Source organism: Rosa chinensis, chromosome 7 (genome assembly GCF_002994745.2).
Source record: "Rosa chinensis cultivar Old Blush chromosome 7, RchiOBHm-V2, whole genome shotgun sequence".
NCBI lineage: Eukaryota > Viridiplantae > Streptophyta > Magnoliopsida > Rosales > Rosaceae > Rosa > Rosa chinensis.
In genome coordinates, this window is record NC_037094.1 from 21,667,272 (window position 1) to 21,737,525 (window position 70,254).

At 40.2% G+C, this 70,254-nt stretch overlaps 5 protein-coding genes and 2 long non-coding RNA genes across 11 annotated transcripts in view; 3 read left to right on the top strand and 4 right to left on the bottom strand.

Annotated features, from left to right (window-relative positions):
* The first annotated feature begins 319 nt into the window (after nucleotides 1-319).
* Nucleotides 320-1,173, top strand: LOC112177588. The gene is made up of 3 exons (XR_005804149.1): nucleotides 320-428; nucleotides 714-801; nucleotides 1,067-1,173. It is a non-coding gene; the product is annotated as an uncharacterized LOC112177588 (long non-coding RNA).
* Nucleotides 1,174-3,753: 2,580 nt separating this feature from the next.
* LOC121050857 lies at nucleotides 3,754-5,097 on the bottom strand. The gene is made up of 3 exons (XR_005804228.1): nucleotides 4,769-5,097; nucleotides 4,610-4,690; nucleotides 3,754-3,772 (listed from the first exon to the last, which is right to left on the bottom strand). It is a non-coding gene; the product is annotated as an uncharacterized LOC121050857 (long non-coding RNA).
* Nucleotides 5,098-32,967: 27,870 nt separating this feature from the next.
* LOC112179928 (2-oxoglutarate-Fe(II) type oxidoreductase hxnY) lies at nucleotides 32,968-37,162 on the bottom strand. Of its 3 annotated transcripts, none has more exons than XM_024318416.2 (11): nucleotides 37,057-37,162; nucleotides 36,769-36,961; nucleotides 36,278-36,355; nucleotides 36,118-36,169; nucleotides 35,893-36,014; nucleotides 35,627-35,727; nucleotides 35,467-35,525; nucleotides 35,062-35,118; nucleotides 34,899-34,944; nucleotides 34,204-34,283; nucleotides 32,968-33,259 (listed from the first exon to the last, which is right to left on the bottom strand). In XM_024318416.2, exons 1-11 carry the CDS (start codon nucleotides 37,132-37,134, stop codon nucleotides 33,196-33,198), a joined length of 930 nt encoding a protein of 309 aa, XP_024174184.1. In that variant the 5' UTR covers nucleotides 37,135-37,162; the 3' UTR covers nucleotides 32,968-33,195. The 3 variants fall into 3 exon arrangements, with proteins under 3 accessions (XP_024174184.1, XP_024174183.1, XP_024174182.1); XM_024318415.2 differs by lacking the exon at nucleotides 32,968-33,259 and adding an exon at nucleotides 33,268-33,781 and having other exon boundaries at nucleotides 35,083-35,118; XM_024318414.2 differs by lacking the exon at nucleotides 32,968-33,259 and adding an exon at nucleotides 33,268-33,781.
* Nucleotides 37,163-40,130: 2,968 nt separating this feature from the next.
* On the bottom strand, nucleotides 40,131-44,241 carry LOC112175460 (2-oxoglutarate-Fe(II) type oxidoreductase hxnY). 2 transcript variants are annotated; one of them, XM_024313139.2, is made up of 11 exons: nucleotides 44,124-44,241; nucleotides 43,835-44,027; nucleotides 43,342-43,419; nucleotides 43,184-43,235; nucleotides 42,960-43,081; nucleotides 42,721-42,821; nucleotides 42,572-42,630; nucleotides 42,198-42,233; nucleotides 42,014-42,059; nucleotides 41,353-41,432; nucleotides 40,131-40,444 (listed from the first exon to the last, which is right to left on the bottom strand). In XM_024313139.2, the coding sequence occupies exons 1-11, from the start codon at nucleotides 44,199-44,201 to the stop codon at nucleotides 40,375-40,377; spliced, it is 915 nt and encodes a 304-aa protein (XP_024168907.1). In that variant the 5' UTR covers nucleotides 44,202-44,241; the 3' UTR covers nucleotides 40,131-40,374. The 2 variants fall into 2 exon arrangements, with proteins under 2 accessions (XP_024168907.1, XP_024168906.1); XM_024313138.2 differs by having other exon boundaries at nucleotides 42,177-42,233.
* Nucleotides 44,242-44,416: 175 nt separating this feature from the next.
* Nucleotides 44,417-49,889, top strand: LOC112180870 (probable phosphoribosylformylglycinamidine synthase, chloroplastic/mitochondrial). Its single transcript, XM_024319437.2, has 5 exons — nucleotides 44,417-44,507; nucleotides 44,612-44,677; nucleotides 44,935-44,985; nucleotides 45,097-49,285; nucleotides 49,380-49,889. The coding sequence occupies exons 3-5, from the start codon at nucleotides 44,944-44,946 to the stop codon at nucleotides 49,385-49,387; spliced, it is 4,239 nt and encodes a 1,412-aa protein (XP_024175205.1). The 5' UTR covers nucleotides 44,417-44,507; nucleotides 44,612-44,677; nucleotides 44,935-44,943; the 3' UTR covers nucleotides 49,388-49,889.
* Nucleotides 49,890-50,633: 744 nt separating this feature from the next.
* LOC112177171 (E3 ubiquitin-protein ligase HOS1) lies at nucleotides 50,634-57,522 on the bottom strand. Its single transcript, XM_024315400.2, has 10 exons — nucleotides 57,165-57,522; nucleotides 56,236-56,626; nucleotides 55,719-55,853; nucleotides 55,434-55,609; nucleotides 54,600-54,998; nucleotides 54,292-54,450; nucleotides 53,298-53,792; nucleotides 52,593-52,730; nucleotides 51,389-52,128; nucleotides 50,634-51,257 (listed from the first exon to the last, which is right to left on the bottom strand). The coding sequence occupies exons 1-10, from the start codon at nucleotides 57,279-57,281 to the stop codon at nucleotides 51,098-51,100; spliced, it is 2,910 nt and encodes a 969-aa protein (XP_024171168.1). The 5' UTR covers nucleotides 57,282-57,522; the 3' UTR covers nucleotides 50,634-51,097.
* Nucleotides 57,523-70,119: 12,597 nt separating this feature from the next.
* The window catches only part of LOC112178639, a 2,485-nt gene continuing 2,350 nt past the window's right edge, over nucleotides 70,120-70,254 (top strand). Inside the window, exon 1 of one of the 2 annotated variants that reach the window (XR_005803542.1) lies at nucleotides 70,120-70,254. This exon is cut by the window's right edge and continues 734 nt beyond it. The gene's annotated coding sequence lies outside the window, so the exon portion shown is untranslated. The other variant, XM_024316805.2, reaches the window with a different exon arrangement.

Sequence of the window (70,254 nt, forward strand, 5' to 3'; positions counted from 1 at the left end):
AACTGGTCTTTTATGACACACATTTTAAGGCGCACATTTGACATGCGTCGTAAAAGACTGTCCATTTACGATGCACATCTCATGTGTGCCGTCAGAATATGTTTATTCAGGTCATTCATGACGTGCATCTTATGTGTGCATCCCTATTTATTAACGGTGTGCATAAATATGTGTGCAGTAAAGTAAATGAGTTATTTTACTAGTTTTTTATGATTTATTTTTTTAACATGCCCTAAATGAGTTATAAAGTATTAATTTTTTTATATATATGAAGTATATTTAAAAAAAAATATTATTGAAAAAACAAAAAATGAGGGATTTGATTTCAAATCGAAGAAGAGCTCATGTCGTAAAAGCTCTTCGAATCCCTTCTCTCACTTTGAGCTCAGAACCTCCTCTACTCTCACTTCCGGCTCTCGATTTTGCAGGTCAGTTACTAAATTTTCTCTGTGAATTTTCGGAGCTTCCATTCAAAATAAAACAAGTGTCACAGCTTATAAAGATTTTGGCTTTGTTATCCACAGTTTTCCTTCCTTGTTCCAATTTCTGGCAGTCACATGGTTCACTCTCCCATTCATATATACTCCTGCTCTTTGCTCTCTGATACTCTCAAGTCAAAGCCCCAGAAAAAAAAAAAAACAGCTTTATTTGACATAAACTGATCGAAACAGAGTTTGGTCATTGACTGCTCTTCATTTATCTTCTGATTTCAGATTGGTTTTGCTTTCTTGAAATAATCTTGTTCGTGATACTTTGTCTGCCATCTACTTCTGGAATAACAAAAATCCGAGAAAAAAACAGGTATTTCCTTTTAGATTTCCTTGAATTAATGGTCTTCGTTTGATTGCTCTACTCCTCAAATTAAAGACCATTGGTTATTTTTAATGAATGATTTCATTAATTCAAAAAAAAAAAAGGCTGAAGAATTAATCTTGAGTCATCAATATCCTTCCTGAATCTAATAACGTTGGATGTATGGGACTGCAAGAAGATGAAATATTTAACAAGCTACGAGGTAGCTAAAAGTTTAGAGTTACACAACATTGAAAGTTTGGTATTGTGAAAGACTGGCGGAAATTATAGTAGCAAGCAGCAACCGAGATGATGATGGCGACAACGAGAATGCAGGAGGAATTGTTTTCAAAAGGTTACGGCATTTGAGACTTCTTCAACTACCAAGAGTGCAAGGATTTTGCTTGGGAAGAAATTGCATCGCCAAATTCCCATCCTTGCAAACTTTGTACATCAGCAAGCGCCTCAATAAACTGAAGATTGTCCCTTATCATGACCAAACCCTTCAAATAACAGAGATTGAAGACTGGCAATTGAAGGGCAAGATTGCTGGTGATGGCAATGTGGACAACAGGACAATGCACAGGACGAGGCCACTAGTGAACAATAGTAAGTTTTCTCCATTTTTGTTATATATGTTTAAGGACAAGTATAAAATGAAACACAGAGAGAGAGAGTAATCCATAGAGAGAATGGAGTTTTCAAGGTGTGTTATTCATCTCATTCAAGGAGGTATTTATAGGAATACAATTGAGATGTGAGATGCTTAAAGAATGATACAACTTGGATGACAGCTCCATTTCTAGCTTTTCTCATGTGGCATTGTGGCTGTGATGATAGAGATAACCATGCTTGTTCCCCTTTGGCATAAAGCTTATCATACAAGTCACTATACCTATCTTTACACTTAAGCATCCCTCTTTATTCTCAAGTACCTATTCTATACATGAGATAGACATTATCATATATACTACAACACTCCCCCTTGGATATTTCATGTCAATAGTATTGTCTAGGCCGTGCGCTTCGAAATTGCCTCGTTAAAAACCTTGCCAAGTAATAAAACCCTGTGGGAAAAAACAACCTTGGTCGAAGGAGAAAAAGAGCACAATGCGCATGAGTGTGGAGTAGTAATATCACAGCTTCGGAGATAAGTGGAGTCTTCTTATCAGCATCATAAGTAGATAATATGTCTACTAGAGGGATGCAAATAGAGTTGCTGCAACAAAACTGTCACGCCCCGAATTTTGAAATAAGGATTCAAATCCGAAACATGACTAATAACAATACAAATAACGTTCTGAATTTTTCTCTCAGAAACAACCACTAGTTACACCTCTTGATATTACATAAACCAAATCCTCAAGTTACTTATTACAGCACACTCTCACCAAACCAAATTGTAAAACTCAAATGAGTATAATTCTCCTCACAAAAACAAATGCTGTAAATCTAATACTAATACTCTAAACCGCACGATCACTGCCCTGATTCTCCTGACCTGTGAGATTACCCGCTACACAATTTGAATAGTGTACCGGGAATTGCAACAACACAAAACCCGGTAAGCTTTTGACAGCTCGTGAGTAAACAAGAAAGAACTGTTGATTTATTATGTTACAATTCTTATAACTCAAGTAAACAATCAACAAATATTGCAGCATTAATATGTGAAATAACATTTGAGCAACACATGCTTGATCACAACCAACAAATATTGCAACATTAATATGTGAAATAACATTAAAGTAATGCATGCTTGATTTTCTTTTCACAAACACCTTCACATATTCAAAATATATCATAGATAGATATTTGATCAATTTCACTAACACCTTCACATATTCAAAATATATCATGGATAGATATTTGATCAATTTCACATAAGTACATTTCTCTTTTTAGTGAATTTTCAGATTAACTGGTAACAAATCACAGATCCACGTGTTAGGGTCCATAATACCAAAACACGGGAAAACCAAGTTGACTAGTAACAAATCATAAATCCGCGTGCTAGGGTCCATAATACCAAAGCACGGGAATCCACATGCTAGGGTCCATAATACCAAAGCATGGGAAAACCAGGTTGACTGGTAACAAATCATAAATCCACGTGCTAGGGTCCATAATACCAAAGCACGGGAAACCACATGCTAGGGTCCATAATACCAAAGCATGGGTAAGCCGCAGCATACCAAGGACACCCTCCAAAGTATGTATACTCAAAGTACCACCCTTCCTAAGAGTATAATAGTGCACTATCTGAAGGGACTAGAGCCCACAGCTTAACGTCATCATAACACCCAAAACAGTTTTACCAGTAATTCACTTAAGCACTGGGTTGTTGTAATCACCCGGCTTCACAATTGTACTTTTCAGACATAATCAATTTCACAACATACAATCTTTATAAATTTTAGATTGTAAATATGCATATGTACACCCACATAAGAGACATATTATTTCAAGACAAATCTTTACTTCTTAAAATAATTTCCACATATTCACAATTGGGCATATAAAATAGCTTTCACATCACATGATCAACATTTCATTATTCAACAATTAAATGGGAAATTAATAGCTTGAATAATATCCAATCAATTCTCAATCATTTCATCATGCTAATCACACGTCAACCAAAATATATATTCCACGTAAATATATATATACGTAATCATCCGCTCAGGAATGACCACTAATACCAACTATAGTTCAAGTATAAAAACCGTGAAATTCATTTGTATAATAAAATCATTTTACTTACCTATGGACCGTAGTTGATCAAGTCCATATGATTTAAAACAAATATTTATTCCATAAATATTTTCACACAATTACCACAAAAATAAAGTAATTAAATTTATTCGGTTCGTAATATGAACCATGTGAGGTTTACTCACCTCTAATCCAGCTGCGTCTTCTAAAAAGTCGAATATATCAATATTCCGAACGCTCGTCAACTCAAACCGTCAAGTACCTAATCAAGTATGGTCTTTGCTTAGTAAATGAAACACGAAATAACCTTAAACGACGATCCAACGGTCGGATTCTAAAATAAAGACGATCCAACGGTCGGATTCAAAAATAAAGATGATCCAACGGTCGGATTCAAAAATAAAGGTGATCCAACGGTCGGATTCGAAAATAAAGACGATCCAACTGTCGGATCGAAATTATATGATGATCCAACGGTCGGATTCGAAAATAAAGACGATCCAACGGTCGGATCGAAATTATATGATGATCCAACGGTCGGATCCTCAAGGATCGCCCTTAGGATCATCCTTCAAAATTATCACGAAGATCCAACGGTCAGATCTTCCTGAATCGTCCTTATAAACATCTCCACAAAATTTCATGAAAATCCGACGGTCGGATTCTCACGAATCGCCTTCCGAATCACTATTTCACAATTATACGAAGATCCAACGGTCGGATCTTCGCCCATGACCACACATGGTCACTGGGACAGTCATACGATCAACATATTAAAATTTGAAGTAAAACCGATGGTCTGATCTTCACAGATCGTAAACCGAGGATAAAACGTAAAAACGTTAAATAGTAACGTCAAAACGTAAATCCACTATTTATCAACTTTTTCAAAAATAACCTTGTAATATATCAAAACGCTCGTATGGATGCGTAGATCATCGTCCAGATAATATAAACTCAAAAAAAGGTCCGACCCGCCGCCACAAGCGGTGGTCAGACGGCGGTCAACGCGACGGTCAACACGGCGGTCAACCACCTCCGATGCAAAAGTTGTCAACTACAAACTTCTTCAAAATGAAGGGCTGATGAACTTTCATACCTGGAGCTAAGTCTGGTTCGGCCTAGATCGTCCTAGATCAAGCTTTGAAGTTTGGATTAATCTGGTGCGTCTGATCAGATCCTAGATCAAATCAGGGACGTCGAAAAAGTCAAACCTTGATCTAGCGTTCTACACACAAAATCGTGATGAAAGACTTACATGGGGATGATCAGGGGGAGGAGGAGATCACGAAAATGGGAAGGATCGGCCCGTGCATCGCCGGCGTCGAGGTTTTCCGGCCGGGTCGGGTTTCGCACGGCTGAGCTTCTTCGATCCGAGCCTGGGAGCAGCGGCGGGGCACGGCGACACCATAGGGAGGCTCGTCGTGGGCCGGCGATCCCAGGGGAGCCCGGGTCCGTGGCCGGAGGAGGCCGGAGGGGCCGTGTTCGGCCGGGTCGGGCCAGAGGGTCGGCGGGCCTGGGGAGGGTTTCGAGCGAGAGAGAGAGAGAGCGGGGGGAGGGACTGTTCAGCAAAAAGGAGAGATTTTCGTCCTTATGAAAAAAAATCAGAAAATTTCCCTATTTATAGAAAATTCCCAATTTTCAAATATTCATAACTTATTCATACGAACTCCGAATATTGCGTTCCACATATGCACGCGATTGTATCGACGAGCTCTACAACTTTCATGAAGGAAGTTTTCCCAAATTCCATACGTATAAAAAGTCACTTTTTGAGATTCCCCTAAATAACGTTCGATTTCGAAAATAAAATCGTTCGAACTACTTCCACAACTTCTCCAAGCTTCGCACTCGCTCCTATTACAGTAAAATCAATTCTAAAAATCCACGGAATTTAATTTGGATTTTTCGGGGTATTACAAAAACCTTGCCCGGAAAACCCAGTGGGAAAAACCCGTGGTCGAAGGGAAAAGATGAGCAAAAGCATATATGTTGAATCAAAACAGCTTCAGGATGTAGTATAAGTGGGGCGACCATGCTAAAGATGTGCCTCATTAAAACCTTGCCAGGTAATAAAAACCCTGTGGGACAAAAATAACCCTGGACGAAGGACAAAAAGAGTACACGATGGTCAAGTGGGTATGCTTCTGGATACTCCCCCTGATTTCAACATCTCCTTTGTGTCTCCCAAACGTGGTGCTTCTCTCGTTGCCTCATTAAAAACCTTTCCGAGTAATAAAAACCCTGTGGGATAAAAAATAATCTCGGTCGAAAGGGAAAAAGAGCACAACACACTATTCACGTTTCAAGGCCATATATGTAGACATCTCCCCCTCTTATTGATTTTTGAGGAGAGTCTGTTATTGCTGATTTTATGCTTGATGTTGTCGCTTTCCATGCAGCCTTGCTTCATTTGTTTCAAAATAAGCAGCATTATCTTAAATGCTTATAGGCTCATTTGTGGTAGACTTCAAACCACAATTGTTCAAACATGCGTAACTATGGATCCAGTCCATATACATTCACGTACGAACTACTTCGTGAAGAGCAATAATCTCTGCAATGTTCGAAGATATAGCGACTAAGGTCTATTCTGTAGACCTTCAAGATATCGCGGTCTTACCCATGGTGAACACTTCACCAGTCTGGGGAGGCCTTTGTATGGGTAAACAGATACCCAATATCAGCAAAACCTTCCAAAAACACTTATGTCATTTTGGGGTAGAGATAGAAAACGCAGGCCAGCGTTTGGCGGCGTTTCTAGTGTGTGATGGGTCTGATTCCATCATCTCTTTGTAGGGATAGAATAAGCCCATATCGATCGTACATTTCAAGTACCGAAAGATATCTTTTACACTAATCCAATGGTGTCGCGTTGGCGCAGAGCTATACCTTTAGCTAACAAGTTTATGTCAAAACGAGATGTCCAGTCTTGTGCATTGAGCTAAGTACAATAATGCGCTTATTCGCACTTCTGCCTCTAGCACTGTGATGACCTGGATTTTCATTTTGTAATTTTGGTAATTAATAATGGACTGGTTGTACGAATAATTGTTATTAGGCTTTATTCGTAGGTTGTATGTGGAATGGAATGGTTTTCGTACGTATAAATATTTGAATTTCACAGTTTAGGGGGTCGTGTGAAGTTTGACTTTTTATATGTTGGGATTCTCGGAAAACTTCCTTCACGAAAGTTGTAGAGCGCGTCGATACGAGTTCGTGGACATGCGGAACGCGTGAATCGGAGTCCGTATGAGGAAGTTATGGCTATTGGAAGAAGTTTCCATTTTGGTATATAAAGGAAAAATCAGTTTTTTTTTCATTATTCCTCATTTCCGTTTCCGGAAGTTTTTATCCTCTCTCTCTTCTCTCTCGTCCGCGCCCTCAGAGTCGAAGTTTTTCGACTGACCCGACCCGAACCCGGCATTCCGACCCGACGTTTCCGGCGAACTGCGGCCACCTCCGGCGACGAAACTTTCCAGACAGGATCGCCTCCGCCGTCTGGTCGTCCCTCTGGTGTTCTCTATCGCCGATTCTTCTCCACGGCGGCGCTGCAAGGTGGTGCAGCCTTGTGTTTTCGGACCCGGCCGGAAAACACAACTCCGGCGACCTCGTGGCTTCAGGCTTCTTGGGTTGAGTTCAGAACAAGCTCCCTGGTCGATCCTTGGTGTTTGTTTCGACCGGTTTACGTGAAAATTCGATCAACTCAGATTGGATTACTATTCACGGCTTGTGAGGTAGTTTTCGATCCCTTAAGCTTGTTTTCTGACTTCGATCCAGTTATGAAAGTTCACAAGCATGCTTAGATGAAGCTTTTTGATGTTGGGAGTTTTGTGAAATAATGAGTTTTTGGCCGGCGGCGGTGCACCACCGTCTGTGGTGGCGTTCCGGCGGCGTTCCGGCCACTTAAGGAACTGTTTCTGGTATTATATGTCTTCTACTCGTCGATACGAGCGTTTCGATATATAATATGCAAATTTTGGAGTTCGTATGAAATTGTTACGATTTTTACAGTTTCATACCGATCGATTTATTCGATCCGTGAGGATTCGAGCGTCCGATCGACTTGTGGTTTGGTCACATCGATCGTGGACGTATTCCGAAGACTTAGGGAGGTCTTGGATGTGGCTTTGCCTCGATTGGCACCACTTTGGGGATTTTAGTTCAAAAACAGGGGTTTCGAACTTAAATCAAATGTGAATCATTACTAAGTTGGAACCATATGTGAATAGGTACTTGACGAAGTATTCGGACGAGTGGTTGGTGATAGTTTTGGTTCGGTTCTGTATTGAAGACGCAGCAGGAGTTCAAGGTGAGTAAATCTCACAAGGACCTTTATGAACAGAAGTACCATTATTGTTTTGGCGTTAATTATTTAACTGCAAACTATAGTTGGTATTAGTAGGCATTCCTGAGCGAATGACTACATATATATATATATTTAGATGAAATATATATATCCTTGTGAATGATTGTGATGAATAATAATATGCATGATGGTGTTCATATTATTGTTAAATGCGACTTTTCAGGAAACGATATTATAGAAAAAGATGTTTTCTATTGTTTGGAAAGTATTGAGCTTGATGTTACATTTTGAGTCAAGCGTGACTCATTTTAGATGTATTGGTTTTAGTATCAAGGGTCACAGATGGTGAGCAGGGATTAGGAAAACCGAAACTAGGTGTTGTAACGTTTTTAGGTCAGATGCGACTTACTTAACGGTGACCTTGATGTTGACTTCATGACCAGATGGGGTCTGAAGATCATTAGTCACAGATGGTGACAATTGGTGATCAATGGCTGACCTTGAGACCAGATGGGTCTAATGATCTTATGTCACAGATGGTGATAGATCATAGATAGTAACAGGTTGCAGACGGTAACCTTGATGTTTGATTTCATGACCAGATAGGGTCTAGGAAGATCTTACGTCACAGATGGTGATAGATCATAGATAGCAACAGGTTGCAGATGGTAACCTTGATGTTTGACTTCATGACCAGATGGGGTCTGAAGATCATGAGTCACAGATGGTGATCAATGGTTGAGCTGAGACCAGATGGGGTCTAAAGATTATAGGTCACAGATGGTGACAGGTTGCAGATGGCGACCTTGATGTTGATTTCCTGACTAGACGGAGTCTGAAATCATATGTCTCAGATGGTGACAGATCACAGATGGTGATAGATCACAGATGGTGATCAAGGCAGGAAATAGGTAATCACGTTCTGGTTAGGACGAGTGATTACAATTTCAATAGGGTTCTAGTTTATCTGCCATGATAGCTTATGGGAGTAACAGTCGAGGTTGCTTGAGACTCATAGGTTCGCGGCTTAAAGGAGAGTTCAGATGGCATTCTTCTTTAATTGTCTAGATAAGACTTGAATTGCTACTTGATGGTTAAGTTAGCAAATAGGATATGGTCATAGCGGTGACTCATGTTGTCCTTTCTGTGGAAAGGATATTGAATGTTAGAAGGATTCATGGCTGCATGTTTCCTTAAGTAGATTGATGTGAGTTGTTGATTGATGTTCATGAGTTACTCATACGAGCTTGAAGAAGCTTACCGGGTTTGTTGTTTGGCAACCCCGGTGCACCATTCTTTTGGTGTAGGGGTTAATCCTGCAGGTCAGGAAAATCGTGGCTGAAGCAGAGGCAGCTTGTTAGCAGCTGAACGGGTAGGAAGCAAATTTTGTTGGCTTCGCCATTGTTATGACTTCCGCTATGTAGTAAGCTCTGAGGAGCATTTACGCTTTATTTTGTGATGACAATTTAATTCGTAAATTTGTATAATATATAACTCTGTGGAGCGAGTGTATGTTATCTTGGATGATTCAGTGTATCAGTAAGTACTTGTTTTATGGGAAAGATGTTCCAGGTATTTGTATTGATGACTGAATATTCACGCATGTATAATTATGGGATTATATATATCGATTTTTATTGTTGTAAAAATCAGGGGCGTGACAGATTGGTATCAGAGCGTAAGGTACATATTTGGTGACACAATCAATACTCCTCGAGTGATGGCCCGTCTGCAGCGGATCCCCATCATATGCTCTTCGGTATTGATATAGTCATTGGGTATGTAGTGAACGGTAGGATGTGAGTCGTCAGGGTAGTGTCGACTTAGGGAAGGAAGTGTAGGAGCTAGATGTAGCTTCTATGAGTTAAAGAATTTTAAGGAATGATGACCTTTAGTCTAACTCAAGATTTACGTAGGGGATGGAATTGTATCCTTGACGTAGCATTGTGGTTGATTGAGTCATAGCGTTGACTTATACTTGTGTTTGAGAGTTATACATGTATTAACCACATGTTGTTATACTCCTTAGGTGATGGACCCTCGAGGAGGCAGAGCTAGGGGTCGAGGTAGACCCAGAGGCAGAGGTAGAGCCCGAGGTAGAGGCGGGATTCCTCCTCCTGTTGAGGAGATGTTTGAGAATGATGTGGAGGCATCAAATGTTGAGTTGCCTGTTCCACCTGTGGTGGAGGTTGCTAATGTTGTAGATCCTACTCGTTTGTCGAAGTTGGCAAAGGAGATTTCGAGATTGGGAGGAGTTCCATTTCAGGGAGGTACGGATCACATGTTGGCAGACCAATGGATTGAGAATATGAAGACCTACTTCGAGATGGTCGTCTGTGACGACATTGAGAAGAGGAAGATTTCCACATTTATGCTCCAAGGCGATGCACGGGTTTGGTGGAATGGCACACAGAGGGTGATGGACGTGTCCACCATGACCTGGAATGAGTTTGTGGAACTGTTCAGGAAAAAGTACTTTCCGCCTTCAGTGAGGGAGCAGATGGAAAGGGAATTCATCTCGTTAGTCCAAGGGACTAAGAGTGTGAGGGAGTATGAAGCTGAGTTCTCAAGGTTGTATCGCTTTGTGAGGCAGATGGATGCTGAGAGCTTAACTATGAAGTTTCAGTGGGGACTGAATGCTTCAATCCGGCGCGATGTCGCTGTTCTGGAACTGAAGACGGTAGAGCTCATTTTCGTTAAGGCTATGGCCATTGAGCAGGAGAACTTGACTCTCCAAGAACACGAATCGGCTGAGAGGGATTTCCAAAGAAAGGGAAAGGCAACTGCGGGGAGCAGTAAAGCATCTGGGAATCGAGGTGGATTCTGGAAGAGACAGAGGACTAATCAGCAGGCACCAGCTAGGGCTGCAGCTGCACCTGCTAGGGTTGCACCTAATAGGCCAGTGGCGAACCCGAAGTGTTTCAATTGCAATGAGATGGGCCATGTTGCTCGAGATTGCACGAAACCTAAGAACTTGGCATGCTTCACATGTGGCCAGACTGGGCACTTCTCAAGGGATTGTACCCAGCAGCGTAGGGGACAAGGAAATCAGCAGAGGCATCTACCTCCGGGAAATGCTAGGGTGTTTGCTATTGGTCAGCAGAATGCCGGAGTGGAAGGTACCTTATCCTTATTTGATTTCTTTGCTAGGGTGTTATTTGATACGGGAGCGTCCCACTCTTTCATATCTAGTTCTGTGGTTGATATGTTAGGTTTAACTCCTAGGCCTCTTGCTAGATCCTTGTGTGTTATTTCCCCACTTGGTGTTTCCCTTGAGCTTGATAAGTTTTGTGATGCTTGTCCAATTGTGATTGGTGGTAAGGAGTTTACCGCGACCTTGATTGTATTAGCAGATCATAAGTATGATGTCATTTTGGGTATTGATTGGCTGAGGCCAAACCATGCTATGATTGATTGCTTTGAAATGGTAGTGTCATTTCATATACCTGGGCAGCCGGTGTTTCGTTATCGGTGTCTTAGGTCAGATACTGCTTTAAGGGCAGGATTCTTAGCTCATGTGGAGTCAGTGAGTTGTACGGCGGTTATGGCAGAGATTTCTGTGGTTTCCGAGTACAGTGATGTATTTCAGGAGATACCAGGATTACCTCCGAGGAGGGAAGTGGATTTTGCTATCGATGTGATACCAGGTACTGCACCTGTATCTATGGCACCATTTCGGATGGCACCAACTGAACTTAAAGAGTTGAAGGAGCAAATTGATGGTTTACTTGAGCAAGGGTTCATTAGACCTAGTGCTTCTCCTTGGGGTGCACCTGTGGTGTTTGCGAAGAAGAAGGATGGTTCACTAAGGTTGTGTGTGGATTATCGGCAGTTGAACAAGGTGACGATTAAGAATAGGTACCCTTTACCTAGGATTGATGACTTGTTCGACCAGCTTAAGGAAGCTGCTGTATTCTCGAAGATCGATTTGAGATCCGGATATCACCAGTTGAGGGTGAAAGATGATGATGTTCCTAAGACTGCTTTTAGGACTAGGTATGGACACTTTGAGTTTGTTGTCATGCCTTTTGGTTTAACCAATGCACCTGCAGCCTTTATGGACTTGATGAACCGTATGTTCAGTCCGTACTTGGATAAGTTTGTGGTAGTGTTCGTGGATGATATTTTGGTTTATTCCAAGACGTTGGAGGACCATGATCAGCATCTGCGGGTTGTGCTACAACTTTTGAGAGAAAAGGAATTGTTTGCGAAATTCGAGAAGTGCGAATTTTGGCAAAGGGAGATCAAGTTCCTTGGTCATGTGATTTCGAAGGATGGAATCTCTGTGGATCCTTCTAAGGTGGAAGCAGTGATGAACTGGGGCCAACCCACTACAGTTACTGAGGTACGTAGTTTCCTGGGTTTGGCAGGTTATTATCGGAGATTCATTGAGGGATTTTCTAGTATTGCTTCGGCTTTGACCAAGTTGACAAGGAAGAATGTCCAGTTTGTGTGGACTGAGGAATGTGAACGAGCATTCAACGAGTTGAAGGCTAGATTGACCTCAGCCCCAGTGTTGACTATTCCCACAAGCGGTGGCGGTTTAGTCATCTATAGTGATGCGTCTCATCAAGGGTTGGGATGTGTATTGATGCAGCATGGAGGTGTTGTCGCTTATGGTTCTAGACAGTTGAAGGTGCATGAGCGTAATTACCCCACTCATGATTTGGAGTTGGCTGCTGTTGTGTTTGCCTTGAAGATTTGGAGGCATTACTTGTATGGGGAGAAGTTCGAACTCTTTTCGGATCATAAGAGTTTGAAGTATCTGTTCTCTCAGAAGGAGTTGAACATGAGACAGAGAAGGTGGATGGAACTCATAAAGGACTATGATTTCACCTTGGAGTATCATCCAGGAAAGGCCAATGTGGTGGCGGATGCTTTGAGTAGAAAGCCCAGAGGTATTGTTGCTTCTATTATGGTTCAGGAATGGCTTATGTTGGAGACTGCATCTGAGTTTGACCTTGTGCAAGCAAGAGTTGAGAATGGAAGTTTCCTTGGAAGTATCACGGTACAGCCTGCCCTGATTTCCAGGATCATTCAAGGTCAGAAAGAGGATGAGTTCTCACGCGCGAAGTTGGCAGAGTTAGCTGCAGACGTACCCATTGATGTTCCAGGTGAGTGGACGGTGGGAGTAGATGGTGGTTTGAGATTGAACCATAGGTTGTATGTTCCGGATCGTGTTGACCTCAGGGGAGAGATTCTTCGTCAGGGGCATCGATCGCAGTATACTGTGCACCCTGGAAGCACTAAGATGTATCGGGATTTGCGAAGGCAATTCTGGTGGAATGGAATGAAAAAGGACGTGGCAGAGTATGTTTCCAAGTGTCTTACTTGCCAACGTGTGAAGGCTGAGCATCAGAGACCTGCAGGTATGTTGAAGCCATTACCTATTCCCGTATGGAAGTGGGAGCAGATCTCGATGGATTTTGTCACTGGACTGCCTAGGTCCAAACGTAGTCACGATGCAGTGTGGGTGATAGTGGATCGTTTGACGAAATCAACGCACTTTCTTCCGGTGTCAATGACGTATTCGGTTGACATGTTGTGCGAGCTTTACATCGAGGTAATCGTGAAACTTCATGGTGTGCCTGTGTCAATTGTTTCTGATCGTGATACTCGGTTTACTTCAAAATTTTGGAGCGGTTTCCAAAAGGCCATGGGAACTGATTTAGATATGAGTACGGCCTTTCACCCTCAGACTGATGGGCAGACTGAGCGAGTGAATCAGGTGTTGGAGGACATGTTGAGAGCCTGTGTGTTGGACTTCAAGGGAAGCTGGGAGGATCATCTGCCGTTGATTGAATTCTCCTACAACAACAGTTATCACTCCAGTATTGGCATGGCACCATATGAGGCCCTGTATGGTAGGCCATGTAGATCTCCGATCTGCTGGGCAGAGGCAGGAGATAAGGTGTTATTGGGTCCTGAGATTGTCCAGGAGACCTCTGATAAGATTTCGGTTATCAGGGACAGGATTCGAACAGCACAGAGTAGACAGAAGAGTTATGCAGATTTGAAAAGGAGACAGGTTGAGTTTAAAGAGGGTGATCATGTGTTCTTGAAGGTCTCACCCATGAAGGGTGTGGTGAGATTTGGCAAGAAAGGGAAGTTATCGCCAAGGTTTGTCGGACCTTTTGAAATTCTGGAAAGGGTAGGAGATTTGGCTTATAGGCTTGCCTTGCCTCCTATTATGTCTGGCGTGCATAATGTTTTCCATGTGTCTATGTTGAGGAAGTATGTTCAGGATGAGTCACATGTGATTGATTATGGTACGATTGAGGTGCATGCGGATACGACCTTTGTTGTTGAACCTGTTCGAATTTTGGATAGGTCAACAAAGCAACTTCGAAGGAAAGAAGTTGACTTGGTCAAGGTATTGTGGAGTCACCATGACGAGGGTGATGCTTCTTGGGAGTTGGAGTCAGATATGAGAGCGAAGTACCCACAGTTGTTTGTTGATGAGCAAGCGGGAATTTCGGGACGAAATTCCTTTAAGGAGGGTAGACTGTGATGACCTGGATTTTCATTTTGTAATTTTGGTAATTAATAATGGACTGGTTGTACGAATAATTGTTATTAGGCTTTATTCGTAGGTTGTATGTGGAATGGAATGGTTTTCGTACGTATAAATATTTGAATTTCACAGTTTAGGGGGTCGTGTGAAGTTTGACTTTTTATATGTTGGGATTCTCGGAAAACTTCCTTCACGAAAGTTGTAGAGCGCGTCGATACGAGTTCGTGGACATGCGGAACGCGTGAATCGGAGTCCGTATGAAGAAGTTATGGCTATTGGAAGAAGTTTCCATTTTGGTATATAAAGGAAAAATCAGTTTTTTTTTCATTATTCCTCATTTCCGTTTCCGGAAGTTTTTATCCTCTCTCTCTTCTCTCTCGTCCGCGCCCTCAGAGTCGAAGTTTTTCGACTGACCCGACCCGAACCCGGCATTCCGACCCGACGTTTCCGGCGAACTGCGGCCACCTCCGGCGACGAAACTTTCCAGACAGGATCGCCTCCGCCGTCTGGTCGTCCCTCTGGTGTTCTCTATCGCCGATTCTTCTCCACGGCGGCGCTGCAAGGTGGTGCAGCCTTGTGTTTTCGGACCCGGCCGGAAAACACAACTCCGGCGACCTCGTGGCTTCAGGCTTCTTGGGTTGAGTTCAGAACAAGCTCCCTGGTCGATCCTTGGTGTTTGTTTCGACCGGTTTACGTGAAAATTCGATCAACTCAGATTGGATTACTATTCACGGCTTGTGAGGTAGTTTTCGATCCCTTAAGCTTGTTTTCTGACTTCGATCCAGTTATGAAAGTTCACAAGCATGCTTAGATGAAGCTTTTTGATGTTGGGAGTTTTGTGAAATAATGAGTTTTTGGCCGGCGGCGGTGCACCACCGTCTGTGGTGGCGTTCCGGCGGCGTTCCGGCCACTTAAGGAACTGTTTCTGGTATTATATGTCTTCTACTCGTCGATACGAGCGTTTCGATATATAATATGCAAATTTTGGAGTTCGTATGAAATTGTTACGATTTTTACAGTTTCATACCGATCGATTTATTCGATCCGTGAGGATTCGAGCGTCCGATCGACTTGTGGTTTGGTCACATCGATCGTGGACGTATTCCGAAGACTTAGGGAGGTCTTGGATGTGGCTTTGCCTCGATTGGCACCACTTTGGGGATTTTAGTTCAAAAACAGGGGTTTCGAACTTAAATCAAATGTGAATCATTACTAAGTTGGAACCATATGTGAATAGGTACTTGACGAAGTATTCGGACGAGTGGTTGGTGATAGTTTTGGTTCGGTTCTGTATTGAAGACGCAGCAGGAGTTCAAGGTGAGTAAATCTCACAAGGACCTTTATGAACAGAAGTACCATTATTGTTTTGGCGTTAATTATTTAACTGCAAACTATAGTTGGTATTAGTAGGCATTCCTGAGCGAATGACTACATATATATATATATTTAGATGAAATATATATATCCTTGTGAATGATTGTGATGAATAATAATATGCATGATGGTGTTCATATTATTGTTAAATGCGACTTTTCAGGAAACGATATTATAGAAAAAGATGTTTTCTATTGTTTGGAAAGTATTGAGCTTGATGTTACATTTTGAGTCAAGCGTGACTCATTTTAGATGTATTGGTTTTAGTATCAAGGGTCACAGATGGTGAGCAGGGATTAGGAAAACCGAAACTAGGTGTTGTAACGTTTTTAGGTCAGATGCGACTTACTTAACGGTGACCTTGATGTTGACTTCATGACCAGATGGGGTCTGAAGATCATTAGTCACAGATGGTGACAATTGGTGATCAATGGCTGACCTTGAGACCAGATGGGTCTAATGATCTTATGTCACAGATGGTGATAGATCATAGATAGTAACAGGTTGCAGACGGTAACCTTGATGTTTGATTTCATGACCAGATAGGGTCTAGGAAGATCTTACGTCACAGATGGTGATAGATCATAGATAGCAACAGGTTGCAGATGGTAACCTTGATGTTTGACTTCATGACCAGATGAGGTCTGAAGATCATGAGTCACAGATGGTGATCAATGGTTGAGCTGAGACCAGATGGGGTCTAAAGATTATAGGTCACAGATGGTGACAGGTTGCAGATGGCGACCTTGATGTTGATTTCCTGACTAGACGGAGTCTGAAATCATATGTCTCAGATGGTGACAGATCACAGATGGTGATAGATCACAGATGGTGATCAAGGCAGGAAATAGGTAATCACGTTCTGGTTAGGACGAGTGATTACAATTTCAATAGGGTTCTAGTTTATCTGCCATGATAGCTTATGGGAGTAACAGTCGAGGTTGCTTGAGACTCATAGGTTCGCGGCTTAAAGGAGAGTTCAGATGGCATTCTTCTTTAATTGTCTAGATGAGACTTGAATTGCTACTTGATGGTTAAGTTAGCAAATAGGATATGGTCATAGCGGTGACTCATGTTGTCCTTTCTGTGGAAAGGATATTGAATGTTAGAAGGATTCATGGCTGCATGTTTCCTTAAGTAGATTGATGTGAGTTGTTGATTGATGTTCATGAGTTACTCATACGAGCTTGAAGAAGCTTACCGGGTTTGTTGTTTGGCAACCCCGGTGCACCATTCTTTTGGTGTAGGGGTTAATCCTGCAGGTCAGGAAAATCGTGGCTGAAGCAGAGGCAGCTTGTTAGCAGCTGAACGGGTAGGAAGCAAATTTTGTTGGCTTCGCCATTGTTATGACTTCCGCTATGTAGTAAGCTCTGAGGAGCATTTACGCTTTATTTTGTGATGACAATTTAATTCGTAAATTTGTATAATATATAACTCTGTGGAGCGAGTGTATGTTATCTTGGATGATTCAGTGTATCAGTAAGTACTTGTTTTATGGGAAAGATGTTCCAGGTATTTGTATTGATGACTGAATATTCACGCATGTATAATTATGGGATTATATATATCGATTTTTATTGTTGTAAAAATCAGGGGCGTGACAGATTGGTATCAGAGCGTAAGGTACATATTTGGTGACACAATCAATACTCCTCGAGTGATGGCCCGTCTGCAGCGGATCCCCATCATATGCTCTTCGGTATTGATATAGTCATTGGGTATGTAGTGAACGGTAGGATGTGAGTCGTCAGGGTAGTGTCGACTTAGGGAAGGAAGTGTAGGAGCTAGATGTAGCTTCTATGAGTTAAAGAATTTTAAGGAATGATGACCTTTAGTCTAACTCAAGATTTACGTAGGGGATGGAATTGTATCCTTGACGTAGCATTGTGGTTGATTGAGTCATAGCGTTGACTTATACTTGTGTTTGAGAGTTATACATGTATTAACCACATGTTGTTATACTCCTTAGGTGATGGACCCTCGAGGAGGCAGAGCTAGGGGTCGAGGTAGACCCAGAGGCAGAGGTAGAGCCCGAGGTAGAGGCGGGATTCCTCCTCCTGTTGAGGAGATGTTTGAGAATGATGTGGAGGCATCAAATGTTGAGTTGCCTGTTCCACCTGTGGTGGAGGTTGCTAATGTTGTAGATCCTACTCGTTTGTCGAAGTTGGCAAAGGAGATTTCGAGATTGGGAGGAGTTCCATTTCAGGGAGGTACGGATCACATGTTGGCAGACCAATGGATTGAGAATATGAAGACCTACTTCGAGATGGTCGTCTGTGACGACATTGAGAAGAGGAAGATTTCCACATTTATGCTCCAAGGCGATGCACGGGTTTGGTGGAATGGCACACAGAGGGTGATGGACGTGTCCACCATGACCTGGAATGAGTTTGTGGAACTGTTCAGGAAAAAGTACTTTCCGCCTTCAGTGAGGGAGCAGATGGAAAGGGAATTCATCTCGTTAGTCCAAGGGACTAAGAGTGTGAGGGAGTATGAAGCTGAGTTCTCAAGGTTGTATCGCTTTGTGAGGCAGATGGATGCTGAGAGCTTAACTATGAAGTTTCAGTGGGGACTGAATGCTTCAATCCGGCGCGATGTCGCTGTTCTGGAACTGAAGACGGTAGAGCTCATTTTCGTTAAGGCTATGGCCATTGAGCAGGAGAACTTGACTCTCCAAGAACACGAATCGGCTGAGAGGGATTTCCAAAGAAAGGGAAAGGCAACTGCGGGGAGCAGTAAAGCATCTGGGAATCGAGGTGGATTCTGGAAGAGACAGAGGACTAATCAGCAGGCACCAGCTAGGGCTGCAGCTGCACCTGCTAGGGTTGCACCTAATAGGCCAGTGGCGAACCCGAAGTGTTTCAATTGCAATGAGATGGGCCATGTTGCTCGAGATTGCACGAAACCTAAGAACTTGGCATGCTTCACATGTGGCCAGACTGGGCACTTCTCAAGGGATTGTACCCAGCAGCGTAGGGGACAAGGAAATCAGCAGAGGCATCTACCTCCGGGAAATGCTAGGGTGTTTGCTATTGGTCAGCAGAATGCCGGAGTGGAAGGTACCTTATCCTTATTTGATTTCTTTGCTAGGGTGTTATTTGATACGGGAGCGTCCCACTCTTTCATATCTAGTTCTGTGGTTGATATGTTAGGTTTAACTCCTAGGCCTCTTGCTAGATCCTTGTGTGTTATTTCCCCACTTGGTGTTTCCCTTGAGCTTGATAAGTTTTGTGATGCTTGTCCAATTGTGATTGGTGGTAAGGAGTTTACCGCGACCTTGATTGTATTAGCAGATCATAAGTATGATGTCATTTTGGGTATTGATTGGCTGAGGCCAAACCATGCTATGATTGATTGCTTTGAAATGGTAGTGTCATTTCATATACCTGGGCAGCCGGTGTTTCGTTATCGGTGTCTTAGGTCAGATACTGCTTTAAGGGCAGGATTCTTAGCTCATGTGGAGTCAGTGAGTTGTACGGCGGTTATGGCAGAGATTTCTGTGGTTTCCGAGTACAGTGATGTATTTCAGGAGATACCAGGATTACCTCCGAGGAGGGAAGTGGATTTTGCTATCGATGTGATACCAGGTACTGCACCTGTATCTATGGCACCATTTCGGATGGCACCAACTGAACTTAAAGAGTTGAAGGAGCAAATTGATGGTTTACTTGAGCAAGGGTTCATTAGACCTAGTGCTTCTCCTTGGGGTGCACCTGTGGTGTTTGCGAAGAAGAAGGATGGTTCACTAAGGTTGTGTGTGGATTATCGGCAGTTGAACAAGGTGACGATTAAGAATAGGTACCCTTTACCTAGGATTGATGACTTGTTCGACCAGCTTAAGGAAGCTGCTGTATTCTCGAAGATCGATTTGAGATCCGGATATCACCAGTTGAGGGTGAAAGATGATGATGTTCCTAAGACTGCTTTTAGGACTAGGTATGGACACTTTGAGTTTGTTGTCATGCCTTTTGGTTTAACCAATGCACCTGCAGCCTTTATGGACTTGATGAACCGTATGTTCAGTCCGTACTTGGATAAGTTTGTGGTAGTGTTCGTGGATGATATTTTGGTTTATTCCAAGACGTTGGAGGACCATGATCAGCATCTGCGGGTTGTGCTACAACTTTTGAGAGAAAAGGAATTGTTTGCGAAATTCGAGAAGTGCGAATTTTGGCAAAGGGAGATCAAGTTCCTTGGTCATGTGATTTCGAAGGATGGAATCTCTGTGGATCCTTCTAAGGTGGAAGCAGTGATGAACTGGGGCCAACCCACTACAGTTACTGAGGTACGTAGTTTCCTGGGTTTGGCAGGTTATTATCGGAGATTCATTGAGGGATTTTCTAGTATTGCTTCGGCTTTGACCAAGTTGACAAGGAAGAATGTCCAGTTTGTGTGGACTGAGGAATGTGAACGAGCATTCAACGAGTTGAAGGCTAGATTGACCTCAGCCCCAGTGTTGACTATTCCCACAAGCGGTGGCGGTTTAGTCATCTATAGTGATGCGTCTCATCAAGGGTTGGGATGTGTATTGATGCAGCATGGAGGTGTTGTCGCTTATGGTTCTAGACAGTTGAAGGTGCATGAGCGTAATTACCCCACTCATGATTTGGAGTTGGCTGCTGTTGTGTTTGCCTTGAAGATTTGGAGGCATTACTTGTATGGGGAGAAGTTCGAACTCTTTTCGGATCATAAGAGTTTGAAGTATCTGTTCTCTCAGAAGGAGTTGAACATGAGACAGAGAAGGTGGATGGAACTCATAAAGGACTATGATTTCACCTTGGAGTATCATCCAGGAAAGGCCAATGTGGTGGCGGATGCTTTGAGTAGAAAGCCCAGAGGTATTGTTGCTTCTATTATGGTTCAGGAATGGCTTATGTTGGAGACTGCATCTGAGTTTGACCTTGTGCAAGCAAGAGTTGAGAATGGAAGTTTCCTTGGAAGTATCACGGTACAGCCTGCCCTGATTTCCAGGATCATTCAAGGTCAGAAAGAGGATGAGTTCTCACGCGCGAAGTTGGCAGAGTTAGCTGCAGACGTACCCATTGATGTTCCAGGTGAGTGGACGGTGGGAGTAGATGGTGGTTTGAGATTGAACCATAGGTTGTATGTTCCGGATCGTGTTGACCTCAGGGGAGAGATTCTTCGTCAGGGGCATCGATCGCAGTATACTGTGCACCCTGGAAGCACTAAGATGTATCGGGATTTGCGAAGGCAATTCTGGTGGAATGGAATGAAAAAGGACGTGGCAGAGTATGTTTCCAAGTGTCTTACTTGCCAACGTGTGAAGGCTGAGCATCAGAGACCTGCAGGTATGTTGAAGCCATTACCTATTCCCGTATGGAAGTGGGAGCAGATCTCGATGGATTTTGTCACTGGACTGCCTAGGTCCAAACGTAGTCACGATGCAGTGTGGGTGATCGTGGATCGTTTGACGAAATCAACGCACTTTCTTCCGGTGTCAATGACGTATTCGGTTGACATGTTGTGCGAGCTTTACATCGAGGTAATCGTGAAACTTCATGGTGTGCCTGTGTCAATTGTTTCTGATCGTGATACTCGGTTTACTTCAAAATTTTGGAGCGGTTTCCAAAAGGCCATGGGAACTGATTTAGATATGAGTACGGCCTTTCACCCTCAGACTGATGGGCAGACTGAGCGAGTGAATCAGGTGTTGGAGGACATGTTGAGAGCCTGTGTGTTGGACTTCAAGGGAAGCTGGGAGGATCATCTGCCGTTGATTGAATTCTCCTACAACAACAGTTATCACTCCAGTATTGGCATGGCACCATATGAGGCCCTGTATGGTAGGCCATGTAGATCTCCGATCTGCTGGGCAGAGGCAGGAGATAAGGTGTTATTGGGTCCTGAGATTGTCCAGGAGACCTCTGATAAGATTTCGGTTATCAGGGACAGGATTCGAACAGCACAGAGTAGACAGAAGAGTTATGCAGATTTGAAAAGGAGACAGGTTGAGTTTAAAGAGGGTGATCATGTGTTCTTGAAGGTCTCACCCATGAAGGGTGTGGTGAGATTTGGCAAGAAAGGGAAGTTATCGCCAAGGTTTGTCGGACCTTTTGAAATTCTGGAAAGGGTAGGAGATTTGGCTTATAGGCTTGCCTTGCCTCCTATTATGTCTGGCGTGCATAATGTTTTCCATGTGTCTATGTTGAGGAAGTATGTTCAGGATGAGTCACATGTGATTGATTATGGTACGATTGAGGTGCATGCGGATACGACCTTTGTTGTTGAACCTGTTCGAATTTTGGATAGGTCAACAAAGCAACTTCGAAGGAAAGAAGTTGACTTGGTCAAGGTATTGTGGAGTCACCATGACGAGGGTGATGCTTCTTGGGAGTTGGAGTCAGATATGAGAGCGAAGTACCCACAGTTGTTTGTTGATGAGCAAGCGGGAATTTCGGGACGAAATTCCTTTAAGGAGGGTAGACTGTGATGACCTGGATTTTCATTTTGTAATTTTGGTAATTAATAATGGACTGGTTGTACGAATAATTGTTATTAGGCTTTATTCGTAGGTTGTATGTGGAATGGAATGGTTTTCGTACGTATAAATATTTGAATTTCACAGTTTAGGGGGTCGTGTGAAGTTTGACTTTTTATATGTTGGGATTCTCGGAAAACTTCCTTCACGAAAGTTGTAGAGCGCGTCGATACGAGTTCGTGGACATGCGGAACGCGTGAATCGGAGTCCGTATGAAGAAGTTATGGCTATTGGAAGAAGTTTCCATTTTGGTATATAAAGGAAAAATCAGTTTTTTTTTCATTATTCCTCATTTCCGTTTCCGGAAGTTTTTATCCTCTCTCTCTTCTCTCTCGTCCGCGCCCTCAGAGTCGAAGTTTTTCGACTGACCCGACCCGAACCCGGCATTCCGACCCGACGTTTCCGGCGAACTGCGGCCACCTCCGGCGACGAAACTTTCCAGACAGGATCGCCTCCGCCGTCTGGTCGTCCCTCTGGTGTTCTCTATCGCCGATTCTTCTCCACGGCGGCGCTGCAAGGTGGTGCAGCCTTGTGTTTTCGGACCCGGCCGGAAAACACAACTCCGGCGACCTCGTGGCTTCAGGCTTCTTGGGTTGAGTTCAGAACAAGCTCCCTGGTCGATCCTTGGTGTTTGTTTCGACCGGTTTACGTGAAAATTCGATCAACTCAGATTGGATTACTATTCACGGCTTGTGAGGTAGTTTTCGATCCCTTAAGCTTGTTTTCTGACTTCGATCCAGTTATGAAAGTTCACAAGCATGCTTAGATGAAGCTTTTTGATGTTGGGAGTTTTGTGAAATAATGAGTTTTTGGCCGGCGGCGGTGCACCACCGTCTGTGGTGGCGTTCCGGCGGCGTTCCGGCCACTTAAGGAACTGTTTCTGGTATTATATGTCTTCTACTCGTCGATACGAGCGTTTCGATATATAATATGCAAATTTTGGAGTTCGTATGAAATTGTTACGATTTTTACAGTTTCATACCGATCGATTTATTCGATCCGTGAGGATTCGAGCGTCCGATCGACTTGTGGTTTGGTCACATCGATCGTGGACGTATTCCGAAGACTTAGGGAGGTCTTGGATGTGGCTTTGCCTCGATTGGCACCACTTTGGGGATTTTAGTTCAAAACAGGGGTTTCGAACTTAAATCAAATGTGAATCATTACTAAGTTGGAACCATATGTGAATAGGTACTTGACGAAGTATTCGGACGAGTGGTTGGTGATAGTTTTGGTTCGGTTCTGTATTGAAGACGCAGCAGGAGTTCAAGGTGAGTAAATCTCACAAGGACCTTTATGAACAGAAGTACCATTATTGTTTTGGCGTTAATTATTTAACTGCAAACTATAGTTGGTATTAGTAGGCATTCCTGAGCGAATGACTACATATATATATATATTTAGATGAAATATATATATCCTTGTGAATGATTGTGATGAATAATAATATGCATGATGGTGTTCATATTATTGTTAAATGCGACTTTTCAGGAAACGATATTATAGAAAAAGATGTTTTCTATTGTTTGGAAAGTATTGAGCTTGATGTTACATTTTGAGTCAAGCGTGACTCATTTTAGATGTATTGGTTTTAGTATCAAGGGTCACAGATGGTGAGCAGGGATTAGGAAAACCGAAACTAGGTGTTGTAACGTTTTTAGGTCAGATGCGACTTACTTAACGGTGACCTTGATGTTGACTTCATGACCAGATGGGGTCTGAAGATCATTAGTCACAGATGGTGACAATTGGTGATCAATGGCTGACCTTGAGACCAGATGGGTCTAATGATCTTATGTCACAGATGGTGATAGATCATAGATAGTAACAGGTTGCAGACGGTAACCTTGATGTTTGATTTCATGACCAGATAGGGTCTAGGAAGATCTTACGTCACAGATGGTGATAGATCATAGATAGCAACAGGTTGCAGATGGTAACCTTGATGTTTGACTTCATGACCAGATGGGGTCTGAAGATCATGAGTCACAGATGGTGATCAATGGTTGAGCTGAGACCAGATGGGGTCTAAAGATTATAGGTCACAGATGGTGACAGGTTGCAGATGGCGACCTTGATGTTGATTTCCTGACTAGACGGAGTCTGAAATCATTTCTCTCAGATGGTGACAGATCACAGATGGTGATAGATCACAGATGGTGATCAAGGCAGGAAATAGGTAATCACGTTCTGGTTAGGACGAGTGATTACAATTTCAATAGGGTTCTAGTTTATCTGCCATGATAGCTTATGGGAGTAACAGTCGAGGTTGCTTGAGACTCATAGGTTCGCGGCTTAAAGGAGAGTTCAGATGGCATTCTTCTTTAATTGTCTAGATGAGACTTGAATTGCTACTTGATGGTTAAGTTAGCAATAGGATATGGTCATAGCGGTGACTCATGTTGTCCTTTCTGTGGAAAGGATATTGAATGTTAGAAGGATTCATGGCTGCATGTTTCCTTAAGTAGATTGATGTGAGTTGTTGATTGATGTTCATGAGTTACTCATACGAGCTTGAAGAAGCTTACCGGGTTTGTTGTTTGGCAACCCCGGTGCACCATTCTTTTGGTGTAGGGGTTAATCCTGCAGGTCAGGAAAATCGTGGCTGAAGCAGAGGCAGCTTGTTAGCAGCTGAACGGGTAGGAAGCAAATTTTGTTGGCTTCGCCATTGTTATGACTTCCGCTATGTAGTAAGCTCTGAGGAGCATTTACGCTTTATTTTGTGATGACAATTTAATTCGTAAATTTGTATAATATATAACTCTGTGGAGCGAGTGTATGTTATCTTGGATGATTCAGTGTATCAGTAAGTACTTGTTTTATGGGAAGATGTTCCAGGTATTGTATTGGACTGAATATCACGCATGTATAATTATGGATTATATATATCGATTTTATTGTTGTAAAAATCAGGGGCGTGACAAGCACTCTTCGTTTTTTCATGACATTCCCCACTTCGGACGCGTGCATGCAGGATCGCTCTTTCGCCGCCATCACCACCGCGAGTCCTACGCAACTGACCGTTTCAGGCTTTGGGTGAGTCAGACTCCCTGTCGATCCTGTGTTTGTTTCGACCGTTTAGTGAAAATCGATCAACTCAATTGATACTATTCACGGCTTGTGGTAGTTTCGATCCCTTAGCTGTTTTGACTCGATCAGTTATAGTCACAGCGTAGATGAGCTTTTTGATGTGGGGTTTGTGAATAATGAGTTTTGGCGGCGGCGGTGCACCCCGTCTGTGGCGTTCCGCGGCGTTCGCCACTTAAGGAACTTTTCTGGTATTATATGTCTTCTACTCGTCGATACGAGCGTTCGATATAATATGCAATTTTGGAGTTCGTATGAAATTGTTACGATTTTTACAGTTTCATACCGATCGATTTATTCGATCCGTGAGGATTCGAGCGTCCGATCGACTTGTGTTTGTCACATCGATCGTGACGTATTCCGAAGACTTAGGGAGGTCTTGGATGTGGCTTTGCCTCGATTGCACCACTTTGGGATTTAGTTCAAAACAGGGGTTTCGAACTTAATCAAATGTGAATCATTACTAAGTTGGAACCATATGTGAATAGGTACTTGACGAAGTATTCGGACGATGGTGGTATAGTTTTGGTTCGGTTCTGTATTGAAGACGCAGCAGGAGTTCAAGGTGAGTAAATCTCACAAGGACCTTTATGAACAGAAGTACCATTATGTTTTGCGTTAATTATTTAACTGCAAACTATAGTTGGTATTAGTAGGCATTCCTGAGCGAATGACTACATATATATATTTAGATGAAAATATATCTGTGAATGATTGTGATGAATAATATATGATGGTGTTCATATTATTGTTAAATGCGACTTTTCAGGAAACGATATTATAGAAAAGATGTTTCTATTGTTTGGAAGTATTGAGCTTGATGTTACATTTGAGTCAAGCGTGACTCATTTAGATGTATTGGTTTTAGTATCAAGGGTCACAGATGGTGAGCAGGGATTAGGAAACCGAAACTAGGTGTTGTAACGTTTTTAGGTCAGATGCGACTTACTTAACGGTGACCTTGATGTTGACTTCATGACCAGATGGGGTCTGAAGATCATTAGTCACAGATGGTGACAATTGGTGATCAATGGCTGACCTTGAGACCAGATGGGTCTAATGATCTTATGTCACAGATGGTGATAGATCATAGATAGTAACAGGTTGCAGACGGTAACCTTGATGTTTGATTTCATGACCAGATAGGGTCTAGGAAGATCTTACGTCACAGATGGTGATAGATCATAGATAGCAACAGGTTGCAGATGGTAACCTTGATGTTTGACTTCATGACCAGATGGGGTCTGAAGATCATGAGTCACAGATGGTGATCAATGGTTGAGCTGAGACCAGATGGGGTCTAAAGATTATAGGTCACAGATGGTGACAGGTTGCAGATGGCGACCTTGATGTTGATTTCCTGACTAGACGGAGTCTGAAATCATTTCTCTCAGATGGTGACAGATCACAGATGGTGATAGATCACAGATGGTGATCAAGGCAGGAAATAGGTAATCACGTTCTGGTTAGGACGAGTGATTACAATTTCAATAGGGTTCTAGTTTATCTGCCATGATAGCTTATGGGAGTAACAGTCGAGGTTGCTTGAGACTCATAGGTTCGCGGCTTAAAGGAGAGTTCAGATGGCATTCTTCTTTAATTGTCTAGATGAGACTTGAATTGCTACTTGATGGTTAAGTTAGCAAATAGGATATGGTCATAGCGGTGACTCATGTTGTCCTTTCTGTGGAAAGGATATTGAATGTTAGAAGATTCATGCTGCATGTTCCTAAGTAGATTGATGTGAGTTGTTGATTGATGTTCATGAGTTATCATACGAGCTTGAGAGCTTACCGGTTTGTTGTTTGGCACCCGGTGCACCTTCTTTTGTGTAGGGTTATCCTGCAGTCAGGAATCGTGTGAAGCAGAGCAGCTTGTTAGCAGCTGAACGGTAGGAAGCAATTTTTGCTTCGCCATTGTTTGACTTCCGCTATGTTAAGCTCTGAGGAGCATTTACGCTTTATTTTGTGATGACAATTTAATTCGTAATTTGTATAATATATAACTCTGTGGAGCGAGTGTATGTTATCTTGGATGATTCAGTGTATCAGTAAGTACTTGTTTTATGGGAAAGATGTTCCAGGTATTTGTATTGATGACTGAATATTCACGCATGTATAATTATGGGATTATATATATCGATTTTTATTGTTGTAAAAATCAGGGGCGTGACAAGCACATCTTCGTCTGATCATCCTTCAGACGGAGAGGATCCTTTTCAGGATCAAGACTACGAATGATTATGGGGTGCTTGAAGGTTTGACCTTTGTCAAAATGCCTAAGCATCTATCAACACGATGCTCAAGTTCCAAACTGAGGCATAATCGTGTTCCCCCAAAATCCTTTATCTCGAACTCGGATTTCAAGTGTTCAGCGGTTTCCCTTAACTCTTTAAGGGCTTCGAATGAAGATCATGTCCAACATGACAACCGCGATAGAATCCGAAACTTGTTATGGAAACGCGCGGGCATATCCCTTCCCAATCAAGTAGTCACTTTTAATGAGCGTTTCAACTCTATTGCAAACGCGCTCCGTGGTCTAGAGCCACTTGATTTGGGTAATTAAAGTTTCACTATGAACTTTCATGTATATTATGTATCTAGATCCCCATAGAGATACGTAGTGACCACATTTATAAGCTGCATGTTCAGTTATTTGGAAACTACCAAACTGACAGGGTAGTGGAGTGCAATGACATCCATTACGAGAGAATATGTCTCTTCGTAGTCAATACAGGGCGTTTTTGTGAGAAGCCTTGCGCCATAAGGCGAGATTGCCATCTCTTTTTCTCAACACACTTTCTAACGAAGACCCATTATTCAATAGGTATTATGTAAGGAGGTGTTGGCATCACTGGCTCAAAAACCTTCCTCTTCGTTAGAGAATCTTACTTAACCTGGATCGCATATTTCCATTTAGGCCAAATTTCTCTACGTTGGTATTCATGCTTCAACGGAGCGTGGTTCGATATCATCGATCTCAACAAACTCATGTGCATCAAAATGCGCAAATACATCATCAATTATGATGGAGTTTCTATTCCACGTCTTATGTACACTAGTGTTATTTTCATAGAGCTCTATATTCTCATAAATAGGTTTTGACGTTGAGGCGTCCCCCAACGATAACCATAATCCGGAAGATACTCATAAGACGGATGTTTGAGTATCGATGATCCAAGGATTGTGCCAAAGTATCCTTCGAATCCACAGGCTTCCTACGCATCTTAGCTGGGGCCATGGCCTGTAACACCAGAGTGCCACTTTCTATGGCGTTGGCGCCTTGCCTACCTCTGTGTAGGGTGGTGCTACGTCCTCTTATAGGGACGTCCTTCCTTGCAGGCATTTTTGCAGCAAATGTGTGTGATCTCGTCACTTTTAATAGGGATCGAGATGAGGCATAGTGGGGACAGACCACGACAATTCCTGTCGTTCCTGCTGAACATTCGAGTTCTTATCTCCCCCTAACGATGGGAAGACTGTCTCATCAAAGTGACATCCGTAAATCAAACGGGAAAGAGATCGCCTTGCAAGGGCATTAAGTGGCAGACGATTGTTGGAGTCTCAAATCCAACTAAGTTGCTCACTTATTTGTAAGGACCTACCATAGGCGCTGTGGCAGCGCAATTGGCACATAAATGGCTCACTCGAATGTGCGTAAGTACAAAATATTTGTACCCAGTCACTAGCTGTAACGCAGATATACATTGAGTGGCGGTAGGTCGTAGAGAAATTAGCATAGTTGTATGCGATATTGCATCACCCCAAGCGGATATAAGAAGATTGGTGCGCATCACCAATGTCTGAACTACTATCGTAGTTATGTCCGCGAGACCTTTTAGGCGTGTATATGGGAATGTGATGTCTAACATCAGTCCCTTTGCAATAACCATCGAAAATCTTCGATGTAAACTCTCTAGCATAGTCAAATCTATTTGACTGAAGGATGAATCTAGGGGGTGAGCCCATTGTCATATGATTTGTGCTAGGAGTATAGCATACGTAGCTTTTACAGGTGGATAATGGCACAACACGTGATCAGTGTGTTTGCGTGTCAACCAACATCATGAGATATTTAAACGTCCGCAAGTTGGTTGAATAAGTCCACAAATATCACCTTGGATTCTTTGCAAGAATGGTATATTTTATTTAGTGTCCTTTGCATAGGATGGTCTCGATCCTATCTTTTGCTAAAAAAGCAAGCTTTGCAAAACGAAGTAACTCTTTGGACCAATCTTTGGTTCGTACTTTTTTCATTTTGAGGAATGGATGTCCGTGAAGTCTTTAATATACGGAACATCATATCATGACCTGGATATCCCAAACGGTCTTGCCAAAGCCTATATGTGTCAGAATCCCATAAGTTATCTCTTATGACATGGTTTGATTCAATGACTCGAATAGTGGTTGCATGCAACCCACTAGAGCGACACATAAGTTTCTCTAATACTCGTTTATGTCCGTAGTCATTAGAGGCGATGCAAAGGAACTCTTGTCCATTCTTACAATGTGTTTTCACATGAAAACCATTGGCTCTTATATCTTTCAAGTAATAAAGTTCAGAAATTAACACATGTCCATGACATTGAATAATGCGACACTTCATTAATACGGAAAATAGTCAATGATTACATCAAAGTTTTCCAAAGTCTATTCCAAAATACAATCAAACTTATACAAATTGTAATTGCTCAATCCGTTTGGTAATTCCAATGAAATATGACCAGGGAAGTAGAGAGATGTTGGTGGAGCGAGGCTCGCTTAAATACCCTGATCTCAATTACTTTCCTAGACATCATACTTCATTTGGTACACCACATGAGAAAGAGTCAATACATTTGTCATTTATTGACTACGGCACATTTGCCGTTATTGGAAAATAGAAAATTAAAGGACTATTCTAATCAAAGTCTGCGGCATCCTCGTGCTCTTTATTTGCAGCTTTGAAGTCCTCAGTGGTGAGAGGGTTATCTTCACCTTCTTTATTTTCAGAAGATTGATATCTTCATCTTCAGCAAGATTGGTTTCTTGCTTTCTCAATTGCCTATACTCCTTGTAGCTTTCAGCTAGTTGGGTCCTTGCATTGCATTGCTTGAACCAATGCTCGATTGATCCACACCGATGACACACGTCATTATGGTTGTCTCCATTCATTGGAGGTGCAGTTTGTCCACGTTGTGGATATTCCCTATGAGGGTTACTACTACTACTACGTCTTATGATGCGACCTCCACGGCACATATTGTTCCACTGAATCTTCAAGTCAGGGAGGAGGGAATTTGGATATTGCCAAAGCGCTCTTCTAGCGCTACCCATATGTCTCTTGCATTCTTGATCGACATGTACTCTAATCTGAGAGCTTTATCCATGTGGCGTCGCATCAAGATAATAGCTTGTGCATGCTTTGTAGGTGTTCGTTGGAACACAAGGCCTGGATTAGGAGCTTGAATTATGGGCAATATTCCTCTTGAAGTGAGGTGGTTCTCAACGTCGGTTACCCAGCCATGGTATTCCGAGCCTGTTGAGTCAAGCATTGGAAAATCGAGTCTAGGTTCATTCGACATCCTGAAGAGTAAGAAGAGAAAATATATTAGTTTCGGAGTTTAAACTTCCACGAAAACTAAAATAATAAGATTTCCGAGCTATGCTACCAAGAAATTAATTTCCAATAATATTTGGATTAGACCAAAACAATGATGTTTGCGGACGCTCTTAGTCCGAACATTATAAACACTCTTAGTTCATAGATTACGAACGCTCTTAGTTCGTTTAGCGTGAATCCCCACGATTCCGCTTTTAATTCATAAATCGATGCTTGCGGACGCTCTTAGTCCGAATATTATGAACACTCTTAGTTCATAGATTATGAACGCTCTTAGTTCGTTTAGCGTGAATTTCTACAATTCCACCTTTTTTTTTTTAGTACAAGTTCCCGAGAAAAAGAAAGAGAGGAAAAAGGAGTAAAAACTCAAAAACGGGAACTTTTAGTAAATAATACCTTGAAATTGTGTTGTCGGAAATGACCGAAAAGTTGTCGAAAAAGTGTCCGAAAAGTTGCCGGAAAGTCGCCGGAAAAGTCGCCGGAAAAGTCACCGGAAAGTTGTCGGAAAAGTGTCCGGAAAGTCGCCGGAAAAGTGTCCGGAAAGTCGCCGGAAAAGTGTCGGGAAAGTTGCCCGAAAAGTCACCGGAAAAGTGTCCAGAAAGTCGCCGGAAAAGTGTCCGGAAAGTCACCGGAAAGTTGTCGGAAAAATCGCTCGACAGATCTGTCGACAGATGTGTCGACAGCTGCTGCGCAGCTGCTCGGCAGGTGCTAGGCAGGTGCCTCGGCAGCTGCTCGGCAGATGCTAGGCAGGGGCTCGGCAGGGGCTCGGCAGATGCGCTCGGCAGGTCTCGGCAGCTTTCGGCAGGTGCTCGGCAGGTCCTTTCGGCAGGTATCGGCAGCTGCTCGGCAGGTCTTCGGAAGCAGCTCGGCAGATCCTCGGCAGGTGCTGCGCAGCTGCTCGGCAGGTTCTGTCGACAGCTTCTGCGCAGCTGCTCGGCAGGACTCGGCAGCACTTCGGCAGGACTCGACAGCGGTCCGGCAGCGGTTCAGAACTTCCGGCAGCCGGTTCGGGCGGTTTCCGGCCGGTTCTGGGGGTTCTGAAACCGGTTCTGGGCTTCTTGAATCAAGGGCTTTGATATGAGCTAGTTTGGAGGTTTTTTGTAAGTTTGAAAAAATGACTTCGATCGGGTTATGAACTACCTCTATTCTTTTCAATTTCGATTCTAATTCTAGAGCAATTTCGTGCTGATAACGTGTTTAAGGACAAGTATAAAATGAAACACAGAGAGAGAGAGTAATCCATAGAGAGAATGGAGTTTTCAAGGTGTGTTTATTCATCTCATTCAAGGAGGTATTTATAGGAATACAATTGAGATGTGAGATGCTTAAAGAATGATACAACTTGGATGACAGCTCCATTTCTAGCTTTTCTCATGTGGCATTGTGGCTGTGATGATAGAGATAACCATGCTTGTTCCCCTTTGGCATAAAGCTTATCATACAAGTCACTATACCTATCTTTACACTTAAGCATCCCTCTTTATTCTCAAGTACCTATTCTATACATGAGATAGACATTATCATATATACTACAACAATATATATGCAGTCTGTTGTTACTATAATAGTGTCTAAGCTAGCTGTAAGAATTTTCCGCTTCAGTTGCTTCAACTTAATTTGAAATTATTACTTCTACCTCCTTGGACTTTTTTTTTTTTTTTTTGGGTTCAACCTTCAACCTGCTGTGCTGTGATCAGCCTCGGTCTCGATTCCCAAGCTTCCGAGTTTTATAGCTAAAACTCAGTTCCAAATCCAGTCCAAACTTTTATTAACTTCACATTGTTTTCAGGATTCATATCCCGACTTGGATATTTGAGGCGGTCCACGCGTAGCAGAGTTCTCAAGCAAACTAAAGTATATTTGCTTCGGTTTCTAAGCATGCTGTGAACGCCATTTCCACCATTGCCTCTCTTAATCTTGTATAATAAAAGCTTGCTAGTTGCTGAACAAGTGTCTAATCCAGAAGGCAAACCTGGACCGGTGCTAGTTTAATGTGGCGTGTCATGTGTGCACATAGTGTTCGAGACCATTTTTGTATCATTTGTGTACACATTGGTGCAATTCAGAGTGTCATGTTTGTGTGAAATTGTGTTTAAACTGCCTTGTAATATAAGTGTGGATTCACTGATACAAACTTCACATATTAAAAGTATATGAATGCTACCATTTTCTATATATATCCATGTGCTGAATTCTTCTTTACAGGGCTCCGGACTTATTCACCCATTTCTACTGTCTAGTACTTGAAAAGTAAAATAAAGGAGTCTTCAAAGTCATGCCACATCTTAAAGTTGGTGATTCTTATGAGCCATAAGTAAGCCTAAACCGCTCTTTCAGGTAGTCCCCGCTGCGGATGGGAGGAAATCTGCTAGCAAAAACTTGTTAGATATCACATCTCCAATGCAACTGAATTAGAAAAAACCAAATGGGAGAAGCAAAAGGGAAAAAGAAAAAAAAAAGTAAGTATGTAGTTCTTATTTAATGACATTTACAACCAAAATAATTTTGAGGAAAGCTTTCCGTCATGTTCTAATATCGATATCGAAATAAGCTAACATCTGAACTAAAGAAAATAGCTGAAAACCTTTCAACTTAGATTGCAGCAACAAAGCCATGAAAACAACTCTAACATATGCATAACTAGTTCGTTGTAACTTGTAACAGAGATTTAGTATCACTTAAATTAGAGGTATAGTATCTGTTTCTTGGTTTAGTCGAAAAAAGAACTAGAACTCTATTGAATGGTAACTTCACTAACATGGTCCACCAATTGCAAGGTCTGAGACGACCCATAAAGCACTTGATTATAATCAACGTTGTAAGCCTACTTGGGTATTGAGCATTTATCTGTAAGGTCCGAATTCCTTGCAATGGATAGTTGTTACACCTGCGAAACAATTGGTCTCAACAGAACAGGTATGGGGATAGCTCAATGCATGTGAGGAGCAACATATGGGTTTGGTTAAAAGGCATTAGTATTATGTTTGGACATGATACCAAGTGATTGAGTGAAAGCCACCATTCAGCTATTGGGCCAGTCTTGATGGAGTGGCCGATGAGGACTCCAGGCACGGAAGCATGCTGGACTTTCATATTCCCAATTTTGGTATAACTGAGACTGTGTGTGTGTGTGTGTGTATTGTATTCTATGGGAGTAGTATATGAGCCTCAGGTATCCATCCCCCGTGAACCAGTTTTGCAAGGAGAAGTATTGTAGGATACGCATAGACCATGACGATAAGGAAAACACAAAATTAATCATAGAAAACCTAAATGAAAGCAATGCGGTGCGACACCATGGGCGGTTACCTTGGCGGCAATGATTCATTGCAACAACTTGCCAGGCATTCTACCAGAGAGTCTTCATTGGGGTCTAAGAAGAAAGCCACCTGAAACAATGAAATTTTTAATTCACAATCAATAGTAACACATATAAGTATATAACTGAAGAAGACAAAACAGAAGGCCAAATGGAGAAATCAGACCATGATACCATGTTTGGACATTCTAAATATGGAAGAAATAAAAAATAATAATTAAAAAAAATTAAGATAGTTTTTTTTTCTTTCTTTCTTTTTTTTTGGCCAATGCACTTATGTTGTCTTTCAGGACATACGGAACAAATCAATTTTGCTGCATCCTATGTTCAATTTTCCATCATATGAATCTTGTCCAAATAATTAGGTTGTAGGCACACAACCAGAAATTTTGACATCAATGTTAGGACAGGTCTAATCTAAGAATTATATTGCACACAACAAAAGTTCAGCAACATTAGAGAGCCCAAGTGTAGAGCTGAACCATTTCCATAACAAAATGATGCCATATATATACCAACATAAAATTAAATTGAATTGGAAACTAATCTTATGTTGCTATATATACCAACATAAGATTTCTTCGCCAAACCATTGGAAACTAATCATTTAATTGAGGAGAAAAGTACCAAAAGATTTTATTAATATCAAAAAACAAATAAAAGAAATCGATTGATAGATAATTACAGAGTAGCGTTCTTGTCCTGCTGGTATAACTCTGTGCACCGTTGACCTAAATAAATAAGAGAGGAGCAAATTTTTGCTGGCTTAGAGTTTTGAATACGCAAGTGTAAAAGCTCCTAAAGAAGAAACATGAATAGCCCTTCAAGTTATTAAGATAAGGAATTACTGGAACAAACAATTAGTCCACCTCTCCATCAAATCCCCAATGTTAACAATGAATGCTCTGCATATTCAAATTTGAACATCAAAGGTTAAAGTAAAACTCCGGTCAATTACAAATACTCTACCATAAATATGTAGGATAAAGGTATTAATATTTAATACTCCATCAGAAGAAAATCCTTCTTCAATAATAGTCGAACAGTATCAAATCTATATGAGAGTTTAACATCACAATCTAAAGGATCCACATCTAACAAAAGCAATGGAACTCTGTATCCATTTTATCATGCATATTCGTTAATATTGCAGGACAGTACAGATTCATGGACCTCTTTGAAGAACAAATACAAGGGTTCAACATTGTTGTACCAAACTGCCAATTACATTAAACTCATGTCCTGGTACTTACCCATCTATGTGAATAACGTCTTCCCAAACCCGTGGTTGCTTAGATTTTTCCCTACAAACCTGTAAGTGTTAAAATAAATCCCAGATAAGAGTATCAGACTTCAGCAGAGAAACAAGACTAAATGTTTGGTGGAAACAGCAACTAACTAGTAGAAACATACCTGAAGTCCTGGGACACCATTGGATGCCAGGAGTGTGACTGTTCCATAATCTGAATGAGCAGAAGCACCAAGTACTTCTTCATCAGATGATCCCAGTTGACCTGAAATTATATACGTAAGCCGAAGCATTGACAGATAGGAAAGAAAGATGAAACAAACTTGAAATCAAATGCAGTAGAGAAAATTGCAAGGAAAAAATAATAATAAACAAGACTAGTAATTAAAACATAAAAAAGGCAGCTATGAAGCTGAACTATCTAGTTCACCTGGGTAGTGCAAAAGGCGAAGAAGTGCTGTGTGTTTATTCAGACCCCCCACTTTCTCAAAAAAATCCTCATCCAGGTTCAAAGCCAGGGCAATCAGAGATAATAATCTTTTCCCAGTTGAACTGTAAAAAACTATAAATTATCAATGGTGGACAACAATTTTTACAACCTATATATAGAAAGCTAGGAAGTAAATCATCATCAAGGTGACACAATGAAACTTACAGAACTTTTTTATAGTAGGATTCCATTGTAGGTCTCCAGGATGGAAGGATATCTGTACATATCATTAAAGTGAAAATGTACTTAGAGGAGTGCCACTCTGAATAAGAAATATTTCACTCTCCTTGTATCATAATTAACATTTTAAAAAGTTGTTCCATACCTTCTGAAGGCCATTGATTCAACTTATTTTGAGTTGCGTCTTCTAAAGGGCCAATGTAAAAACTCTCTTTTGAATCACCTGTTTCCAAATTGACACAAGAAAATTAAAACCAACATCCTTGTTTCCCATTTAGCTCAACTCAAAACAAAACCACAACAATGCCATAGATACTACGTCAAGCTTTCCGATAATACTTCAAATTGCTACTTTGCACAATATACTAAAGTCACCAATAATCAACACCGTCATAATCAACATAAAACTGAAAACCCTCTTGACATGTAATCCCAATAACCATCTTAAGCAACTTAATAATTACCCAAAAAGAAACCTACTTTAGTAAAGATCACTGAGGATTGCACACTATATCCCAATTTTTAGTTTCAAGTTCCAATTGGGTACCTACAATTACTCTTAAACATTCATCTCATCAATCAACCACAATAAAATTACCCAAAAGTACGAAACTTTAAGCAAAAACACAGTAAGACCTTTGGAGCTGGCAGTGGGGTCAAGGTTCTCAGCAAAGAGCGCTGTGTAGCCTCTGTTTTGTTTGCGCGCCAATTTGGACTTAACTTCCAAAGGAAGTGAAAAAAACTTACTGCTCTGATCAAACACTCGGCCAAGTAACTCTTCCTCAACACCATGATTCACCAAGTAAAAGAAACCACACTCCATGCAAGCCTGTGTTTTTGTTTAAACAAATAAACACACAATTATCAAACAATTTATGAGTAAAGTTCATAGCTTTGGTCCAGTAAAGGAAGAAGAAGAAGAACCTGACGGATTAATCTGGCGGAGGAGGTGCGGTCCGGTGAGGACAAGTCTATGATAGGTAGCTTCAGACCCTCCGCCATCTCCTTCCTCAAGTTTAGTCCACGTTTGACTCCATTTTTTCTCTTTTAAATAAAAAAAAGTTGGCATGAAAACTGCTATTCAATCCCTAATTTCTGACGTGGCACAACCAGAGCAACCAAACCAGAATCTAAGTGTGGAATACTAAATGTCCGGGAATGACTATAAATATCCTTGTCTTTTTGGAAATATTCCATATGGGGGTATATTTGTGGTCTTCTCCACTGAGACGCCACTCTTTTTTCTCCAGTACGTGAGAGTTTGGCTCTAAAACCCTAAAGCCGCAAAGACTCAGGTGAATTTATTACCGTTTAATGCTTTCTTGCTTCAATTAGGAAAGCTCAATGCCACTTGCTGTTACTGTTTTCTCCACTCAGGTTTAACTAGATATTGACCTTTTCTTATTCTAGCTAATTAGACTCTCATCTGAACCACAAGATGGTTATGTAGGTTTAAGCTTGTTGCACTGTATAAGCTAAAGTTTTGTTGTTGTAAAGAAGAGTGAACTAGATCTAAAATTCAAGTACACAAGATTGCAGAGTTTTTTGTTCATCAGTTCATGCTTCAAACTGCTACTGCTGTTTTCAATCCATATCTATGTTGTGTTATTGATTGTGGTTTGTTCATTACAAATTGAAGCTCAAATTCTAACATGGTATTAGAGTTTTAGTTGATCATACATCAATTGGGGCTTACCATCTGTTGGATCAAAATAAATAAATAAATAAAACAAGTTCTTTAAGTTACTGACTTACTGATTAGGATAAATGGTCAATTCAAGCAACACACCAGAAATCAGAGTTCCAATTTTCAATGGTGCAAACTTTGACTTCTCGATGATCAAGATGGGAACCATGTTCATCTCACATGAACTATGGAACTGTGTGGAAGAAGGCCACACAGTTCTAGCAGTTGCAGATATGTCAAAAGCTCAAAAATTGAAGCTGAAGACAAATATCAAGAAATATGCAAAAGCTCTTGGTATTCTGCATAATTCAGTCTCAAATGAGATATTTTCAAGAATCTTAAATGAAGAAACAACCAAAGCATCTTGGGATGTTCTGTTGCTTGAATTCAAAGGTTCAGATAAGGTTAGAGCAGTTAAACTTCAATTATTAAGAAGAGATTTTGAGTATACAAGAATGAGTGAAACTGAGTTGCTAAATGATTACTGTACTAGATTAACTGATGTTGTCAATCAGATGAAAACATATGGTGAATCCATTTGAGAGAAAAGAGTTGTACAAAAGATCCTAATGAGTACGTCTAAACAGAAAGTATGATGCTACAATTTCCATTATAGAAGAGACTAGGGATATGGAAACTCTTGGCGTGCAATATTTGATGGGTACACTTAAGGCTTTTGATCAGAGGTTGATGAGTCATGATGAAAATCCAACTAAAAAAGCTCTTCAAAAACACTGAGTCTTAGCTCAAACCAAAAAAACTGTGAGCCATCTAATTCTAATTCAAATCAAGGAAACCAGAAACAAAAAAAGAACTAAAATAATAAAGACAAGAAGTGGGAAGGCAAGTCAGATAATTTAGTTAAAGAGAAAAAATGAAAGATGCAGTAGTGCAAGCTCTCTATCTGCAATGACTTGGACAGCGGTCTTCAAATGCTGCTGAAGAAATCTGAAGCTTTGTGCTTGGATGGGACAGAGGGTACTAATAAAGAAGGTTTTCCGCAACGGACACATCTCCATATAAGTAATAGCAAGGTACAAATCCCACCAATTTTCTGGACACCGGAAATACATGACGTACATGTCCCACTTCCACGTGTAACAACTTTGAATCTTTCTTTTATGTTCAACCTGACGAATCTAGGAGGGAACCGCAAGTCCCAACCAGCAGCAGGCCCAGTAGTCTTACCAAAATTGGAAACTCTAGTCGTTCACTCTTGCTTAAGGTTGAAGAATCTTGAGTCATCCGCAGTATCCTTCCAGAATCTAATAAAGTTGGATGTATGGGATTGCAAAGAGATGAAATATTTAACAACCTACGAGGTAGCTAAAAGTTTAGTGCAACTCACAACATTGCAAGTTGATGATTGTGAAGAAATGACGGAAATTATAGTGGCACGTAGCAACCAAGATGATGATGGAGACAACGAGGATGAAGGAGGAATTGCTTTCAAACGATTACGACATTTGACACTTACTGAACTACCGAGACTGCAAGGATTTTGCTCGGGAAGAAATTGCATTGTCAAATTCCCATCCTTGCAAACCTTCTGCATCGGCAAGCGCTAATAAACTGAAGATTGTCCCTCATCATGACCAAACCCTTCAAATAACAGAGATTGAAGATTCGGCCATTGAAGAGCAAGATTGCTGGTGATGGCAATGTGAACAAGAAGGAGAATGCACAGGACGAGGTCACTAATAAACAATAGTGAGTTTTACCCATTTTTGTTATATATATGCAATTCTGTTGTTACTATAACACCGCCTAAACTAGCTGTAGCCTGTAGGAATTTCCGCTTGCAATTGCTTCTTCTGAATTTGAAACTACTACTTCTATTTCACCAAAAATAGTATAACTCCTAGCTTCTTAGTTTGTTTGATTTTTTTTTTTTTTTTTTTGGGTTCAGGCTGCAGCCTGCTTTGCTGTGTTCAACCTCGGTCCCGATTCCCAAGCTTCCGAGTTTTATAGCTACAACTCAGTTCCAAACCTAGTCCAAACTTTTATTAACGTCACATTGATTTCAGGATTCATATCCCAACTTGGAGATATTGACCATGGAGATTTGGGACGCTCCACGCCCAGCAGAGTTCTCAAGCAAACTAAAGTACATTTGCTTCGGTTTCTAAGCATGCTGTGATCGCCATTTCGGCCATTGCCTATCTTAATCTTGTATAATAAAAGCTTGCTAGTTGCTGAATCAAGTGTCTAATCCAGAAGGCAAACCTGGACCGGTGCTAGTTAGTGTGTGGCGTGTCATGTGTGCACCAAGTGTTTGACACCATTTTTGTATCACTTGTGTACACATTGGTGCATTTCAGAGTGTCATGTTTGTGTGAAATTGCGTTTAAACTGCCTTGTAATATAAGTGTGGATACACTGATACAAACTTCACATATTAAAAGTATATGAATGCTATCATTTTCTACATCCAGCATCCATGTGCTAAATTCTCCTTTCCAGGGCTCCGGAGTTCTTCACCCATTTCTACTTTGTCTAGTACTTGAAAAGTAAAACAAAGAAGTCTTCCAAGCCATGCCACATTTTAAAGTTGGTCACTCTGATGAGCCATAAGTAAGTCTAAACCGCTCTTTCAGGTAGTCCCCGCTGCGGATGGGAGGAAATCTGCAAGCAAATACTTGTTAGATATCACATCTCCAATGCAACTGGATTAGAGAAACCAAATGGGAGAGAAAAAAAAAACAGAGTAAGAAGGTAGTTCTTATTTAATGACATTTACGACCCAAATAATTTTGAGTTTAATGACATTTACGACCCAAATAATTTTGAGGAAAGCTTTCCATCATGTTCTAATATCAATATCAAAATAAGCTAACATCTGAACAAATTTGATGTTTCTTGATCGCTCTCTAAATCCTTGTTTGTGTGGAAGGAACATTTGAACAAAAAAAAAGGATATGTTGGAAAAATGACATAAGAAAATAGCTGAAAACCTTTCAACTAAGATTGCAGCAACAAAGCCATGAAAACAACTCTCACATATGCGTAGTATCACTTAAATTAGAGGTATCGTTTCTGTTTCTTGGTGTAGTCCAAAAAAGAACTAGAACTCTATTGAATGGTAACATGGTCTATAACAATTGGTAGCAACAGAATAGGTGCTAGCTTCAATGCATGGGAGGAGCAACATATGGGTTTGGTTAAAAGGGATTATTATTATGTAATGGACATGATACCAAGTCATCAAGTATTGGTAAGTGGTAGGTGAGTGAAAGCTACCATCCAGCTATTGGGCCAGCCTAGACAGAGTGCCCGATGAGGACTCCAGGCACAGAAGCATGCTGGACTTTCATATTCCTAATTTTGGCATAACTGAGACTATACGCACGTACGCGCGCGCGCGCACAGATGTGTGTGTGCACGCCTCAGGTACCCATCCCCAGTGAACCAGTTTTGCAAGGAGAAGTTCTACAATAGAGTGATACCCATAGACCATGACGATAAGGAAAACACAAAATTAATCATAGAAAAGCTAAATGAAAGCAATGTGGTGCGACACCATGGGCGGTTACCTTGGCGGCAATGATTCATTGCAACAACTTGCCAGGCATTCTACCAGAGTTTCTTCATTGGGTTCTAAGAAGAAAACCACCTGAAACAATGAAATTTCTAATTCACAATCAATAGTAACACATATAAGCATGTAACTGAAGAAGACAAAAAAGAGGGCCAATAGGAGAAATCAGACCATGTTTGGACATCTTACATATGTTAAGAGCTCAAGTTAGTTATTTAAAAAAAAAACCACTTAAGTTAGCTTTTTTTTTTTTTCTTGTTTTGGCCTATGCACTAAAGTTGTCTTTCAGGACATACGGAACAAATCAATTTTGCTGCATCCTATGTTCAGTTTTCCATCAAATGAATCATGTCCAAATAATTAGGTTGAATGCACACAACCAGAAATTTTGACATCAATTTTAGGAAAGGTCTAATCTAAGAATTAGATCGCTGACACAACAAAAGCTCAGCAACATTAGAGAGCCCAAGTGTAGAGCTGAACCATTTGCAAAACAAAATGATGCCATATAAATACCAACATAAAATTAGATTGAATTGCAAGATTTCTTCACCAAACCATTGGAAACTGATCATTTAATTGAGGAGAAAACACCGAAAGATTTTACTAATATGAAAAAAAAAATTAAATAAATAAATTGATTGATAGATAATTACAGAGTAGCGTTCTTGTCCTGCTGGTATAACCCTGTGCACCGTTGACCTAAATAAATAAGAGAGGAACAAATTTTTGCTGGCTTAGAGTTTTGAATTCGCAAGTGCAAAAGCTCCTAAAGAAGAAACATGAATAGCCCTTCAAGTTACTAGGATAAGGAATTACTGGAACAAACAATTAGTCCACCTCTCCATCAAATCCCCAATGTTAACAATGAATGCTCTGCATATTCAAATTGAACATCAAAAGTCAAAGTAATTTACAAATGCTCTTCCATAAATATGTAGGATAAAGGTATTAATATTTAATACTCAGAAGAAAATCCTTCTTCAATAATAGTCTAACAGTATCAAATCCATATGAGCGTTTAACATCACAATCTAAAGGATCCACATCTAACAAAAGCAATGGAACTCTGTATCCATTTTATCATATTCGTTAATATTGCAGGACAGCACAGATTCGTTGACCTCTTTGAAGAACAAATACAAGGGTACAACGATGTTGTACCAAACTACCAACAACTGCCAATTACATTAAACTCGTGTCTTGGTACTTACCCATCTATGTGAAGAACATCTTCCCAAACCCGTGGTTGCTTAGATTTTTCCCTACAAACCTGTAAGTGTTAAGATAAGAGTATCAGACTTCAGCAGAGGAACAAGACTAAATGTTTGGTGGAAACAGCAACTAACTAGCAGAAACATACCTGAAGTCCTGGGACACCATTGGATGCCAGGAGTGTGATCATCCCATAATCTGAATGAGCAGAAGCACCAAGTACTTCTTCATCAGATGATCCCAGTTGACCTGAAATTATATACGTAAGCCGAAGCATTGACAGATAGGAAGGAAAGATGAAAAAACTTGAAATCAAATGCAGTACAGAAAACTGCTAGTAATTAAAACATAAAAAGGGCAGCTATGAAGCGGAACTATCTAGTTTACCTGGATAGTGCAAAAGGCGAAGAACTGCTGTGTGTTTATTTAGATCCCCCACTTTCTCAAAAAAATCCTCATCCAGGTTCAAAGCCAGGGCAATCAGGGATAGTACTCTTTTCCCAGCAGAACTGTGAACAACTATAAATTATCAACGGTGAACAACAATTTCACCATCTATGTATAGAATGCTAACAAGTAAATCGTCATCAAGGTGACACAATGAAACTTACAGAACTTTTTTATAGTAGGATTCCATTGTAGGTCGCCAGGATGGAAGGATATCTGTAGATACCATTAAAGTGAAAATGATTAGAGGAGTGCCACTCTGTATAAGAAATATTTCACTCTCCTTGTATCATAATTAACATTTTAAAAAGTTGTTCCATACCTTCTGAAGGCCATTGATTCAACTTATTTTGAGTTGCGTCTTCTAAAGGGCCAATGTAAAAACTCTCTTTTGAATCACCTGTTTCGAAATTGACACAAGAAAATTAAAAGCAACATCCTTTCTTGTTTCCCATTTAGCTCAACTCAAAACAAAACCACAACAATCCCATAGATACTACATCAAGCTTTCCAATAGTACTTCAAATTGCAACTAGCACATTATACTAAAGTCACCAATAATCAACACCATCATAATCAAAACAAAACCCTGTTGACAATTCTTCCCAATAACCATCTTAAGCAACTTGAGTAATAATTACTTAAAAAGAAACCAACTTTAGTAAAGATTACTGAATCTTGCACACTATATCCCACTTTTTAGTTTCAACTCCTAATGGGGTTCCCACATTTCACTCCTAATCTCTCATCTCTCACACACCCACAATCAAAATTACCCAAAAGAACTAAACTTTAGAGCAAAAACAAAGCAAGACCTTTGGAGCTGGCACTGGGGTCAAGGTTCTCAGCAAAGAGCGCAGTGTAGCCTCTGTTTTGTTTGCGCGTCAATTTGGACTTGACCTCCAAAGGAAGTGAAAAAAACTTACTGCTCTGATCAAACACTTGGCCAAGTAACTCGTCCTCAACACCATGATTCACCAAGTAAAAGAAACCACAGTCTATGCAAGCCTGTGTTTTTGTTTAAAACAAATAAACACACAATTATCAAACAATTTCTAAGTAAAGTTCATAGCTTTGGTCCGGTAATGGAAGAAGAAGAAGAACCTGACGGATTGAACTGGCGGAGGAGGTGCGGTCCGGTGAGGACAAGTCTATGATAGGCAGCTTCAGACCCTCAGCCATCACCTTCCTCAAGTCTAGTCAACGTTTGACTCCATTTTTTTTTCTCTTTTAAATAAAAAAGAATATAGTGAAATTACTATTTTACCCATCAATTCTGACGTGGCACGACCGGAGCGACCAAACCAGAATCCCCAAGTGAAATACTAAATGTCCGGGAAGGACTATAATATCCTTGTCTTTTTGGGAAAATTACATGGGGATATATTTTGTGGTTTTTGTCGTAGTCTTCTTCTGCAATGAGACGCCACTCTTTTTTCTTGAGTGAAGAGTTTTGGGTCTAAAACCCTAAAGCCGCAAAAGACCCAGGTGAGTTTATTACCAGTTTTCATCTTTTAATTCTTACCCATTACTTTATAATCTCTAGGGTTTGATCTGTTTCTCTTTTGTTATGTTCATCTGAGTCTTCACAGAAGTCATATAGTCTCTCTTTCTCTTGCTCTCTGTTTTCTCCCAACCTCTCACTGCCGCAGTGCAAGGTGAGCTCTCTTTATTTCATATTTTGAACTCTAGTTGTTAAAGTTTTAATCTTTATAATATATGAAATTATATTATCCCAAGTTAGAATTTTTGTTTTTGAGTTTTGGATGAGTTACTAATAGGGTTTAGGGTTGCCATATATGAATGTTAGTGATCAAACAGATGATTAGTTCTTACTGTAGGTGTGTTTGTTTCATTGGAAAAACAGATTGTAATTCAATTTATTTGGTTTTTTTTTCTTCTTTGGTTCTTGAAGGTTGAGGAGATGGCTGGTGTTCGGGAGATCACTGCTGGTGAATTCATAAAAGTATGCGTTCTTCATTACCCGTGTGTTGTGTTGCTAAGATGTTATAGTTTCTATCGAAGATAAATAAATAATTGTGATTGAAATTTGAAGCTGACTTTGTTTTTGTTACAGGGTGGCCATAAACAGGGCCTGTTTTCTCACAGAGGTGCTTTGAAAGGAAGAAGCCCTATGCTTTGGGGCACGCTGCACAGTTCAGTGCGGGGTTCTGCCAATAGGAGAAATGCTTCATTGAGATGTCGTGCTCAAGAGAAGCCCACAGCTGTTGTTTCGGCTGTCAGCAGTTCGGTGGAGGCGCTACCGACTGTGGTTGAGAAGCCTTCTTCCTCAGTTATCCATTTTTATCGTGTCCCTCTCATTCAGGAGAGTGCAGCGTCTGAGCTTCTCAAAACAGTGCAGTCAAAGATTTCGAGCCAGATAGTTGGTTTGAAAACTGAGCAGTGTTTCAACATTGGGCTCATTTCACAGCTTTCTAGTGACAAGCTTTTAGTGCTTAACTGGCTTCTTCAGGAGACTTATGAGCCAGAGAATTTGGGGGTCGACAGCTTTCTTGAAAAGAAGAGGCAGGAAGGGCTGAACACAGTTATTGTTGAGGTTGGTCCTCGGTTGTCGTTTACAACAGCGTGGTCTTCCAATGCTGTCTCGATATGTAGAGCTTGTGGCTTGACAGAGGTGACTCGTTTGGAACGGTCGAGGAGGTACTTGTTGTTTAGTAAGGGAAACTTGCAGGATCAACAGATTAATGAGTTTGCTGCAATGGTTCATGATCGGATGACGGAGTGTGTTTACACCCAGCAGCTCACTTCTTTTGAAACAAGTTTGGTTCCCGACAAAGTACGCCATATTCCTGTCATGGAGAGAGGTCGGAAGGCGTTAGAGGAGATTAATCAGGAAATGGGTTTGGCATTTGATGAGCAAGATCTCCAATACTACACCAGGCTATTCAAGGAAGAGATCAAGCGGAATCCAACAACAGTTGAACTCTTTGATATTGCACAGTCCAACAGTGAGCATAGCAGGCACTGGTTTTTTACTGGTAAAATTTTTATAGATGGACAGCCCATGGACAAAACTCTAATGCAAATTGTGAAGAGCACTTTGCAAGCAAACCCAAACAATTCTGTCATTGGGTTTAAGGACAACTCGAGTGCAATCAGAGGATTTCTTGTGAAGCAATTGCGACCGGTTCAGCCAGGTTCAACATCTCCATTGCACATGTCTGCACGTGACCTTGATATACTATTTACTGCAGAGACCCATAATTTTCCATGTGCTGTAGCACCTTACCCTGGTGCAGAGACAGGTGCAGGAGGTAGAATCAGAGACACCCATGCAACTGGAAGGGGCTCTTTTGTGGTAGCATCTACTGCTGGTTATTGTGTCGGAAATCTCAATATGGAAGGATCTTATGCTCCTTGGGAAGATCCGTCTTTCCTGTATCCATCAAATTTGGCCTCACCTTTGCAGATCCTCATAGATGCTAGTAATGGTGCATCAGACTACGGCAACAAATTTGGTGAGCCCTTGATTCAGGGTTACACTAGAACCTTTGGAATGAGACTCCCAAGTGGTGAGAGGCGGGAATGGTTGAAGCCAATCATGTTCAGTGCAGGAATTGGACAGATTGATCACACCCATATAACAAAGGGAGAGCCTGATATTGGCATGCTAGTTGTAAAGATTGGAGGCCCTGCTTATCGTATTGGTATGGGTGGTGGGGCTGCATCGAGCATGGTTAGTGGCCAAAATGATGCGGAGCTTGATTTCAATGCTGTACAGCGTGGGGATGCAGAGATGGCACAAAAATTGTATCGTGTTGTTCGTGCCTGCATTGAGATGGGGGAGAGTAACCCAATCATTAGCATTCATGACCAAGGAGCTGGTGGAAACTGCAACGTGGTTAAGGAAATTATTTATCCGAAGGGTGGTGAGATTGATATCCGGGCAATTGTGGTTGGTGATTACACAATGTCTGTCTTGGAGATATGGGGCGCAGAATATCAGGAACAAGATGCCATCTTGGTTAAACCTGAAAGTCGCGAACTTTTGCAATCAATATGTGAAAGAGAAAGGTGTTCTATGGCTGTTATTGGAACAATAAATGGTGAGGGACGTATTGTTTTAATTGATAGCTTAGCTATTGAAAAATCTAAATCAAGTGGCCTCCCTCCACCTGATCCTGCTGTCGATTTGGAGCTTGAGAAAGTACTTGGTGATATGCCACAAAAAAGCTTTAAATTCGAGCGGATGGCAGATGCACGAGAGCCACTTGATATTGCCCCTGGAATCACAGTAATGGATGCTCTTAAGAGAGTTTTAAGACTTCCATCCATCTGTTCAAAGCGCTTCTTGACCTCGAAAGTAGACAGGTGTGTTACAGGTCTGGTAGCTCAGCAGCAAACTGTCGGGCCCCTGCAAATTCCTCTCTCTGATGTTGGAGTAATTGCTCAGACTTTTACCGGCTTGACTGGAGGTGCATGTGCCATTGGGGAGCAGCCAATCAAAGGTTTGTTGGATCCAAAAGCAATGGCTAGATTGGCAGTTGGAGAAGCACTCACAAATCTTGTTTGGGCTAAGGTCACTTCTCTATCTGATGTTAAAGCAAGTGGGAATTGGATGTATGCAGCCAAGCTTGATGGTGAAGGAGCAGCCATGTATGATGCTGCTAATGCTCTTTCAGAGGCGATGATCAAACTTGGTATTGCTATTGATGGGGGAAAGGACAGTCTTTCCATGGCAGCCCATGCTGCAGGAGAAGTTGTTAAGGCTCCTGGAAATCTTGTAATCAGTGTTTATTGTACTTGTCCTGACATAACAAAAACAGTAACCCCAGATTTGAAGCTTGGAGATGATGGTGTTCTGCTTCACATTGATTTAGCCGCAGGAAAGCGGCGATTAGGTGGCTCTGCTCTTGCTCAGGTTTTTGACCAGATTGGGAACGATTGTCCTGACCTTGAGGATGTTCCGTATCTGAAGCGAGTGTTTGAGGGAGTTCAAGGCCTTCTTGATGATGAACTGATCTCTGCTGGCCATGATATCAGTGATGGTGGGCTTCTGGTCTGTGCCCTTGAGATGGCATTTGCTGGCAATCGTGGCATTAATTTGGACTTGACTACGCACCGGAAAAGCCTCTTCCAAACAATTTTTTCTGAAGAGCTTGGTCTGGTTATTGAGGTCAGCAAGAAAAACTTAGATATGGTAATAGGAAAGCTAAGCAGTGGAGGTATTTCTGCAGAGATTATTGGACAGGTAACTGCCACACCTTCAATAGTGTTAAAGGTGGATGGGGTAACTCATTTGAACGAAAGTACTTCTTTTGTAAGGGACATGTGGGAGGATACTAGTTTTCAGCTGGAAAAATTTCAGAGATTGGCTTCTTGTGTTGATCTAGAGAAAGAAGGGTTGAAAGATAGGCATGAGCCTTCATGGCAGTTGTCTTTTACTCCATCCTTCACAGATGAAAAGTATATGACCACGACCTCCAAACCGAAGGTGGCTGTTATTCGAGAAGAAGGAAGCAATGGGGATAGAGAAATGGCTGCGGCATTTTATGCTGCTGGCTTTGAGCCATGGGATATTACAATGTCAGACCTTCTTAATGGAGCTGTATCACTGCAAGAGTTCCGTGGAATTGTGTTTGTTGGAGGTTTTAGCTATGCTGATGTCCTTGATTCTGCAAAAGGTTGGTCTGCTTCAATTAGATTTAATCAGCCCCTTCTAAATCAATTTCAGGAGTTTTACAAGAGGCACGACACTTTCAGTCTTGGCGTTTGCAATGGGTGTCAGCTTATGGCTCTTTTGGGCTGGGTCCCAGGTCCTCAAGTTGGGGGTGTGCATGGTGGTGGTGGGGATCCATCACAGCCGAGGTTCATTCACAATGAGTCAGGCCGGTTTGAGTGTCGCTTTACTAGTGTAAAAATTGAGGACTCACCTTCTATAATGTTAAAAGGAATGGAAGGCAGTACTTTGGGCGTGTGGGCTGCCCATGGTGAGGGAAGAGCCTATTTTCCTGATGATGGTGTTTTTGATCGTGTGCTCCACTCCAAGTTGGCTCCAGTAAGATATTGTGATGATGATGGGATTGGAACGGAACTTTATCCCTTCAACCTGAATGGCTCTCCCTTGGGAGTTGCGGCAATTTGTTCACCAGATGGGAGGCATCTTGCCATGATGCCTCATCCAGAGCGCTGCTTCTTAATGTGGCAGTACCCATGGTATCCCAAGCAGTGGGATGTTGAAAAGAAAGGCCCTAGTCCATGGCTACGGATGTTCCAGAATGCCAGAGAGTGGTGCTCCAGAAATGGTTAGTATTTCAAAGTTCATTTGTGCAATACTGTTTGTCAATCTTTCTTTGCCTTGTTTGGAGCCTGATGCAAAGTCTATTTATTTTGTTGCAGATGCCTGATGAGTGTATGGCCGATGTGAGCAATCTAATAGATGACTTGAAAATTGAAACGTTGAAGCCCAGAGCTCAGCAAAATATGTTCTTTTCCGATTTGAAGTCAAGTCCAGAACACTGTATTGAGCTTTTCCTATAGGTATGTCCTGCAAGACAACAACACAGAGAGTTGGATGATTCTGTTTGAATACATATATTTACTCAGTTAGTCCACTGAGGATTTCCAAATCATCAATTTCACTTGGTAAAACCTGCTACCAAGCCTACCGTCGTGTTTTTTCCCTGAAGCTAAGCTGATTTTGAGTTGTCTTTCGATCACAGTTAATAAAATTAGATGAAATTTTGAGTTCTGCAATACCATCAGTATGCTTTGCGTCGGGTTGGTCTATTTTCAAATTGGATGTCTCTGATAATTGTTATCCATGTTATTCCTAGATTTCTCCTATTTTAATTTTTAATTTTTTTTATACGATTGCAATGGAACTGCTACAACATATTAGGTTTGTTATAAGAATACCATAAACCATCTTTATCATAATTTTCTTCCCAAAACCAAATGATGTATTTCCTTTCATGATTCTCATTTTTCATTCTTTCTACCTATCAAATATTCAGATATTATGATATATTCATCTATAACACTGAGACATAGAGGATGAAAAAGAATGAAATTCCCTCAACAAAACTTGATCTAAACTTTTACCATTGTAGATTATGGAACAACATAGAACTGCTGTGTTTTTTGAGATTCTTCCAGAGTTTCACTGGTAAGGAAATGTACTCTTGCAACTTTGCAAGTGATAATTCCATGCTGATGAGCCTACGCTTACCCTTGGTCCCTTGCTTCTCAATCTAGAGGAGTTCACTCTTTTTCCCTAGCCTATCATTTTTTATTTTTTCCTTGTTCTTTGCAAGGATGCTAGAATGTAAGAACATGTCTCCCCAACTTTATTTTTCAATGAAAAGAGCTAGAACAGAGGGCATGCTGGATGGGCATGAAGATATAAATTAAATAACTGTTCACGGCATCGAGTAAAGCAGTAATAATCTCAAATGGGAACTCCTCATCGTATCAAAAAAAAAAAAACTTGCAAGTTACTCAACATGGATTTTAATCAAGTGCGTTACTTCAGGTCCATCAGCAGATTGAAACTTGACAAGCAGTTCTAGTTACATGATAAACTTTGTAATCCCATTCATCGAAAATACAAAACAAAAGAAAGAAAGAATTTCGGCAGCAGAAACTCTGATGTACATGAACAACGGTCATCCCTTTATCATTGCTGAATACAACACGGATTTTTCTTTGTTAACTGAGCTTTACCATTCTGATCCATAATTATGTTCAAATACAGCACTGGCAAAATTTGAAACTACCAAAAGGCTTTTGCCTGAGCATTAGATTACTTCCACAATACAAATCCCAACAGTTCTGATTAACTCGACGAATGCAATCACATGAAAAAAAGATGGCCCATCAAAATTAGGCATCTCACTAACTGCTGCATCTTAGCTGTACCGAACAAAAACTATGACAGTATCATGGTATACTATGATTCCTTACCCTCCAATGGGTACCCTTGTAACTCAAATCAGCACAAATCCGATGTACAATAGAGCAGCTGTATTCCCACTAGCCCTTAAAGGTTTCCTCAAACCTTACCGAGGGAGGACAACAGAAGGACAAGAATCATTCCATTTAATGTTAAGAAATCTTCATCTCTTGGAAAACCTGCTTCTACGAACTCCCCTTCTTGTGGGGGTAGGATTAATAATCCCAAATGCTCTCTCTTGACTCTGCTCCTCTTCCTCATCACTAGTTTCGTCAGACCTCCATCTTGCTCCATTGTTCAGAATTTTGTCCCCAGCTCCATAGCTGAAGATCAGAGAAATGTTGTATGAGAAAGGAATATATTATTATCTATATACACAAACACACACTGAAATAACAAGAATATGAACAGGAACGACGACAACGGTGAAGGGAAGAAAAAATTGAATTCTCACCTCAAGGATGTGTCCATTGGATCATCCTTGGAAGCTGTATGCCAAGGTCTAACATCCCTATCCGTTAGGAAACCCTTACTAGACAAATTTGGATGTAGGTTCTTTGCGGAATCTTCAAACAAGCCATTGTTGCTGCTAGTTGTAGTTACCGGATTTGTAGTAACCCTTTGGTAGTGTGAAGGACTTGTATTTTGGAATGTTTGGAACGGAGTGAGAAACACGTCCTGTTCCATTTCTGGTGACAATGTACCATATTGATTGTTGCGGAGACGGTTATTTGAAAATAACTTTGATGAACTTCTATTCATGTCCCTAGCTGCTGAGGCAGGACTAGCTCGATGACTAAGGGGAGTTGATGCATCCTCAAAATTGAAAGTCTTGTTTAGACTAATGTCAGCCTTTAATCTTGTTTCAGAGTTGGTAAATAACCTTCCATGCAGAACTGAAGAACTAAAGTTACCAAGTTCGGAGAGGTAGCTGCCAACCAATCCACCTCTTTTTTGGGGGGTTTCAGATATTGCTGGTTTCCAGGAAGGATTCTTTTGATCCACCCATAGTGCAACAGAAGAATCAATGGACGAAGGAATCAGTAAACTAGTTGACTTTGATTCTTGCCCCTCAGGAAGAGAAGATGTTTCTAACATTTCTGCATCACTAGAGGTGGCGGCCGCCATCTCAGGCACTTTTCCATCCTTCACTTGTTGGCGTTGGATTTCTGGTAGCAAGTCCATGCATTTATTCTGTTCATCCAGAGCATCTAATTGTTATAACAAATCAAGGAAATATAGGACATACCCTAAAGAATTTCAAATATGCTTCAATCAACGGATACCCTGCAGACTTTAGCATCAAAGAATATACTAAAAGATTATTTGAGTTTTAACCTTTGTTAACAAATCCAGCATTATACAACCACTTGATTGAGCTCTTTCTAGCAAGCCAAAAATTCTGTCCCACTTCAAACTATGTGTCACTAACAAAGAGCCCAATGCCTATGGTTGTACAGACTGTCTCACTGAGATATAGATTATCAAAATTGACTCGAATAGACTACTTTTATCAAATTGTATTACATATGACATTACAAGATACTTTATTATAAAAAAATTGACTCGAATAGACTACGTTTATCAAATTGTATTACATATGACATTACAAGATACTTTATTATAAAAGCTAAAGAATAAAGCAAAAAACCACTTACAATTAACCCAGCTCTCCAGCCACTCACTGATTTCCTTCTAGATAAAACTTCTTCACTGACAGAATTCTTTGAGATGACCTCCTGCTCCAAGTTTTTAAGTATTTGATCAACTTGGTAAGCTTCAGAATACATGTAGCGCTGAAATGGCAGAAAGTGATTTATGTCAGAAAATCTCATCAGAGAACTTGCCCTCATAAAAAGGGATCACTGAATTGTTACATTTTTTTTTTTTTTTTTTTTGAGAATAAGAGCTAATAAATCAACAGACAGAGACAAAATAGTTTTGGAAAGAGTGAGACTCCTTTTATGTTCCACAAAGTAAATTCTAAGAGGATGCAATCACTTTCAGTTGCAGACCACACTCCCCACTCACAGTTGTGGATATAAAGTTGCAGCAATTAAGGTCTACTATACCAACAAAACCTAAAAGTTAAATGCTCTTTCTTAAGGTTCAACGAAGCATGAAGATGGGCCCAGGAAGAAAAATTATAAGCTCTTTCCTTAAAGCTAGGCTAGCTCTTTTTACACCCACGCAGAGGGGAACTGGAAGAAAAAGCCACCAGTTATCAAGCTTCAGAGACAAATTGCTAAACGAAAATGATGATGCCTCTTAAAGATTATAATCCACACTTACATAGCAATATTAATGTCGGATTCAGAGCCATAATAGTAGTTAACTTTGAATGAAAGTAAGCAGAAAATTACCTGGATATAAAATACCACAAGAAGGCTTCCAATAGTTGAGGAAGAATCACCCATAGCATAATCTAAGAGACATTTGTGGAGATGTTTCTCTTCACTGGAGTTCCACGGCAACTCTATCATTCTATCCACCATGTTCCGTCGAATACAAAGGAAACAAATTTCAGAAACCAATATCTCCACCCAGTCCTCCCACTTATATCTGTCATTTGAATCATCAGTCACACCCCCTAATTGACCAATCTTCAACTTCTTCTCCTTGACTTTGGTGCACAGCATTCTTTGATGTAAGAATGCTTCAGTAAAGAGTCCACACTCTACCCTCACCCGAACTGCAGTTACAGCCTCACTAAGTGAAATGGACTTTGAAGTACCATCACGCCCTGACCACCGTAAAACCGAAAGAGCAGTATCAGGATTTCCCCTTTCTAGTAGTACTTGTGCAATCTTAGGATGAGTCGCCGGGCCTGAGATCTCTGGAAGTAGGTGACAAGCTTCCTGAGAATTTATTATGAATAACTCAGCATTAATATTCCAGAAAAAATAACATAATTCCAGAACTGACAACAAAGTTGACCATCTTTTATAAAATAGAACATGCAACAATGCTGCAATATTTCATTATCTTCCCCCATAATCAAGTCATAAACATTCGAATTTGAAACTATTACATTCCAAATGTATATCCTTTACCTCGACTCATATTGATAAAGACCATAAACCAATTCAAGACTTTGAATATAGAAAAACATGGTTAACTTTAACTCAAAATATATGTCATTCTTGAGTCAAAATCTAACTTCTACATTAGCAAAATTCAAGAACCCTTTCAAGACTGATCCTAGTATTTGAAGTAAAAACATATTGATTTTGCTGGAGATAATTTGAAGTAAAAACATATTGATTGAACTGTTTGAACATGACTCCGATGACATTGACAGAAATCAAAACTGGCATTCCAAAGCAATGACCATCTGGAAAATTAAGCAGAATTTACCTGCAGAGCCTCATCTGTGTGATCATCCAAGAGATAAAAGATTAACGATTCAAGTAATAAATGCCTGGAGATACCAAAGGTAGCTCTGAAGTCCTCTAGAATGTGTCTCCAGTCCTCATCAGGCAGCGTCCAATGCCGATCATATAGATAATATAGAAACTATCATAAATTAAGGAAGTACTGATATCTCCATGTAGGGGGCGGGTGGTTGGACAGGAAGATGGATATATCATATATGTAAAATTTTGAAGAAACGCACAACATTTAAAGAAAATATAAAAATTATACAAAAAAATAAAAAAGGATACAGTTGCTTGCTTTGCAACAACCAAATCTGAACTACCACAAAGAAAAAGTATATCAACAGCAGCTCGAACATTTTCAAATGGATAACAACCTCTAATCCCTTCGATCTTAGACCTGTAAACAGATGAACAACCATCCTTCTGTGCAAATGCAAGTTTCAACTCCTCTATCATTGTATTTCCTTGCTCAGTCTCCAGATTTGTTAGAGCATCTTCAATAAACAGGGAACCTTCCTGCCCACTGGACTCTTCAGAGTTATTTAATGCATCAGGCCATGAACGCTTAACTGCAGCTGATTTCCTTTCACGGACAAGAGTACTCCATGGTGTGATTTCAGTATGACGAGGCTTCACATTCTCAAGGAACTCATGTCGTATGCACCATATCATAACCTCCATATGCTGAGGATCAAAAACCAAATTTGAAAGAAAAATCACAAACTATTTGCAGACATATTAGATATGCTATTGGCAACATGGTCCATTTGGAAATTCCTGATTAAAAGAGTTGAAAGGAAAACAATCAAAGAATTGATCAAACTCATAACCTTATGAATGTTATAAAAGACTAATAGTAAGAAGCAACCTCACCACAAGGGAGCTCAAGGAGCACGATTAAAATTTGCAACATGAAAACCTATAAATGCATGATTTTTCTATGAACTAAAGTCCCGTATGCCATCACTTATGCTTTCATTACTTAATCGTACAGGTCACTAAGATGGTGTCTAATAAAAGTATCCCCCAGGAGTTCTATGGAAGGATACAGATTGTAAAATCAGGTAAATCGTCCCAAAAAAATAAAAGCAGAAAACAGTAAATTGTTACAGCAATAACCTGCTTTGTCTTTAATATGTTTTCTAGAAGTTGGTGCAAGTCATGAAGCTGAGAAGAAAGAGACCCCTTAAAAGATGAATCCAAAACTTCAAGCACGTTAGATATGCCGGCCAACTGTGCTGAGAACTTAAGAAGTAGGCCCAACATAGTTTTCATCTGTTCTGCTTCAAGATTATCTAAGGATACGATATAGGGAAACACAAACTGTTCATATATGCAATGTATAAATAAGCGGAAAATAGAAGGCTTCATATATCGAAAAACTTAAAAGTTTATAAAGGATACAGATCACTTGAAGTTCTGTGATGATGTTCTGGAATGCTCGCTTGCACCAATCCTTAACGACCACCTCATCCAACAAAAAGGCAATAACAGGATCACTGGACACAGCACTTTCATCCAAACAAACGTCTGTAACATCTGTTTAATCTCTGTTAAAGAAAACATAGAATTCTCCACACAGATATGGACATTTTACATAAAAGACAGAAGAAAATAACGAAAATCCTATATGCTTTATTGGGACTATCAGAATGCATTGATTCCTAGTTATCTGTTTATCTGTTGATTTTCCAGATTACTCAAATTAATCTGAGAGAGAACCATATAAATTACTTACCCCCACAAAAAATTGAGAAACAAACAGTTCTCATTATTTTTCCAGTACTTCCCTTACCATATAATTGGGAAGATAGCAGAACTTGTGTGATCGTATCAGAAGTGAACTAATAATCTGTATGGTTCTATTTTGAAAATGAAATAAAAGTAAAGAAGAAAGGGTATAGATTTCATCAAAGGATACAGTGGCATATCAATGAAACTAAATTATTCTCCAGGGCGACGTCAAATAAAGAATAAAGGCGTAGGACATCATTAGTTATCGGCTCCTCCCCATCCTCTTTCTCTTGAGATCTCTTATCACTTCTTTTAGATATAAGGCGAGCTTCAGAACACTGATCGTAAAGGCGGCGACGTAGCTTTGGGCCATTCTTTAGAATTGGAATTCTACAAATTGGGCAAACATCACACCGCTGGCTACACTCTGCACATAATGAAGCATGTCCACATGAGTTCAACACATCCGTCACGTAACGTCCACAGCTTCTCAAGTCCCTTGTTGCTCGACAGTGCTCAACTTTAGCCTCATTACATAGCTCAATCAGATCAATAGATGCTAAATGTTCCAATGCTTCCTGAAAGGAAATAATAAATCAATACCGATACAAATTACGATTTTGTTAAAGTACATGGTTTTTACACACAACTCCAGATATTGCAGACCCTTCATGGAAACTACTGACACCGTATTGAACATACACTAGTTATCCCGCTTATGATAGCCATAGTCTTGCTCCAGGTCGAACAGCCTAGTAAAGCTATATATTTATAGGAAACAAGTGCGTTAAACCCCGATACTTTAACTTTACCCATCCATTTCTTGCTAAGCTGCAATTGTAAGAATTAACACCTAAACAATTTGATAAAATTCCACCTCAGTCCACTTCTCTCAGTACTCTCTCTTTAACAGTGACACAGGAGGCAACTTTGCTATTGCACTTGGTAAACTAAATCAAATTCACCAACCAAATACAAAATAGATTCTTAAAAGCGAGCTAGAGTTTTAGAACAATAACACAGACAACAGCAACAGTAACCAAACGGTAGCCAAAAAGCGAGCTAGGGTTTTAGGCAGTAAAAAAAAAAAATGCTATGTAATTTAGGGAATAAAACCTGAACGGCTTGACTATTGTAGTTAGGTTGCAGAGTGTGAGAACCAGATCTTGTGGCTATGCGGCCATTGATGACGGAGCTCGAAGCTCCGGTTGGGCCGTTGAATCTCCTATCCATTTCTCCGAGAGTGCGAGAGCTGATTCGGGAGATGTAACTCCGAATTGGTGAAGTGAAGGTGAGTGGTGTGTGTGTGGTGGTTCTAGGGTTCAGTCAAAGTAACCATTAGAGTAGTTACAGAGCTTCAGAGAGAGAGAAGGAGAGCGAAATTAAAGAGAGGGAGGGTTTTGGGAAAGGGTTTCAAATTAGGATTTTGGGGGACGACACTGTAACTTTAGCTGTAACTCTTTTTTGGGTACGAATGGAAAATTGACCCAAAATTAGGCCCACTCTATCTTAACCCCAGAGGAATTGGACAATCATAAGTTTTCTTTTTCTTTTTGTTCTAGTTGGACCTCCAAAATTGATATTTGGATCTCCATCTTTTTTAAATTATCAATAGACTTTATAAACTCATATGAAAAGACAAATAGGGACAGAGAGAAAAAAAAAAAAAAGGACTCTTCTTACCTCCCTCATTAATATAACATTCAATTCAATTTTCTTTTGGACAATTACATTAATATAACATTCAAACTTTTTTTAGAATTTCCTTATATTACTTATATAACTTTATTATTTACCTAAAGTAATTAAATAAAAATAATTAATTTTTATATATGGTCTTATCATTTAATATAAAAGTAAATTCAAACCGATCTGATTTGGATTTTCCTTAAACAAGTAAATTTATTGAATATTTTGGTGTAGCTATTACTAATTTATTTGAGAACCAAGGTCTTTTCTACAACCATCCATATTGCAAAAAAAAAATATATATATATATACTACGATCCGAATTAAAAAAAAATCTTTATAACTGTCTACTTGTTCGGCCCTACAAGAATCACTTTCTGGTTCTGTCACTGAAAGTACACAAAAAATGTATGCAGCTCCCCTCACGAAATTTTTAGTGGTTGAATTGATAGAGATTAATTAAAAAAAAGTATTAAATACTATTTACTCCCTATACTTATAAGGTTTCATCGTTTCAGTCTCTGACCTTTGAATTTCACCTAAAAAGTCCTTGAACTTTCAATTTCCTCCCAATTGGTCCCTGCCGTCAAAATTTTCTGTTAAAGTTGCCTAAAATGTCTATTATGCCCTCACTTACTTTTTTTTTTAATTTATTTTTTCTCTTTTTTTTTTTTTTTTTTTTTTCATTTCACCTCTTGAAGGTCTGTGGATTGGAACCATCTTGATGAGGAGATAAACAGAAGGAGGCGAGAGAGCTGGAAGAAGAAGAGGTAAAAGAAAAAAAAATTAAAAAAAAAAAGAGGAAGAGAAATATATATATATTTTTTAAGTAAATGAGGATATAATAGGCTTTTTAGGGGAAGATAACGAAGTTTTTGACGGTAGGGACCAATTAGGAGAAAATTGGGAGTTCAGAGACTTTTTAGGTGAAATTCGAAGGTCAGGGATTGAAACGATGAAACCCTATAAATATAGGGAGTAAGCAGTATTTAATCCTAAAAAAAACAACAAATTGTTGAAATTATAGATTTAATTGTTCAAGGGTGTTTTGGTAAAATTAAGGAGGTGTACTTAGCTTTTTAAATATTCAAAAAAGTGAATTGGAGGTTTAATAAGTAGGAGTGGTCTAAATATTAAATTTGGAGGTCCAACTAAAACAACTTTTTTTTTTTTAATCCTTTTGATCATGAGAGAATTGTATAGTTTGTGTGTGTGTGTCTGTGCTATTGACCGTTTGGGATATGGGCTAAATATGTAGACAAACAACACTATTTATATTAGTGATTTGGCTAGGTTTGGGAGTTTCGATCACACTATAAAAAATTATTATTAACCAAAATACAATGGAGCGTCTATTTTTCTTAGTGTTCTTTTTTGATCACGGGATTTGGTTTCAACTCTTTTGAGTCCTTTGTTTGTCATCGATTTCACCGTCCTATTTCATGTTGGTGCGTTTTGATGGCCTGGATTGGTTGGTGTTAGTAGAGATGGCGATAGTAGTTGTTTGCGGAATGTGGATTGTTCAGTTAGATTTTGTGTTCGATAGCTTTGTGACTTTGATGTTAAAACTGCGTCTTTTTCGCTTAGAAAAGCTCTTTAAGCATGAAAGATTTTTTCTTGAATCTTGGCAAAGGTAGCCTGGTAAACTAGACAAGCTGGAGATTAATATTACTCACATACTAGATCTGGAATCTCAGGAATGAGATTTTGGTATTTTATATCTTACTAGAATGAAGAACGTACAGACTCTAGGCCTATAGTATGATTAGGCTTAGTTTGGGAATGCTTTTGAAACTGCTTTTGAGATCAAAAGCGCTTCTAGAAATGTTTGGGCTGTTTGGTAAACTTTCAAGAAATAGCTTTTGACCCGAAGCACTTCTCCCAACCTCCGAAATGGAGAAGCTACAATTCGTAGCTTTTGATTTCAGCTTCTGCGGGAATCAAAGTCAAGACGCGGAAGATTAAATGAAATTTGATCAACTCTCCGAATTGTCCTCAGGCTTTTCTCAAATTGACATCCTTCTCAATCTCTCGCACTCCTCCCTCTGGAAAACCCCCGGCAAAGATCTCGAAGGCTTCATCTATAGCGCCTCCACCTCTTCCTCTTCCCACTTCGTCGACGCCTTGAATTCCGTTCAGATCCAGTTCCCTGAAGGCTTCTTTCCCGTCACTCCAACCTATGCCTCCTCCATCCACCTCGATTTGACCACCGACACCAATGCCCTGCTCCCAAAATCGATTCTTTGTGTTGCTTCTCCGAAGATCGAGGTCGGGAAAGTGGCCGGAGCTGAAATCTGGAAAAGAAAAAGAGGAGGGTTTTGTGTGGGTAAGAGCAGCGATGGTAGGAAGAAGGGAGGGGTGGCCAATTTGAATTACGTGGTGGCCATGGACACTGTGTTAGATTATGAGTTTGATACTAATGCCTTGAAACCTAAATCTGAACCCAAAGCCCAATGTTTTTTTGTAACAATAGGTGGCTCACCCATATCGTCAAAGGTATGCCTCTCATCCTCTAGATCCAGGTGCAAAATTAAAAGCTAGATGGCAGGATGGAACATTCTTCTTCAGTTTTATGTGTAATTTGTAATTTTTGGATGATTTCTTTCTTCTCATGTAATTTTTGGATAATTTATGCTTGGAAGATCGGTTTTCTAATTTCTTTGGATCATTTATGTAAAGGGTATGTTTGATTGAAAGGAAATGGGAAGTATATGAATTTTGGTTGGGTTTTCTTGTTTTAATGGTTTAAGGAATTTGGAGGGGAAACTTCAACTGAAACTCAATAGTGTTTTTAGTAGCAATGAGTGTAAAGTCTAGTTCTTTCCCCTTACTGGGAGAAATCTATGTTTAATATATAGTTGAGCAATCTCAGGAGTATAAAGTTTACGTATACTTTGGTGATTTTTTTTGTCTCAAGTTCAATATTTTGATTTGAACAATGCTGTTTTCTTGCTTAGTTTAGATAAGTCCAAGAGTAATAGTTGTTCAGTGTTCGTGCAGTTTGGAGCATTTCCAGTCTTTGTGGTTGATGGAAGCCCATCACATTTAAAGTCACAGGCGAGGACTGCAAGATTCTTTCGGTCTTCTGGTATTGGATGAGTTATGGAGATGATCTTAATCAGATGAAGTTGTTTTGGATGTTAGTTACTGATTGAAATTGAATTGTATTATATATTTTTATTGCATCTGTTTTGAAAATTAGCATCAGTTTTGCCAATTTTGATGGGAATTGAATTGCATCTGTCTTGGTATTTGGATGGAAATTGAAATCGAATTGCATACTGAATGTAATGCATTTGTTTACCTTGTCTTTTAAGTCTACTTTTTATCATTGATTGGCTACCATGCTTTTGATAACAGTGCACTTAGGCAGACCTTGAGCTCTAGCCTTATGTATTAGTCACATTCTATTATGCTACTGGTTTACTTCATTATATTCGTGTACATTGTTGTTTTTGAACTTTTAGATTACAGTTGTTAGGATTTAGGTATTTAAAGTAAGGAAAATACTTAAGTGCAGTATCAGTTCAAATTTAGTTTTTGATAGTTGGCAAAGTTGTATGACTGTCAGATGATTCGAATTGGTGTTTTGAAGGGGCTATGGTCAGCGTGTAATGTGCTCATAGTCTAGATCTTTTAGAACCAGTTGCCTTTGCAAACACATATTAGAACTTGAATGTCTATCAAGTTGTGAGTGGTGAAACATTTCCATTCAACTCTGCACCTTTAGTATTAATTGCCTATCAAGTTGTAAGTGGTGAAATATTTCCATTCAATTAGCTATGCTTCTTTGATATTGCCTACCTCCTTTGAGGTCATGGACTAATGGTTACTAGGGTTAGCATGTCGTAATGACCATGCTCTGTTTCAGATGTTCTTGTAGAACCTTATTTGCAGATTATTAATTACCTATGATGAAGACCTTTCAATATTTGCCCTTCTTAACATGACATATAAATCAAGTGAAGAGAATGCATATGAAGGAGTTGGTCTAGGAAAACGAGTGGCGGTGTTAAGAAATACAATTGCACAAATTATAATGAATACATCAAATTATTGTTTAGTTGGAAATTTTGAACGAGTGTACAAGACAATACATGAGAAAACTTTTAATCTGGTACGGATACAAAATTAAAAAAACAAAATCATGTATTTTAGAAGTATTTGCAGGATTCATGACTATTTTGGTAATTATACCCAGTCAAAGCACTTTTGCCTTGCAACTTACCAAACACTTAGAAATTGCTTTTCTCTCTCACAGCACTTTTAAAAACAGTTAACCAAACACTCAGCTGCTTCTTCTCACAGCAAGTTCGGAAGTGCTTCCTCTCACAGCAAGTTCGGAAATGCTTCTTCTCACAGCACAGCAATCCCAAACTAAACCTTAGTCTGATAGTGTCATGGCACGTACAGCGACTCCTGCTAGAAAATGGAAGTCGGTCTTTTTGGGCTAAGGTCACTATGATCGATCTTTCCGGATCGGAGTTAGCGGGCTTGCCTCTTTCTTTCTTATTGGTTAAATAGGTAGTTATGGGGACTTTGGCGGTAGTGGACCATTTTGTGTGGTGGCAGCTGTTTGTGTGATTCGAGACTGAAATACCATTTTGAATGCTATCCAGGCTTGTTGGACCTCAAAGTAAGGGTACCTGAAGTTAGACTTTAAAAAACATCACATTGGTACCTGATGTTCACACCCCGACCCAACATAAGTACCTAAAGCTGTTAACTCTATTACGGAAACTGCTAGCTGTCATATTTCAAAAGGGTATTTTCATCTCTTTGTATCTTAATTGATTATGTTTTTTTTCTTTAACATTGTTTCCTCTCTCTCTCTGTTCTTTCTTATCTTCTTTTTCCCTATCTCTAGATCAACTTGCAGATTCTAGGACTATAATCCTTCCTTCAAGCTACTAGCTAGGACTATTATCCAGCTCCTGCTTGGCCTTTTCACACGAATAGGCCCACTGATGCCTTAGAACATAAACAGTAGGTGGACTGATCAGAGGAAGCTTCCATCCCATCAAAACCAACCCAAAAATACTCAAACCAACATGCAATTTTTGTATCAAAAAGCTTCAAACTTTCATGCACAACAACCAAATCTAAAAAGCATGAATAAGAAGAAGAAAAAAATTAGATATGAGGACACAACTTCTCCGTCTTCCCTTCAATTAATCACAAAAACCTCCACCTCCCAACATCCCCATCACTATCGTCTTCTTCATCATCGTCGCTGTCACCGTTTTCGCCGTCCCAATACCCAGGTCGGAAAATGCAGCGAAAAGCAACTCAAAACCCCAAGGTACTCACCTTTAAATTGGGGAGGGGGATGGGGTTGCTGGTGTTTCAGAGCAACTGGGTTCTGGTGACATTGGGGAGTTAGGGGAAGAGGAAGAGGTTCATGAGATTGATGTGGAGAAATTAGAGGTACTCAAAGTTCGCATTTGTTTCAGCAAAACCCATTAAATCCCAGGGAGCTGATGTGCAAGGCTAAGAAAGAAAGCATTTCATTAGAATGTTATCTGAGTTTGGAGCAAATCGAAATATGGAAATTGCATCTTGAATTGGGGTTTTGAATTTCAAAGGGGCTCTGCTCATTTTGGGGATTTGGAGTTCGAGGCGAAACTCATAGCATAAACCCAGAATCAGAGATATGTGTTTGCTTTGTTTTGCTAATGAATCTGTCGTAATTTGGTGCAAAATAAAATCATTGAATTTTGTTTTGATTTGTGTACCTTCCATGTACTTGTTGAAGAGGTCAGGGTGGTCGTGGCAGGAGGAGGCTATTGGGGAGAGATGGGAGTAGAGTAGGAGATCCGAGGAGGGTTTGAAGCTAGAGGAGGATGATGCAACGCATGGAGGTGGTTGATGGTGGCGCGTATGGAGTGGATGAGGTGATCAAGGACTGGGTTTTTGGGAGGGGTGGCTTGTTTGGGGAATTGGATGGTGGAGGAGAGGTGGAGAGAGAGAGAGAGAATGTTTGTGGCCACCATGGCCATTAAGAGAAGCAAGTTGAGACCCATTGTGAAACCCATTAATTTTGAGCTTTCCTTCTTCTTGAATCATGTAAGTTTGGGAGTTGCAGATTTGTGTGAGTGATCCTAGGAATTTGGACTGTTCGGGAAGTATGGAGAGGGAGTTGCAAAGAGAGGAAAAAAAATGCTTAAGAAAAAAAAATTAATTAAAATACAAATGGACAAAAATACCCTTTAATATATTCCACATGACAAATGTCGTAACGGCCAAATGGGTTCAAGGTACTTATGTTGGGTCGGGGAGTGAATGTTAGGTACCAATCTGACATTTTTTTAAGTTGAGGTACCAAAGTTACTAATGGAAAAAAGATCGGGTATGGTCCGCATTTTTTTCCCTTACAATAATTACAAATTATTTCTAATTTAAATAAACAAATTTAAAATATTTTTAGACAGTGAGAATTTTTTTTTCATCCAAATAAACCATAAAAATTAGTAGGATTAATTTCAGTTTACCCCCCTGAAGTTTGGAGGTGTCAGCATCTCTGATGCTCCGTCCAAATTGGACGTTAAATCTGATAATGAGCCCCACTTTGAGAGCTAAAATGGTCATTTTATGACCAAAAAAAGGGAAAAAAGAAAAGCTCTTTTTCACCTTCGGGGGTTTCTCCCTTCTCTCTTTGCGTTAAATCCATCTCTCTATCTCTCTCTTCTGCTCTCCAGCCTCAACTCGCAACGGCGACCCGGACGATTCTCCACCATCCGGCCACTTTCGACCAGCGCACAGCGCCAAATGTTTAGTATCATAGAAATAAAAATTCACCTATGAAATTTTTAGGCCGGGGGTTCTTGAAATCGAACCCAACCTCCAGCCCCCATTTTTGTTCTTCCCTTTAGACCCGGACCCAATTTCAGGTGAAATCACTGCCGTCGGACCACCGCCGGGCTCATCACCGGCCATTAAAGGATCCTCTCTTCCTCCTCTTGCATCTAAGGTAAGAATTTTGAATTGGGTAGCTTTGTTTTGAGAGAATAGAAGTGGAATTTCCAGAAAAGGGGAAATAAGAGATTTTTTCGATCTCCGGTTTCCCGCGGGTTCCGGCCGGATTTCTTTAGGGTTTTGGTTGCTGGGGCGATGCTAACCTTCATCCCTAACCTCTTCCAGCTTCTCACGGCCGATGGAGGAAGAATTGAAGGTGTTTGAGAACGTGAACAATACCGTCGGATTTCTTTACTTTTGAGTTGAATTTTCAACCACTTTTGCTTGGATTTGGTTGTTGTTGCAGGTATAGAAATTGTTGGGTTTGTTGTGGAGATGATTTTGAGCTAGATAGGTTGACCGGAATTGGGGATTAGTGTGGTGGCGCGTGAAGCCACGAGCCACTGTTGCTGGTGGTGGTGAGAAGGCTCAGTCAGCCCCTTAAAACCCATTATTTTAATTTTAGAGTTATGCTTTAGGCTTCAATTCATTGGCCTTTGTTATGTGTAATGTGAGTTATCGAATACTAGATTAGTATAGCCCAATCTCCAGCAAATCCGGCCATAGCAACTTCTCTCTCTCTCTCTCTCGGGAAAGAAAAGAGGAGAACTCGGGAAGCTGCGGCGGCATTGGGATTGGCGCGGCGGCAAGTGGAGTCGGGTCGGGAAAGAGGTAGGTGAATTAGGTTTGGTTGATTTTGATAATGCATGTGGGATTTGGGGTTGGAATTTGGGGGGTGTTTGATGGGTTTATGCATGTGCTCTGTTTTGGGTTTATTTAGGAGATGAAAATGGTTTGCAGAAGAGAGAGAGGGAGGGGGAGTTTTTTTTATATATTTTTTTGGTTTTTTTTTTGTATTGAAATGACCATTTTAGCCCTCAAAGTGGGCCCCATTATCAGATTTAACGTCCAGTTTAGACTGAGCATAAGAGATTGGACACGGAAGACAAAAATTGGAAAGCTTAGGGGGTAAAAAAGTGAAATTTAGAATCAGGGGGGTGAAATGATGACACTCCTAAATCTCAGGGGGGTCAACTGAAATGAATCCAAATTAGTAAATGAGTGATTCTAGTCGGACCTCTTTTTTTTTTAGGTAAAAGAGGTCGGCCTTTATTGAGAATTTGGAAAATTACATATGATAACGTTTAGCTGCAATAGCAGCTAATAAGAAGGAAGGAGGAGAAAAATAAAAACATTCATGGACTAGAGAACTAGCATGCGCAACCATTAGGTGTGCAACCTTGTTGGCATCTCTTCTAGTGTGAGTAATCTGCAAATTGGGATTTGAAGCCAATATGGAGTTCAGATCCTCTTAGATACGGCCCAGCAAGGAAGTATTAGGTCCTTCGGAGTTACATAGTTGTCGTTGCACTATCTCAGAATCAGTCTCTATTACAGCAGGTAACAAATTCTGATCTAAAACAAACTCAATTGCCATCTTACATGCCAAAACCTCTGCATGTTCTGGCGAAATTAATCCAGACAAAGGATGCCCACCACCAGCAACCATATTGCCATATTCATCACGAACCACAAACCCAGCACTTCCCATTCGTGAGACATGGTGAAAAGAACTATCCACATTTATTTTCAACAAGCCAGATGAGGGAGCTTTCCATCGAGCAATTCTAGAACGACCACTCGCTTGAGTAATCGGTCTGGTATTATGAAATTGAAACTCATGAAATCTTGCAGTAGACTTAAGAAGCACATCAATAGCATGACACCTTTTATTGTCCCAAACTCTACTATTTCTCTCCTTCCAAATTCCCCACAATAGATAGATAAATTCCCCCAAATGTAGTAACGAAAGGTCATGGACACCTAAACTTAAACAATGCAACAAATCACAAGATATTGCATAAGAACTTAAACATACTTGGGCCAACACTCCTTTACTTTGGAGAGCCTGCCTTGTAAAAGAGCAATCACGAGTCATGTGTAGTGTAGTCTCAACTGCACTATCACACAAAACACATACCTGTGACTCCAACACCACCCTTTTAGAAATGAGTCTTTCCATGGATGCTAGAATGTTATGGCACACTTTTCACATGTAAATCTTCGCCAAATTAGGAATCTTCACTTTCCACAATTTTTCCAAAAATCAGTGTTAACTGATAGCTCAAAAGGTACACAAGAAGGAGAATGAGAGAAGGAGAACCTGTGAGCCGTTTTAACTGGATATTTTCCATCTCTTTCCAATTTCCAGACCAGTCTATCATCCACCCTTCTCAAACTTAGAGGCACATTTAAAATGGCCTCCACTTCTTCTGAAGAAAACAATCTAACAATCATATCATAATTCCAATCACCATTAGTAGTACGCAAATCAGAAATCTGAGACACTTCAGCAAGACCTGCTGCAGTCTCATGAGGCCTACCACTAGGCAAGCTTGGCAACCAATTATCATTCCAAATATTGACCTCTGTCCCAGAACCAATCTGCCAATATGTGCTTTGCTTCAATAGATCCCTTGTAGAGAAAATACTCCTCCAAGAATATGAAGGAAAAGAATGATTGTCTGCCAACCAAAATGAGCTTGTAGGGTAATATTTTGCCTTAAAAATTCGAGCAACTAGAGAAGTAGGGTTAGAAATTACCCTCCAAGCTTGTTTAGCAAGCATCACCGAATTAAAGCTAGCCAAACTGCGAAACCCTAGTCCCCCTTCTTCTTTCGGATTACACAAAGCATTCCATGTTTTCCAATGAATCTTTCTTTTATCCATTGTAGATCCCCACCAAAACCGAGCACAAAGTTGTTCCAAATCTTCACATAAATTCTTTGTCAATTGGAAGACACTCATAGCATAGGTAGGTAACGCTTGAGCTACTACCCTGATCAAAATGTCCTTTCTTGCACCACTAAGCAGCTTCCCTTGCCAATTAGATAGCTTCTTAGCCAAATTTTCCTTAATGTACTGAAAAGTTGCAGTTTTCTTTCTCCCTACATAAGTAGGTAATCCCAAGTATTTTTCATGGGAGGCAACTACTTCTACTCCCAACAAATTGGATATTTCTTCTTGTATAGCAGAGTCCACATTTTTACTGAATACCACTGAACTTTTGTCAAAGTTAACCAATTGTCCTGAGGCTCTCCCATAAGTTTCAAGAACTTCTTGAATCTGGTAACAATCTTCCAAAGAAGCTTGAGCATATAACATACTATCATCGGCGAATAAAAGATGATTTACAGAAGGGGCTCCATCACAAACCTTAATACCTTGGAGCAACAAGCCTAATTCTTGTTGCTCCATTTTAATTTTTTCATCAAACATTCTATTTTACTTCTATACATAACACCTGCCTCCCCTCTACTTGCTCATCTTCACCTTCACCTTCACCTTCACACCATTCATGTCATTGAGTCAGTCACACTAATTGATTCAACATAATGGACCTCTCGATTTGCTATTTAGACGTCCCATTTTAATTTTTTTCATCAAACATTCTATTTTACTTCTATACATAACACCTCCCTCCCCTCTACTTGCTCATCACCATCTTCACCTTCACACCATTCATGTCATTGGGTCAGCCACACCAATTGATTCAACATAATGGGACCCACTTCTCTTTTTTTGTTTTTTTTAATACACAAGGAGAACAAACTAACATTAAGGATGAACATAGTCAATCAACCTATTATAGTCCTTGCAATTGCTCATCTGAGATTTTATTTTCACTCCTAATCTCAGTCCAATTGTACGTGGTCAATGGCTTCCTACACAATTGTAAATTCCCTTCAAAGACATTTTTGAGCCAAATATTTATGGGATTGACCCATCTAATGATTATACGAAACAAACTGTTAAAGAATTAACAAATTCAACTCTATGATAGACCAATTGAGCTAGCCCTCCTCTAAATGTAGGGCTACTACACTTGCAGAATACTCCAGCAAAATTTGAAAGAAGAATTAATTTTCAGCCAGATGACTCTAGGCTCTACAATTGAAGATCCAATCAAGAATTAACATTGAAAGTACCTTATAATAGTGGTTCATGTCTGTCATTCAAATTTATGAGTTCTATTAGGATGGCCATAAAGAAAGAGGGAGAGGGACAAGGAGGCAATTATGGTGTCTCCTTCCTTTTGTTTTAGAAGGGTATAAGAGGGATTAAATGTTTACAAAAAATTATGGGAGGTTTGAATAACAAATTAGAAGGTTCGAATAGACTTACCCTTATTAAATAACTAAATAATACTAATCAAAATCACATACATTCTATTTCAGTTGTATAGAAAAAAAATTAAGACCAATCCATTCCTTCCCTGAATGAATTTTGTCTCTTGATTCATGAAGTTTCCCATTGCAGTGAAATAAATGTGAACTTAACAAATTATAAATGAAGATGATGTCGATTTCAAAAATTTATGACCATTTTCAATCTTTCAAACTGAAAGACCGATGTCTTTAGGGGGGATGATTCAAAGCACAGACGTGCACTTGCACTAACATGAATGGATGATTTGATTACATCAAATACACTTTTTAGTTATTTAAAAAAAAATGTTAGTATAAATATCAAGGGTTGAAATCATCTTTTAAGTATTTGGTCACTTACACCGTATGTGTATAGAAAAATTTCCATGTCTTCAGTGCAGTTAACCTTTAGTGCCAAAAACCTAACTACTAGCACCAAATCCACCCCTCATACGTCCACAACGTTTTTTAGGTAGACATCTCATCATATTGCAAAAAGTTAGAGAAAAACTTGGACTATAAGCAACAACAAAAGGTTTCAAGTTTGTAGTAGTGAGTCGTCAATATCGAAAGGACAACGAGTAGATATTCATAAAAGTTAAGTAAATTAAAGTCCCATAAACTCAGCTAAAAGAAAAGTCCAAACAAAAAACCATCCCGATTACAGCAGCATTGAATTAAATTGATTACCGAATCTGATTTTGATTATATTAGATGCAGATATCGTTAACTGTCTATTTTTTACATATAATACAGATGAAAGTTTTTTTTTATCCCGACTTAGACCTATTTCTCAAATAACGTTTCTTGCACTCAAACTCAAAGAAAAATATACGCTTTGATCTAGATATTAGCCTAATGTTTTGTACAATTGTATTTGATTAAAAAACATCGAGAAATTATTCTTTATAATAATTACCTGAACTTACTTGTACTAATTAGAGCTCTCGTTACGGTGTGCATACGGTGCAAGCCAAATAGAAAGAGAAAAATACGATAACGCAGACCGGGTCTCGTAACACCTCGGAGGATACTCCAGTAATTAGTCAAAACGTATAAAAATATAGTAGAGCAAAAATCCCAAGGGTCCAACCCTGTCCCACAATAGAGAAACATACACTAAAAAAGGAAAGGAAAGGGTAAAACAGTAAAATCCATATCGTATAGACGTAGCGAGTAGAAAACCAGGTACTCTCTTCCTTCCTCTACATGTATAAAGCAAAAGCCTCTCTCTCTCTCTCTCTCTCTCTAAGGCTCTCCATTGCTTCCCTCACCTTCTCTCTCTAAGCACCAGAGAGCCAAAAGAAGAAGAAGAAGAAGCAGAGGTGGTTCAGGGTTTCGAAATCAGAGTAGTA

What these genes read in the sequence shown, in the direction of transcription:
- LOC112179928 (XM_024318414.2), bottom strand. Translation starts at nt 37,134, where the DNA reads ATGGCGGAGGGTCTGAAGCTACCTATCATAGACTTGTCCTCACCGGAC. An exon ending in CCGCCAGATTAATCCGTCAG is followed by an intron (nt 36,962 to 37,056) that starts GTTCTTCTTCTT and finishes ACAAAAACACAG; the next exon opens with GCTTGCATGGAGTGTGGTTT. An exon ending in CCCCACTGCCAGCTCCAAAG is followed by an intron (nt 36,356 to 36,768) that starts GTCTTACTGTGT and finishes ATTTGGAAACAG; the next exon opens with GTGATTCAAAAGAGAGTTTT.
- LOC112175460 (XM_024313138.2), bottom strand. Translation starts at nt 44,201, where the DNA reads ATGGCTGAGGGTCTGAAGCTGCCTATCATAGACTTGTCCTCACCGGAC. An exon ending in GAATCAATGGCCTTCAGAAG is followed by an intron (nt 43,236 to 43,341) that starts GTATGGAACAAC and finishes TGGTATCTACAG; the next exon opens with ATATCCTTCCATCCTGGCGA. An exon ending in GATGTTCTTCACATAGATGG is followed by an intron (nt 42,234 to 42,571) that starts GTAAGTACCAAG and finishes TTGAATATGCAG; the next exon opens with AGCATTCATTGTTAACATTG.
- LOC112180870 (XM_024319437.2), top strand. Translation starts at nt 44,944, where the DNA reads ATGGCTGGTGTTCGGGAGATCACTGCTGGTGAATTCATAAAA. An exon ending in CTGCTGGTGAATTCATAAAA is followed by an intron (nt 44,986 to 45,096) that starts GTATGCGTTCTT and finishes TTTTTGTTACAG; the next exon opens with GGTGGCCATAAACAGGGCCT.
- LOC112177171 (XM_024315400.2), bottom strand. Translation starts at nt 57,281, where the DNA reads ATGGATAGGAGATTCAACGGCCCAACCGGAGCTTCGAGCTCCGTCATC. An exon ending in CACAGAACTTCAAGTGATCT is followed by an intron (nt 55,610 to 55,718) that starts GTATCCTTTATA and finishes TCGTATCCTTAG; the next exon opens with ATAATCTTGAAGCAGAACAG. An exon ending in CCAATGGACACATCCTTGAG is followed by an intron (nt 51,258 to 51,388) that starts GTGAGAATTCAA and finishes TCTGATCTTCAG; the next exon opens with CTATGGAGCTGGGGACAAAA.